The sequence below is a fragment of the Mesocricetus auratus genome, unplaced genomic scaffold (assembly GCF_017639785.1).
Source record: "Mesocricetus auratus isolate SY011 unplaced genomic scaffold, BCM_Maur_2.0 Super-Scaffold_100003, whole genome shotgun sequence".
In the NCBI taxonomy this organism is placed as follows: Eukaryota; Metazoa; Chordata; class Mammalia; order Rodentia; family Cricetidae; genus Mesocricetus; species Mesocricetus auratus.
The window spans coordinates 49,582,348-49,654,436 of NW_024429188.1; the positions used below are offsets into that span (position 1 = coordinate 49,582,348).

The following is a 72,089-nucleotide window of genomic DNA, read 5'->3' on the forward strand; positions in this document are numbered from 1 at the left end:
CCCCCCTTAAATTGTTCTTGTAAGAATGTTTTTTAATCACAGCAACAGAAAGAGAAACTAAATGAGTTAACCAGGAATCTTGATCCTAGAAAAAATAAGTTTTGTGTTCACACAAATGCTGCATATTGATATCCATAGAAAACATTTACAATAATAAAAAATGAAAAATAATCCAGAAACCTTCAGTCTGTTAGTGGATAGAGAAACAGTGATACATCCATACCTTCTAGCATAGTGGTATGATTTAAGATAATTACTGGTACAGCATTAACTTAGATGAATAGTAAGGAAGTTATACTGAATTTAAAATGTCAATTACAAAAGATTACATGTCATATGATTCCTATAACATTCTCAAGATGATAATTCCTTTGATAAGAGGACATATTAATGCCTACTAAGGATTAATGACCAGGTTCTTGTGAGAAAGTAATAGATATGACTATAAAATGGTAGAATATATAACATGAGGAATGTTTATCATAATAGAACTATTACATCTCATGACTTTGGAGATGTATACACTAAACTATATGCATTGAAAACTGCATAACAAACATATACAATTGAGTACAAATAAAACATAAAAAGTATGAATGGTGGATGAGTTGTATCTATTTTAATATTGCTATTATGATGTTGTGCTATAGCTTTTCAAAATTTTTTAAATTTAGCAAAAATGTTGCACCAGTAACTCCTTTTCATGGTGTTTTTAAACAGTGTGACTTTTCAATTCTGTTGGAATAATTTTTCAACATGTAAGCCTCCTCCATGTAAAAAAAACTAATCCTCTTAAAAATTACAAACTTCGGTACAAAACAAGATCTAATTAACAAGAAACATATTTGCTTTTTAGTTTGTTTTTATTTTAATATTTTGAAAAGGACAAATAACATTTCAAATGAGGATATAAGTTTTTCCAGGGGAGTAAAGGTAACTATTCTCAATAAACATATGAGCTTCAATAATGCTCTTGGTGTCCAGCTTTCTCAGATTCAGTTTTCAGTAATGGTTGAGTTTCAACTGTAGGCTGTATCAGGTCCTTAAATGAAGACTGGCCTTGTGATGGTAGTGTACTGTATGGAATTTGGTATGGTGGGGTTTTAGCCTCAAGATCGTTAGACAAAGATGCATAGGTAGCCACTTTAGAAGTTGAGGGTGTACCTAAGTTGACCATTGGTACAATCTGGAATTTATCTGCATCAGACACAGGATGATTCTGAGATCTTACTGAATCAATAACTAGTTGATCTTGAACATTTGCTTTAGACTTAGAGGGAGAACTCCCAGGCTCGACTGTACCACTTGGTTTAGGAATCCTTCTACTTTCAAAAATAGAGAGATCCAAAGTTTTATTTGCTAGTAGGGAGTCTATGGGCAGACCTGTTTTGTTAACAGCTCCACTTGAAGTAAAAAATACCCAGGGTATCTCTTTTTCAGCTAAAGAAAAATTTGGTCCTATGTTGGTCTGAGTTGTGTGTTGATGCTGAGATTGATTTTGCATAGCTTTCAAAATGTTTGCATATTCATCGAAATGAGAAGCATTTCCTGACAAAGAATCATCAGTTGTACTAGCCTCATGGGAATGGACAGGCTCCGTTTCATCATCTACAGATGGACTCCATTGTTTAATTATGTCAGCCATGATTTTATCAAAAGATTGATCAGGATTATCCGATTGAAAACCCCAGGGTTTAGCTCCATCAGCCTTAGGAGAAGGATATGACATAACTGGTTCAGAAACAAGCTGAGATAATGGATATTTATATAAATTGCCTGCATTATGCGAAAGGGTAACTTGATGAATTAAATTCTGTCCAGAGTTTTCTGGAAGTCTAGCACCAGGCAATGACTTCATTTGCTCAGCTGGAAGCCTGACAGCTTTTGAGGTTTGGCTTTTGTCAAGGGACAATTTATGTACATTAGTAATAGAATTCACATTACTAAAATTAAAGAGTGTTAGATCTTTGACACGTTTGGTTTGTGGAGAAATGCCTGAGTTTTCTTGAAAAGACCTCAAGGAGATATTAGGAGAAGCCAGGGTTGGAATATAATTATGGCCATGTCTGATCTGGGGGACATGCTCATTTTCCTGCAATGTCCTACAGTGTAAGGAAGAAGTAGGATTTAGTAGCTTCTTAGATGCTTTGATGAATCGTTTCATCCAGGAAAAGTAAGGAGCTGTTCTAATGATGACTGTGGGATTTTGACATATCCTTGAAGTCTTGTGTGTGAGGCCTACCAGTTCCCAGTGGTTCTTTAGGAGACATAGAACAGGACTGGCTCTCTGTATCTGAATAAGAAAACCAAGAAATATTTGTCACTTATGAAGTCTACTATGCATACAGTTCATATGCTATGTGAGAAAGAGGGGAAAATTCAAAATAATATTCATTATCAAGCAGCTCCCAGAAGTTACCAATGTAAGACATGGGCATAAGCAGTTCAAGTATATGATAAAAGAATATAGCAAGTGTTGGTATTAATTAAAAATTTTCAGACTCCTACTTTATCAGCACTGAATTTGGATTTCTAAAAATTATGCCAAATAATGTTAAAACAAAAAATAACCAATAATCTTCATTCAAAATCTTCCCTTTGCTCTGTTTTCTAGTAAGTTACAACAGCCTTTCAAAACTTGAAGTTAAAAAATCTTGAAATTATTCCCAATGCCTCTCCTCACACCTATGTTACCAGTCCATCAACGAATAATGATTCTGATACTTTAATTTACAAATAAACTATTTTAATAATTAAATTTATTAATTTTCCTTTCTAGGTATGCTCCTATTCTTGATAAATAATATAGTGCCCTTATGAAAACACACACTCTTGTCCTTCTTACATCTAATTTTAATACAGCATTGCGAAACTTATCCTCTTAAAATCTAAGAAAAACCACACATCTTTCTGCTTAAAAATCCTTCGAAGTCTTAACAAGGTTAAAAAGGTTAGCTTTTATAATAGCTTATAAGACCTTTGAAACCCTTGTTACCACCTTGACATCACCTACTGTTGTTAGCTTGACTAGGATGCTATAGGCACCTGGCCTCTCCTTTCTGTTGCATATTTCCACATCACAATCTTTGTATCAGCTTTTCCTCTACCATATACTTGTGACACTGCTCTGCTACCCAAAAGACTTCCTTCATCACTTCTTCCTCAACTCCATTCAAATACTTTTATTACTTTTTAAAAAATGTCTCTCCTGATTACCTAATCACATTGGACAGGATTATATAAACAAAAATTCTTCTATCTTGTGCTGCAAGTATTTTAGGCTAATACTGTCTTTACACTCCAGTTGTTTCAGACTGCATACATATTGAAACCAGATTGCAAGGTTATAATAAGCCCTGTTTTATGTTCATTGTTCTGGTTATTTTACTCAAAATATTTAAATAGCACTTGTATTATTTACTTATTCTTGATCATCTTTCAAAAATATATGAATTCATGAGAACATAAACCTCCCTATCCTCACTGCCATTGCCCTAGTTCAGATAAGGTTATTATCTAAGTATGAAGGGTGCATAAATACTCTATCTCATAAACTGTTATTTTGCATTTCTTCAACAAGTTTCCCTTTTAGGGCATTTTTCACACCCACCCACTATGAGTAAACTTCAGAATATAAACCTTGTCATGCCATTTCTCTTGTCAAAATATTTGGGTGCCCCCATTCTCTAATGTTAATTAAGTAATAACACAATCATAATCTGCCCCATGATTATTTGTATCTCACTTCTCTCTTCCCTCATATTCTACTTCTCCCTACACACAAACCCAGGTACTATTTACATTTTCCAGACTTGTCTTATTCTGCTCCCTATGACTTGAATGCCGTCACTTTCTTTTATACTTACCCTATTTGGTAAATAGCTACTTGTCTTTAAATAGTAGCTGAAATATTAACTTCAACACACTTTAAATTAATCTTCCTTTTACTCTCAGGGCTAGTTTCATACTGTGAAGATATCTATTGACCTTCTGGATGGATGATTTTTCTAGCGCCTCCATTCTACTGTAAGCCCTCTGACATTTGTGAGTACTCTAGGTCCTTTATCTCTCCTATCAGACTGACATTCTAAAGACTGGTCTCAGTTGTTTCTTTCCTATATCACAAAATAAACAACAGTCACTTAAATGCTTACTTGAATTTCTTTTGCAGCCCTGTGTACTGGTATTCACCTTATCCCTTGTCATTATCCACTATGAAACCTATCTACTGACTCTATAACTTTTTGTGTCTTATTGCCTCATCTCAATTTGAAACAGTTTTGAACAATGTTCCATCTGTTCTTGCTTAAGTAAGTTACTTCTCATCTCTCAAGACTTAGCATTCAAGGCTGGTCATACCTTTCAATAGCTCAGTTCAAATCTCCACAGTTCAAGCTAACACTTCCCTTAAAGTCTATTCACCAGTATTTGTGTATGTGATTTCAAGTTGTCCAAGATATGTGCGTACCTAAACGTATCCCTGCATGGGCCTTTATTTTCTGAAGCTTTTCTACATGAATAGGTGGACATCTAAGTTTGAGCCATACTGTGTTCATTATGGTACCTACTAAGAAAGTATAATAAAAATTAGAAAGAGCCGGGTGGTGGTGGCGCACGCCTTTAATCCCAGCACTCCGGAGGCAGAGGCAGGCAGATCTCTGTGAGTTCCAGGCCAGGCTGGACCGACAGCCTCCAAAACAATACAGAGAAACCCTATCTCGTAAAAACCAAAAAAATTAGAAAGATAAAATGTATTTGTGTGTCTATTGGTTCATTTTTTCATATTTCTCATGTGTATCAAAAGCCTTCCCTGTGGTAGACTCTATGTCTTTCAAATATCCAATGGAACTTTCCAAATTCAAATATTTGCCTGGTGCCAACTTTCTTATGTCCTGTTATCTGACATTTACTTTCATATAGAATTCTACATTTTTCATTTCCTTCCTGTTCTAAGTACTGCTTTTGTAGATGATTACCCAGCAGTCTTCCCGTGGTTGACTCTGAATACACAAGCCCTCAATCTTCTCCAGATAGGAATGCTGATGGTGGCATGTTGAGAAGTCTAGCAGCTGCACAGCTATCTTCTTTACTCGTGTGGTTCCAAGCTTCTTGCTACCTAAAGGTATGCACATAAGGGATGATTCTGAGACCCAAAGCACCCAGTCTCTGACTTTGGTTTGTCACCACTCTCAATTCAGTCACTTAATCTTCCCAAGACATTCTCCTTTCCCATCCTCCCCCCACTTGCCCCTTTCTTTTGTCTCTTCTCTTTAGACATCTCCTTACCTTGGGGTTTTTGAACCATTCACACCTTCCTTAACCAGTTGTGATGGTTAGTCCTGATTATCAACTTGATTGGATTAAGAAACAACCTTGTATTGCAGGGTGTGATGGCACACACCTTTAATTTTAGCACTCAGGAGGCACAGGCAAGCAGATCTCTGTGAGTTAGAGGTCAGGCCTTGTCTCCAAAATGAGTTCCAAGACAGCCAGGACTGTCTCAAAAAAAAAAACGACAAAAGAAACACCTTGAAGTACCTAACATTTTCAAGCATCTAGCACATGACAACTCTTAACAAAAGAATGAAATAATCACTTGAATATGATAGCAGTGTTGAGATATGGTTAAAGGTATGAAGTGCACCCTAGTTGGAGAGGTAGTTAACTGGGGACATGTCTTTGCCCCTTCCTGGACTCTTCTCGTCTGTCTACTTCCTGACCACCAAGAAATGAAGAACACCTTCCACCACATGCTCCAATTGCTACAGTGTTTTGCCCAGTACACAGAGACAATCAGCCATATGGAACTTTCTGAAACCATAAGTCAAAATAAATCGATCCCGTCTCAAATAATCTCTTAGATTTTTCATCATAGCAACAAGTAGTTAAAATACCTGAGTACAGAAAGAGTTCTGTAACAAGAATTGAGAATTAAACATAGGCATATCCCATTCCTTCCTTATGCTTCAGTTTATCTCCCAATGGACTGAGGTAATATGGACTTAAGGGTCTCCACTATTTCCTCTAGATTATTCTTCCCACTTCAGAGACTTAATTTCTTTAGAAAATGAATCATATGACCAGAGCCAAAATTACAAAATGTATAACCTGACTCCCTTTACTTACTCTGATATTCATACACTTCACAACTTCTGTATTGGCACTTAGAACAGCTTTTTAAGGATATATTAGGGGACTGAGATATTGGTATCTCATCCCCATAGAGAGGCTCTTCAAGGATGACCAGGCCAATATCTGCTTTCAATGGATCGTTTTCATCTTGAGGATCAAACTTTGGATGGAGGCAAATTTTTTGACCGTGTGGAATGCTTTCTGGGTCATTTACTCCTGAAATGTCCAGGTGTGAGAGTTTCCTAGGAGAAAAGATGAAGAGAATGATTGCAATAATCTAATTGATGACCATAAAGAATTACCCATAAAATGTCTTATGAAAGGCATTGTTTGGCAGTATACATCAAATTCAAAGCTATAAAACAACCCAGTTTTTCTTTTATATGACATTATCTTTATTCCAAGCCACACTATGGCTATATAAGGCCTTATACTGGCCTTTTGTTTCTTTACATTTCTACAGTTCTACTAACAATTATCTGATTCTCAAAAAGTTGTTCTGTATGCTTGGATCTTAGTGAATCCCATAAATTGAGAAGAGAAGGACTGCCTACTCAAACTCCATTTAACATTCTCAAGATTTAACATTCTCCAAGTTGAAAAATAAGCCCAGACTCTCCACCTGGGATCCCAAGTGTCCACGAGAGTCTGGGATTCAGGTAGGCAGTTTCCACACTCCTTTCTGTCCTCCACTACAATCTCTCCAGTCTCATCCCCATCCCTGTAGCAGCATGCTTGCAGAGGTCTGTTCTCCTACTCTCCCTCCATTCCCTGTGGCCTCCACCAAACCTAGGTAAGAACAAAGGTTTCCTCCTTTCAATGATCTCTCTATCCTCTCCACTCCCTCTATCCATCTCAATTCCCTTATGTTAACCATTGATACCTTAAAATGCTTTCTACCCAGGACTCCCAGTGGCCAAACCTGGCAGAGACTCAGATAAGTTATTCACACTAACTTTCCTGTCCTCTGTTATGGTCTCTCCATTCTCACCTTGAGCCTGGTAACAACTTGCTTACAGGTGCCTCATTTCCCTCCTCAACTCTGTTCACTGGAGAGTTCAACTCCTGATTCGGACCAAAAGTTCCTTAGCCCATTCATTGCTGTCTCCCCAAATTATTCTTTGTCTTACTGCACCTTACTTGCAAAATGGCTCTTTCCTACCACATCTGCAATTTGCAAGGATCTTGCCTCTCAGTGTAGACAGGATCCTCTTATCTCTTTCCTGAAGGCCCTCTAAGCCTTTCCTGTAAGCCCACCTCTACTCCTTTCTGCCACCAACTGACATGAAAAAGCACTCTCTACCATGGAACCCACAGCCACCATGCTTCCCTAAGATCCAAAGAGGACAACAGAAACCAAGGAATGGAATACCTACCCAACAAAGACAAGACCAGATATCAACACATAGAATTACTTCAGCCATCCTACCAGATGGCCAGACACCAGCACAAAGTACAAACATTAGCAGTCAAGAGAATATACCTCTACCAGAACACAGGACAATATGCCTCCATCAGAACGCAGTAACACTATTACAATAGGCTCTGAGAAGTGCAATATAGCTGAAGCACATGAAAAGGACTCCAAAATAGCAATTATGAATATATTCAAGGACCTTAAAGAATATGTGAATAAAATCCTTAGTGAAGTCTGTGAAAACACAAACACTAGACCAAATAGTGAAAATAGTTCAAGACATGAAAGTAGAAATAGAGTCACTAAAGAAAATCCAAACTAAGATAAAACTGTGTTGTGGGAAATCTTTTTGTACACTGTGAAGATGTGTCACTCTGAATGGCCAATAACTAGGCAGAATTTCCTAGTGCAAAGGATGCTGTGAAGAAGAAGGTCGGAGATGAGAAGACATAGAGTAAGCAGCATGGGCAATACAGAGTAAAGTTAATTATGCCACATAAAAGAATATAGATTAGAAGATATGGATTAATTTAAGAAGTTATAAGAGCTAGATAGAGTTGGGTGGTGGTGGTGCACACCTTTAATCCTAGCACTCAGGAGACAGAGGCAGGTGGATCTCTATAAGTTTGAGGCCAGCCTGGTCTACTGACTGGGTTTCAAGACAGCCTCCAAAGCTATGGAGAAACTCTGTCTTGAAAAACCAGAGAGAGAGAGAGAGAGAGAGAGAGAGAGAGAGAGAGAGAGAGAGAGAGAGAGAGAGAGAGAGAGAGAGAGAGAGAGGGAGAGCTAGAAACAAGGCTAAGCTATGGGCTGAGCTTTCAAATTATTAATGGATCTCCATGTCATTATTGGGGATCGACAGACCTGACAAAAAAAGTCCAACTACAAATAGTGTACAACGTGGAAACACACATTTCCACATAACACCTGCTCTGAGAAAGCTTTTTAAAAGGTTCCAAACACACAAAAGTTAAACCAAATGTGGCTTCCTAATCCCACAGCCTTTCATGCAGACCATGGTATAGTGATACATATCCCAGATACTGCCTGTAGGCTTGAGCCACCAATGTGCCATGGGCTATGTTGTGTGGCGGCTTAAGGTTTTTCTTATGCAGATAGAAAAGATTACAGATACACAGTAAATCAGGTTAAGATGGGAAAAAACTCTAAAAAGTTTACTGTGTGTTTAATGATGTGTATAGGCTTAAGAAAAAGAGGAAAAGGGTATAAGCAGCCATAAAAAATGGTTTAAAATAATAAAGTTTAAAGAATGAGCCGGGTGGTGGTGGCGCACGCCTTTAATCCCAGCACTTGGGGGGCAGAGGCAGGCGGATCTCTGTGAGTTCGCGGCCAGGCTGGACCGACAGCTTCCAAAACAATACAGAGAAACCCTGTCTCATAAAAACAATAACAAAAAAGAATGAAGTAAAGTAATAAAAAATAAGCCATGTAAGGATTGGAAATATTATAGTGCAGGGATTTGGACTTTATATGGCACTTTGCTAATTTTGAATTTTTTGAATGCAAATGAACAGACAAGAGCTGCTGAGAGACATTAGATTGTGGGACTGCTGAATTAAACCAACCTATATACTTTAGGAAGGAATTAACTTTAAAATGGAAGTCAAAAAATGTATTACATTGGGAAAGCGTTGTAGAATATCATTTTAAGATGTGTTATATTTGTTTATGCTTTGGAACATTTGTTTTAATGATGCGAAGATATGTTGCATTCTTTTATGTTGCATTTGTTTAACTATGTGAGGCTGTGTTACTTTGCCTCTCTAAAATACCTGAATGGTCTAATAAAGAACTGAACAGCCAATAGCTAGGCAGGAGAAAGGGTAGGTGGGGCTGGCAGGCAAAGAAAATAAATAGGAGAGATCTGGGAGAAAACGAAGAGAAGGAGAGGAGGGCTCCATGGGACAGCCACCCAGCTACACAGCAAGCCATGAAGAAAGAAAGAAAGAAAGAAGTTCAGAAACAGAAAAATGTAAAAGTCCAGAGGCAAAAGATAGATGGGATAATTTAAGTTTTAAGAAAACTGGTTAGAATTCATACAACAAGGACATCTGTTCCACTATGTTCATAGAAGCACTATTTGTAATAGCCAAAACCTGGGAGCAACCTAGATGCCCCTCAACTGAAGAGTGGATAGAGAAAATGTGTACATTAACACAATGGAGTACTGTTCAGTAGAAAAAAAATGATGGAATCCTGAAATGTGCTGGCAAATGGATGGCACTAGAAGAAACCATCCTGAGTGAGGTTACCCAGTCACAAAAAGAGAAACATGGCATGTACTCTCTCATATATGGGATTTTAGACATAGATCTGGGGAGTGCCAGCCTACAATCCCATGGCCAGAGAGTCTGGGGAACAGAACCTTCATTCAGTGGCTGATGGAAGAAGAGGCAGACACCAAAAGCTAAGCACTAATCTGAACTCAAGGAACCCAGTGACAGAGAGGGAGGACTGATGAGCAAAGGGGTTAAGACTGGGCTGCTTTAACCCCTATAAACAGCTGACCTGACAAGGGTTAGCTCTTAAATCCTGGACTTAATGGCTGGGAATCCAGCATGGGACTGATGAAGACCCCCTGAATGTGGGTGTCAGTGAGGAGGCCTAGGCAATCTATGGGGCCTTGGGTAGTAGATCAGTATTTATCCCTGACATACAAATGGACTTTGGGTGCCCACCCAACAATGAGAGATGCACTCTCACCCTGGACACTTGGAGAAGGGTCGAGGCCGTGCCCTGGATGAAATGACAGACTATGGACACACCCATGGAGGGCCTCACCTTCCCTGGGGAAATGAGGGGGTATTGGAGGGTTGGTGGGAGGGCGTGGGAGGAGGGGAAGGAAAGGGAGAGAGACCTAGGATTGGCATGTGAAGCAACCTTGTTTCTAATTTAAATTTAAAAATAAAACGAGGAAAAAATGATTTAAAACCAAAAAAAAACTGGTTAGAAACAAGCCATACTAAGGTCAGGCATTTATAAGTAATAGTAAGTATCCATGTGTATTTATTTGGGAGCTGGGGGCAGTCCCCCCAAAAAAGAGTAATAAGAGCAAAAGAATATAAAAAACAACAGGGAAGAGGTTATCATAATCAGATTTGCTTAGGGGAGCCCTCCTGGGTATCTTGGCTATAGACATGGGGGATGAATCCAAGAAAGGTTACAGGAAAGGTGACATGTAGGCTGATCCCTCTGCATGGGAACAGCTTGGAGAGGAGATGAGGAGAGATGACTACAGAGTACTCATAACATTATTATATGCCATCTTTTCATATGGTATGAATGGAGATTTATATTACAGTTTGGTTATGTGGTCCAAACAGACTTATAAAGTTGACAGATGCCTTTTACCTGCTCAAAACTGGAACAAAAAATCATCTTTAACTGACTTGTGCTAATGTAGATATATATGTTACCTTTAAAAGTTTGTGTGTTTTCAGAGCAAGTGGACCAGACACCAGTGAAAACAGGTGGCCCAGGTGATCCAATCTCTCAGAATGCCTCTGTTGCTGTTTCCTCAGAGTTCTAAATCCAGAATAACTTCAAGGCTGCTGGCTGAGATGATCTAGCCTCACAGACTATCCCAGGCATGACTTCAAATAAATCTTGCACTTTCCCATCACACAGGGACTGGACAACAGCTAGTTCCTCCAGGACTTGACCATTGTCTTAATTTTTCCTGGTCTCCTAAAGAAGCCATTGCCCACAGACAACAGGAAGCAATCTATAGAACAGACATCCACATTCCCAAAAGGTGGAGTGGGTGGTTTTTTGTAATTTGTGGGGTTATGGATGTTTGTTATTGTTTAGGTAGGTTGGACACAAATTCTTACTGGTCATGGTCAGGGTTAAAGCTAAACAAGGGAAATTAGATTCAGAGATCTCTTTCTAAAGGGAAAAAGGAATATATAGTAGAGAAAAGATGAGAAAATGGTGAATTGTTGAGTCTACTTTTAAACAACTACTAGTCTCAAATATTTTACATTGGTATGGATTTTCATATATTGATACAAATTTAAGATAATTTTTGTTATACTGTATATATGTTTCTATCCTTGTTTAAGATATTGTACCTATGCAGCTCATTCAAAAATGTTTTAGTCCTTTAAAACTATTTAGTATAATAAAGAAATAAAGGTTAATAGTTGTCTATAAAATTCAAACTTGTAGTCATGTTAGGTATGTTTTCAAGGCCATGCAAAGATAAGTATTTTAGATACATTGGTGATCTTTAAACACTTCAAAGACCTACAGAATATGACATTTGAAATGTTTTAATAACATAAGACTTTTTATGATAGTGAGACATGTCTCTTCCTGGCAATAGCAATTTACTTCAAAAGAGGATGACAAGCACTGAATAACCCCATATGTTATTGCGTAAAAAGCTAGCCAGTGGCAAAGAAACTGCCCTTGTCTCTACTGCGGACAGTGTGCTGTCCAAATTGGACAAGCAGGACACAAAGGAAAGCATCTGCCGAAATTTGCCACAACAAGGTAGGAAAGTCCTTCAAAATTCCTGCTTCATAGAATGGTCTATCAGATATTCTAGTCCTGCAGGTTGAAGATGGATGCCCCAACATTACAGAGTACCCTTGAGTGACTGTCCAGGCAGCCAACTGTTTCTGTTATTTTTATAGATTTGGAATTTGTTTACTATGCACATCTTGTTTACTCAGATAATATTATGTCCCTCTTGGGTCTCTCATAGAGTGGAAAATGAGATAGTTATAGTTTTCTTTGTTACAAAATTCAGAAAAGAAACTAACAAAGGAGGTATAAAATGTATGTGGTTGACCCACGGGACCAGGAAAACTGAGGCCTGCGTTTCAGTGCCTGGGGACTGCCACTGAGACTCCCCTCCCAGTGGGAGCCAACCCACCCCAGCTTCGTGGTCTTCTTCTCCATCCACGGGGCCAGGCAAACTGGGGTATGTTTCTGGGCCCGCGTTCCAGTGCCTGGTGAATGTCACTGAGTCTCCACGTCCTGGCGGAAGCCAAGGCACCCCAGCATCCTAGTGTCCTTCTCCACCCATGGGACCAGGACTAGGACCATGAAGAGGAGAACTACCAGAGTGTGGGAGTGAACCCCACAACGCTATCCGTCCATGAGGGCAGGGACAAGTAAATTAGCATAGATAGATATAAAAGGAAGTGGAAGGAAAAGGACACTCTCTTTCTCTTGGAAGCCAGCCATGCCTCTAACTCCTAGCTTGTGTGACTCTCTCTCTCTCTGGTAAATAAATATATTGTATCTCCTATAGCATCAGCTATCATCAATACCAGAGTATTGGGCTTGCTTGCACCCACTGAAAGGGAACCCTGGTCCTCTACTCACCAGGCCAGGAAGAGGCTCTTTCTGCAAACACTAGAAGAAGGGATGGGAAGGAGAAAATACAAAAACACACTCAGCAACAGAAAAACAAATATGACACCTCCAGAGTCTAGAGACTCTACACCAGCAAAACTTGAACATTCCAATGCAAATGAAGCAGAAGAGAATGCCCTTAAAAACAACTTGATGAAAATGATAGAGACTGGCAAAGATGATATGGGAAAATCCCTTAAAGAGTTAGAAGAAAAAAAACAAACCAAAAATGCAAGAAATGGAAGAAGAGACAAAGCAAAAATTGCAAGAAACAATTCAAACAGTGCAAGGGTTGAAAGCTGAAATAGAGACAATAAAAAAACACAACCTGAAGGAATGCTGGAAATAGAAAAGAGTCCATCCTTCTGTGCATACTAGAAACACACCTCAGTCTCAAAGACAGACATTACTTCAGAGTTAAGGGTTGGAAAAAGATTTTCCAATCAAATGGACCCAAGAAAAAAGTGGGGGTAGCTATCCAAATATCTAACAAATTATACATTAAAATAAAATCAATCAAAAGAGATGAATGGGATCATTTCATACTCATAACAGGAGAAATCCACCATGATGAATTCTCAATTCTGAAAATCTATGCCCCAAACACAAAAGCATCCACATTTGTAAAAGAAACATTACTAAAACTCAAATCACATATAAAGCCTCACACACTTATAGTGGGAGACTTCAACACCCTACTCTCATCACTAGACAGGACTACCAGACAGAAACTTAACAAAGAACCAAAGAAACTAATAGAAGTTACGACCCAATTGGGTTTAACAGATATCTATAAAACATTCCATGCAAATACAAAAGAATATATCTTCTTCTCGGTGCTTAATGGGACCTTCTCAGAAATCTACCACATACATGGCAACATATCAATCCTCAACAGGTACAAAATAATTGGAAAACCCCCATGTATCATATCAGATTACTGTGCGTTAAAATTGGAATTCAACAACACCACAAATTGCAGAAACCCTACAAACTCATGGGAATTGAATAATGCACAATTGCACCATTCATGGGTCAAAGAAGAAATAAAAAAAGAAAGACTTCCTAGAATTCAATGAGAATGAAGACACAAATACCCAAACCGATGATAAAAGGGCTGAGAAAGAAATCAGATAAACATCACCCTTTACAATTGCCACAAACACAATAAGTTACCTTGGGGTAACACTAACCAAACAAGTGAAAGACGTGTATCACAAGAACTTTGAGTCTTTAAAGAAAGAAATTAAAGAAGACACCAGAAACTGGAAAGATCACCCATGCTCTTGGATAGGTAGGATCAATGTAGTAAAAATGGCAATCTTGCCAAAAACAATCTACAGCTTCAACACAATCCCCATCAAAATACTGGCACAAATCTTCACAGACCTTGAAAGACCAATTCTCAACTTTATATGGAAAAGCAAAAGACCCAGGATAGCCAAAACAATCCTGTACTATAAAGGAACTTCTGGAGGCATCACCATCCCTGACTTCAAGCCGTATTATAGAGCTATGGTCCTGACAACAGCTTGGTATTGGCACAAAAATAGACAGGTAGATCAATGAAATCAAATTAAACACCCTGATATTAACCCATACAGGTATGAACATCTGATCTTCGACAAAGAAGCTAAAATTATACAATGGAAAAAAGATAGCATCTTTAACAAATGGTGCTGGCAGAACTGGATGCTGGCATGTAGAAGACTGCATATAGATCCATGTCTATCACCATGCACAAAACTTAAGTCCAAATGGATCAAAGACCCAACATAAATCCAGCCACACTGAACTTCTTATAAGAGAAAATGGAAGGTACCCTTGAACGAATTGGTACAGGAGACTGCTTCCTGAACATAACACCAGTAGCACAAACACAGAGGTTGAAAATTAATACATTGGACCTCCTGAAACTGAGAAGCTTCTATAAGGCAAAGGACACAGTCAACAAGACAAAAAGGCAGCCCACAGAATGGGAAAAGATATTCACTAACCTCACATCTGACAGATGATCTCCAAAATTTACAAAGAACTCAAGAAGCAAGTATCCAAAACACCAAAGGATCCAATTAAAAGAGAGAATTAAAAACAGAGAATTCTCAATAGAGGAGTCTAAAATGGCTGAGAGACACTTAAGAAAGTGCTCAATATCCCTAGCCGCCAGGGAAATGCAAATCAAAACAGCTCTGAGATACCATCTTATTCCTGTCAGAATGACTAAGATCAAAACTACCAATGACAGCTTATGCTGGAGAGGATGTGGAGAAAGGGGAACACTCCTCCACTGCTGGTGGGAGTGTCAACTCGTACAGCCACTTTGGAAATCAGTATGGAGATTCCTCAGAAAAATGGTAATAAACCTACCACAAGACTCAGCAATTCCACTCTTAGGCATATACCCAAAAGATTCACATTCATACAACAAGGATGTCTGTTCTACTATTTTCATATTTTTGTAATAGCCAAAACCTGGAAGCAACCTAGATGCCCCTCGACTGAAAAGTGGATAGAGAAAATGTGGTACATTTACACAATGGAGAGCTATTCAGAGGAAAGAAAAACAGAATCTTGAAGTTTGCAGGCAAATGGACAGCACTGGAAGAAACCATCCTGAATGAGGTAACCACAAAAAGACAAACATGGTATGTACTCAGTCATGCATGGATCTTAGACATGGATCAGGGGAGTGCCAGTCTACAATTCCACTGCCAGAGAATCTAAGAAACAGGTAGGACCCTGAGAGATGTATGCAAGGTACTCCAGAGAAGGGGAATGAGGCAAGATCTCATGAGCAGATTGGGATCATGGTGGGGAGGGGAGAGGGAGCCGGGAAAAAGAAAAGGGGAGAAGAGGAGGGGAGAGAAGGATATGGGGGAGCAGGAAGGTCGAGTTCCAGGAAGAATAAAGGAAAGCAGGATGAGAGATACCATAATAGAGGGAGTCATTATAGGTTTGAGGAGAGATCTGGCACTAGTGAGATTTCCAGATACCTACAAGGATGATACCAACTTGCAAACTAAGCAATAGTGGAGAGTCTACCTTAAATGCCCCTCCCTGATAATGAGGTCGACTACTTCCTTATATACCATCCTAGAACCTTCAACCAATGACTGATAGAAGCAGAGGCAGACACCCACAGCTAAACACTGAACTGAACTCCTGGAACCCAGTGACAGAGAGAGAGAACTGATGCTCAAAGGGGTCTAGGCTGGGTTTGTTTAACTCACGGAAACAGCTGACCAGAACAAGGTGGAGTTCTTGGATCCCAGACTGATGGCTGGGTGGCCAGCATGGGACTGATCCAGACCTCCTGAATGTGGGTATCAGTGAGGAGGCCTAGGCAATCTATGGGGCCTTGGGTAGTAGATCAGTATTTATTCCTGGCATACAAATGGACTTTGGGTGCCCATCTCACAATGAGGGATGCCTCTCAGCCTGGACTCTTGGGGGAGGGCCTAGGCCCTGCCCTGAACGAAATGACAGACTCTGGATATTCCTCATGGAGGGCCTCACCCTCCCTGGGGAACAGAGTGAGGACTGGGTGGGGAGCCTGGGGGTTGGTGGGGGGTGAAGGATGAGGGGTGGGAGAAGGAGGTTGGATTGACACATGAAGCAACCTTGTTTCTAATTTGAATTTTTAAAATATATTAAAAATGTATGTGGTTAAGAGACACAAAAGCTGGGGCTAGAGAGATAGCTCAGAGGTTAAGAGCACTGACTGCTCTTCCAGAGGTCCTGAGTTCAATTCCCAGCAACCACATGGTGGCTCACAACCATCTATAATTCAGTCTGGTGCCCTCTTCTGTCATGTAGGCAGAACACTGTACATGTAATAAATAAATCTTTAAAAAAGAGGCACAAAAGCTTAAATTGTTTATCTAGGAGAATGCTTTGAGGTCTAGAAGGATAGTTTTGAAATAGTAATACAAGTTATGATATAAAATGGCTTAGGTATAAAACTTTGCACTAAGATAGGATAGAAAATACAGTACTTTCTCCAAATTTGCAAAATACAAATGGACTGGACATTGTGACTGTAAATCTCACCTGATAATTTTTCTTATTGTGTACAGTTTTACTATGTTAGAGTTAAAACCTTTCCTTTTTATTTAGACAAAAGGGGAAATGTTGTGAAATGCACACTGTGAAGTTGTGCCACTCTGATTGTTTTAATAAAAAGCTAAATGGCCAAAAGCTAGGCAGGATTTCCAGGCACAGAGGGTGGTGGGGAAAAGAAGGGAAACTGATGGAAGCAGCATAGGCAAAACAGAGTAAAGGTAACTAAGTCATGTAAATGAATGTAAATTAAAAGATATGCGTTAATTCAAGTTATAAAAGCTAGTTAGAAATAAGCCTAAGCTAAAAGTCATGCTTTTATAATTACTAACGTGTCTTCCTGTCATTATTGTGGAGTCAACAGTTCCAACGAAAAGTTTGACTACATAACTAGAAATGAAAAACTTAGCAAGTAAAAACAAAAACCTCAGATATAAACCTCACCAAAAGAGTACAAGACATGAAAGAGAGAATCTCTGGCATTAAATACAGGTAAAATAAATAGATACTTCAATCAGATAAAATGTTAAATCTAAAAATTCCATTTAAAAAATCCAGGAAATGTGGGACATTAAGAAAAGACCAAATCTATGAATAGTAGAGCAGAAACCAGGGTGAAAGGTACAGAAAATATTTTTAACAAAATCATGGAAGTAAATATATATCAAGGTACAAGAAGCACCCAGAACACTGGATAGACAGAATGAGAAAAGAAATTGCTCATGACACATAATAGCAAACACTAGATGTACAGAAAAAATAAAGACTGTTAAAATTTTTAAAGGGAAAAGACCAAGTAACTTGTAAAGGAAGGCCCATTAGAATAATAGTCAACTTCTCAACAGAGACTCTAAAAGTCAAAGGGGACTGAAACAATGTTCTACAAACTTTAAGAGACCACAGATTCCAGCATAGATTACTGTACCTAGCAAAACTATCAATCACAATAGATGGAGAGAGAAAAATATTCCACAATAAAACTAAGTTTATGTAGTATCTGTATACAAATTTGGCACTAGAGAATGTGCTAGAAAGAAAAGTGCAGTCTGAAGAGGATAACCACACCAATAAAAAGCAAGGAATAAATAATCCCATAACAGTAAACCAAAAGGGGGGAAAAGCTCAAACAATAACAACAAAATAACAGGAATAAAAAACATGGCTTATTGATAACTCTCAACATCAATGGTCTCAATTCCCCAATAGAAAGACATGGACCAACAGATTGAACTAGTAAATAAGCTCCATCCTTCTGATGCATCCAAGAAACACACCTTTACATCTAGGATAGACATCACCTCAGGATAAAAGGATGGAAAAAGATATTCTAAGGAAATTAACCCACGAAGCAAGCAGGTATAATTATTTTAAAATATGACAAAACAGACTTCAAACCAAAGCTAATAAGAAATAGGGAAGGATACTATGTACCTATCAAGGGGAAAATCCACAAAGAAAATATTGCAATTCTAGACATTTCTGCACCAAACACAAAAGCAACAAGATTTATAAAAGAAACAGTTTCAGCTATAATCACATATTGACCCTGAGTGGGTGACTTCAATACCTGACTTTCACCAATAGACAGGTCATCCAGACAAAAACTAAAAAGAGAAATGCTGGAGCTGACTTTATAAACCAAATGGACCTAACGCATATTTACAGAACATTTCACCCAAACAAAAAGAAAATACTCTCTTTTTAGTATGTATTAAAACTTTCCTGAAAATTTACCATGTACTTGGACACAAAACAAGTCTCAACAAATTTAAGAAAATTGAAATAGAACCCTACATCCTCTTTGACCACCATGAATTAAAATTGAATATCAACAATAGAAACAACAGCAAGTATATAAAGTCATAGAAACTGAACAAGTAACTACTGAATAAAAAGATGGGTCAAAACAGTTATCAAGAAGACAATTTAAAACATTTTAGAACTGAATGAAAATGAATATACAACATACCCAAACCTGAGTATACACCAAGGCAGTTCTAAGAGACAAGCTCATAGCACTAAGTGCCTACATAAGAAATTTAGAGAGACTGCATATTAGCAACTTAATCACACACCTGAAATTCTAGAAGAAAAAGAAGAAATCACACCCAAGAAGAGTAGATGGTGGGAAATAATCAAACTGAGAATTGAAATCAATCAATCAAAAAAGAATAATACAATGAATCAATGAAATGTGCAGTTTGTTCTTTGAGAAAACCAATAAGATTGATGATAAACTCTTAGACAAATTAATGAAAAGATGGTAAGAGAAGATAAAAATTCATAAAACTGGAGACAAAATGGGGACATCACAAAAGAGTGAGGAAATCCAGAGAATCATAAGGACACACTTTAAAATCTGTACTCCACCAAACTGGAAAACCTAAAAGACATGAATAATTTCTTTATACATACAACCTAGCAAAGTTAAATCAAGATCAGATAATCAATTTAAACTGATCCAAAATCCCTAGTGAAATAGAAGCAGCAATTAAAAGTCTCCCAACCAAAAAATTCCGACAACCAGATGGATTCAGCATGATTCTAAGACACTTTTGAAGAAAAATTAATACAATTCTCCTCAAATCATTCTGAAAAATAGAAACATAAGGAGCGTTGCCTAATTCTCCGTATGAGAGCACAATGATCCTAATACCCAAACAACACAAAGATTCAACAAAGAAAGAGAATTGCAGACCAATTTCCTCCATGAACACAGATACAATACTCAATAAAATACTTGCCAGCAGAACTAAAAAATCACACACACATCCAAAGGATCATCCACCATTATCATGTCAGCTTCATCCAAGACATCGAGGCATGGTTCAATTTATGTAAATTGATCAATGTAATCCACCACATAAACAGGCTGAAATATAAAGCCCACATGATTATCTCATTAAATGCAGAAAAAGCCTTTGACAAAATCCAACACTTTTTCATGATAAAAGTCCTGGAGAACTTAGGGATACAAAGCTCATATCTAAACACAATAAAGGCAAATTACAACAAGCCTATAACCAAGATCAAATTAAATGGAGAGAAACTCAAAGCAATTCCACCAAAATAAGGAACAAAACAAGGTTTTCCACTCTCTCCATATCCATTCAATATAGTACTTGAAGTCTTAGAGCAGTAAGACAAATGAAGGAGCTAAAGGGAATAAAAATTGGAAAGAAGTAAAACTGTCACTATTTGCAGGTGGTATTATTTTACGCACTAAAGACCCAAAAGCTAAGTCCACCAAGAAACTTCCACAGATGATTTTTCAACAAAGTAGCAGGATACAAAACTAACACATAAAAATCAGTAGCCTTCCTATATACAAATGACAAACAGACTGAGAAAAACAGGGCTGTGAATGTAATTGGCCCCCCATAAGCTCATAGGGAGTGGCACTATTAGGAGGTGTGGCCTTGGTGTAGGTATGGCTGTGTGAGAGGAAGTGTGTCACTGTGGGGTCTGGCTTTGAGGTATCTTTTGCTCAAGCTTTGCTCAGTGTGACCATCAGACCATTCCCTGTTGCCCACAAGATGTCTCTCAGCTACTTCACCAGCACCACATTTGCCTTCATGTTGCCATGTTCCCTGCCATGATGATAATGGACTGAATCTCTGAATTGTAAGCAACCACTCCAGTTATATGTTTCTCTTTTGTAAGAGTTACCATGTTCATGGTGTCTCTTCACAGCAATAGAAACCCTAACTAAGACAGAGAAACAATGCCTTTCACAATAGCCTCAAAAGAAAAAATACCAAGATCCGCAGCCACTGCCCTGCAGCCTGAGTCAGGCAGAAGACAGTCAAAGCCCCCACCTGTACATGGCAAGGGCCAGTAGTTGGCACTTGCATTGATGAGCAACAGTCTGATATGAGTAGCCTGCACTGCCACATCAGGCCACATGATGTCTGGGATCATACTGTACTCGAGGATTATGTATGATCCATGATCCTACTGCAGCAGGATCTATGTTGATATCAGTGATCTGTGTTGCCACCAAGAGCCATGCTGGTATCTGTGGTCTAGGCTGCCACCTGAAGCCATATTAATGTTGGAGGTCATTGCTGAGCTGGCCCAGCCACTCACCAACAACCACACAGGGCACTGGTACAGTTTGGATGCCAGAAAGCTGACTCCACCCCTCTCCAGCTGACACAGGGTGGCACCTACAATGGTGTGGGCATGGGAGAGCTGGCCTCAGTGGCATGGATGCAGGAAAGCTGACTATGGTGGGTGTGGAGAACCATACCCACAGGATTTCTATGACCAAGGCCAACAGCAAGATGGCAGAGAAGAGTCTTGGTAAGGGTCCAATATTAATGTTATAGCAAAAGTCATAGGCCTTGAACCAGACCCATGACCATTGAAATGAGCATTTGCAAGAAAAGCATTTGGGCAAAAGGGTATACTGTGCAACATACTGCAGCTCCCAACACTACCGCAATGAACGAATATGTGATAGAGGTGAGAATAGCAAAGCTGCACACAGTGGAATTGAAGATGAGACAGCTATGATGGTGTGACAGAATTCTAGGATTAATAGAGGCATAGTTCATTGTCCAGGGAGGTCAGTGGATTTTTTTTGATTTCTTAAATAGAACACTGATAGGAAAGGCACTAAAAACAACAGTCAATAAATGGGACCACATGAAACTGAAAACCTTCTGTAAGACAAAGGACACTGTCAATAGTACAAAATGACATTCTACATAATGGGAAAAGATTTTTATCAACTCTGCATCTGGAAGAGGGCTAATATCCAAAATATATAAAGAAACTAGACAACAAAAAACCACAAATAATCCAATTAAAAATTGTGACATAGATCTAAACTGAGAATTCTCAACAGAGGAATCTCAAATGGCTGAGAAACAAGGAAATGTTCAATATCCTTAGCCATCAGGGAAATGCAAATCAAACAACTCTGAGATACCATCTTACACCTGTCAGAACAGCTAAGATAAAACACACAAGTGGCAGTTCATGCTGACAAGGATGTGGATCAAGTAGAACACTCCTTCATTTCTGGTGGGAATGAAAATTTGTATTATGGAAAGCAATATGGGAACTGGGAAATTGATCTACCTCAGACTCAGCTATACCACTCTTAGGCATATACCCAAAGGATATTCCATCCTACCACAAGGTTATTAGCTCTGCTATGTTTGTTGCAGTTTTATTAATAATAGTCAGAAACTAGAAACTAGGATCAACCTAGACATCCGTCAACTCAAGAATGAATAATGAAAATGTGGCACATTTTGACAATGGAATATTACTCAGCTGTTAAAAACAATAACATCATGAAATTTTCAGGAAAATGGATGGAACTAGAAAAGATCATTCTGAGTGAAGTAACACAGATCCAGAAAGACAAGTATGGTATGTACTCACTTATAAGTGGATATTAGCTGTAAAGTAAAGGATAACCATGCCACAATCCACAGACCCAGAGAAGCTAAGTAGCAAAGAAGGTTCAAGGAGGATGCATGAATCTCTCGGGAAGGGGAAACAGAACAGATTTGGGGGATGGACTGGAGGCAGTTGGGAATGGGAACAGGAGGGATCAAGTGTGGTGGGAGTGATGGAGAGAGAGAGAGCTCTGGGAAAGATGACTGGAATTGGGAGCAATGTATATACCTACTGCAGTGGAAACTAGTAACTTCTAGTAATGAAGGATACGGAACCTGAACTGGCCATCTTCCATTACCAGGCAAGGCTCCTATCAATCAGTCTGGGACATCAACTCAGCCACAAAACCTTTGATCTTCAATCTGCCTGCCTGCAAGATATGCTGGGGTAAAGGTGGCACAGAACTTGTGGGAGTGGCCAACTAGTGACTGGTCTAACCTGAGGACCATGCCATTCGAGAGAGCCCATGTCTGACACTGATATAGCCCAGAGACTCAGGATACAACCAAACAGAATTGGTAAAAGAAAGTCAATGAAATGACTCCTGATTGTATTCTGCTATGCTCATTGATCAGTACCTATCCCAATTGTCATCAGAGAGGCATCATCCAGCAACTTATGGGAACAGATGCAGAGACCCACAGCTAAAAACTATGTGGAGACAGGGGAACCCTGCAGAAGAAGAGGAGGAAAGGTTATAGGAGCCTGAGGGTTATAGGACACCATAAGAATATATCCTACAGCATCAGCTAAACAGAACTCAAAAAGCATCACAGATTGAAGCAACAAACATGAACCCTAAATGAGTCTGAACTAAGTTCTCTGCATATACCTTATGGTTGTGTAGTTTGGTGTTCTTGTGAGACTTCCAACAGTGGATGTCCAGGGATGTCTCTGACTCTTTGACTTGTGCTTGTGGCCCTTTCCTCCCTCTGGGTTGCATTGCCCAGCCTTGATATGAAGGTTTGTGCCTAGTATTATTGTAATTTGTTGGGCCATGTTCAGTGGATACCCCTGGGAAACCTGCTCCTTTTTAAAAGGTAAATGGAGAAGGAGTGGATCTGGAGGAGAGGAGAGATGGGTGAGGAATAGGAGGAGAGGAGGGAAGGGGAATTTGATCAGGATTCAATGTATGAGAAACAAATACAAAAATATTTTGAGATTTCATATTGCCAAAACACTGACAGTAGATGTTGGTGTGAATGTGGGAAAGAGGAATGCTTATTCATTACTGGTGGGAATACAAACTGCTGCAGTCACAATGGAAATCAGTATGGTGATTCCTCAAAAATGGAAAATAGATCTACCACACAATCCACTTATACCACTTCTTTCTTTCTTCTTATCCTGTTTTTAAGAGGGTTGGTTTTTGTTTTTTAGCAAGTAATTTTTTAATTTAAATTAAAACAATCTTACTTGATATACCAATCCCAGTTCCTTCTCCATCCCTTCCTCCCACTCTCCCCATCATCTCCCCATCCCACCCCCATGTACTGCTCAGAGAGGGTGAGGCCTCCCATGAGGGATCATCAAAGTTTGTCACATCATTTGAGGCAGGACTGAGACCCTCCCCACTGTATCTAGGCTGAGGGAGTATCCCTCCATAGGGAATGGGCTCCAAAAAGCCAAGTCATGACCTAGGAATAAATACTGGTCCCACTGCCAGAGGCCCCATAGACTGCCCAAGTCCCCCTGACATCCACATTCAGGGGGCCCAGTTCAGTCTTATTCAGGTTCCTCAGCTGTCAGACTGGACTCAGTGGGTTCCCACTTGTTCGGGTCAGCTGTTTCTGTGGGTTTCCCTAGCGTGGTCTTGACCCCTTTGCTCATCACTCCTCCCTCTCTACAACTGGATTCCAGGAGTTCAGCTCAGGGCTTAGTTGTGAATCTCTGCTTCTGATTCCATCAGCTACAGGATGAAGGCTCTATGATAAGTCTATATATCTTACTACAAAGATACTTACTCATCCATGTTCATTGTTATTCACAATAGCCAGGAAATGGTAACAGCCTAAATGTCCATTGACTGGTGAATGAATAATGAAAATGTGATATTTTTATACAATGGAATGATATTCAGATGTTTAGAGAAATGAAATTATAAAATTGTCAGTTGAATGGTTGGGAACTGGAAACCATCATCCTGGATGAGGTAACCCAGATCCAGAAAGACAAACATTATATGTTTTCTCTTATATGTGGATGTCAGCTTTGAATTTTTAGGTATGTGTGTTTTGTTTGTACTATCTATAGAAGTTAGGAAACTAGTAGGAAGTGAAGGATTATAAATATAGTGTTATAAAGGGGAAAGGAAAATAATGGAACAGGAAGTGTTAGGGGGTGGTAAAGCAGGATAGATGACAGATAACTAAAACTAAAGGCATTTTTGGAAAAACCATAGGAAGCTTGATACTGTAGAAGCTTCCTAAAATAAATACATATGCATATATAAAAAGAGCTTAAATTGAGTTACCCTATAATAGGGGATACAATATTCCAACTAGGCAATACCAAGAATGGGTAACCTCTTTTTGAGTTGTTGGACAGCAGTGTCCCATAGTTCTCCAAATATTACAGGTTATTGCTATTTATCTTGGTTACCCCCAGAAGTTGATGATAAGACCCTATTATAGAAGACACCACATACTTGAATCGTAAACATAGAGAAAACGAGCTGATACTCACCTGTAAGCTTCATCCCTACTAGCTATCTTTCATAGTGTTAGAAGGAGCAATTATACATAATACCAGAGGAGGAAAGTAATCATCAATCTCACCCAGATGTTGACCTGTTAAGCTATAATAAGGACTGCTCTGGCAAGGTATGCCCACTACTCAATGTTGTGAGGATAACCAATCACTTTCTGATAATATTAAAGCATGTTCCATGAGATGGAACCCATACCTAACATCATTAATGGGACCAAGAACCTGTGGCTAGATAAGTCATAGGCTCAAGGGAAGAGCCTACTACTATTACTCTGTTAAAATGGGTAGAGTATTAAAACAACTCTTAGTAACTTATTGCTATACCCATATATCAGTGCATCTCTCAACTGTCATCAGAGAAGCATCTTCTTGTGAAGATGGCCTATAGAGGATAAGAGACTGCAGAGTGCTCATCTGTTAATGTAACATCTATATCACACCTCTATCCCAAGAGTCAGAGATCTTCACAGAAGAGGAGACAAAAAAGATCATAAAGGCCAGAGGTGATGGGTGACTTCAAAGAAAAGTGCTTCCCTGGCACAACAGCAAAGTTGCATATATAAACTCACAGCAATTGTGAAAGCATGTGTGAGACCTGTGCAAGCTTAAGCCAGATAAAATCCCAGCATGGAAGGAGAATAGTTGGCATGAAGTCTCACCCCTAGCTGAGGAACTATTGATATTTGATAGCTGCTGGAAGGAGAGTCAATTTTCTTAAATGGTAGGATGGCCATACCCAGGGGCAAGCCCCACACCCAAGAGTAGTTGAACAACACAATTTTGACTTGACTCCATGAATCTTAGAGAGAGAGACAGAGAGAGAGAGAGAGAGCACAAAAATGTGTGTGGTTAGAGAGGTGAGGGTGGATCTAGGAGTAGATGGGGTGATGTGGTCAAAATATATTGTTCGAAATTCTCAAAAAATTAATTAAAATATCATTTTAAAAATACAAAAAGAATACAGCCTTGCAGTGGTGGTGTACGCCTTTAATCCCAGCACTTGGGAGGCAGAGGCAGGTGGATTTCTATGAGTTTGAGAGAAGCCTGGTCTACAAGAACTAGATTCAGGACAGCCTCCAAAGTCACAGATAAACCCTGCCTCAAAAAAAAAAAGAATATAGAGGGTGGATTCAAGGACAGTATTGAAGTATTCCAGAATCAATATCATAAATATATGAATTAAAGCAAAGACCATAGAGAATGAAAATAAAGAACTGAATGCCATGACATTAAAGAGGAAAAGATGAACAAGATTCTGTAAATGAATTGATATAAGATAAATAATTATGGAAAAATTCTGGTTATAACCTGAGTAATATTGCCATTCCCAAATAATATTTCTGTTTCTTATCATATTTGTGATAAAATTCAATCTCTACAGATGTCACAAAAGACCTGAGTCTTCAGTCTCATCTGGCCCCTGTCTTGTGCTTGAGAGGGGACCCACACACACCAGAAAGAATCACCCTGAGTCTGGCCACACCTCAGTCTTCAGTCCCCTCAGGCCCCTGCCCTGTGCTTGAGGTGAGTGGGGGCTCTGCTCTGGGCCCCAACTCCCGACATCCTCTGCTTCCTTCTTCCTGGACCTCCTCTGTGCCTAGAATGGACCCGCCCCACCAGAAAGGACCAACCTGAGTCTGGCCGCACCTCATCCTTCAGTTACCTCCAGTGCCCTCCCTGAGTTTGAGGCTTCAGTCCCCTCTGGCCTCCGCCCTGTGCTTAAGAGTATCTCAGACCCACCTGCACATATCGTGAGACACATCAGAGTATTGGACCTGCTTGAACACACCATAAGACAACCTTAGACCCATACCCACCAGGAGAGGAAGAGACCCTATGAGCTCCCACTTAAAGAAGGGATGGGAAGATGGCACTATAAAAACACAGTCAACAACGGAAAAACCAATATGACACCACCAGAGTCTAGAGACTCTACACCAGCAACACCTGAACATTCCAACACAGATGAAACAGAAAAGAATGACCTTCAAAACAACCTCATGAAAATGATAGAGGCCCTCAAAGAAAATTGAGAAAAATCCCTTAAAGAAATAGAAGAAAAACAAAACAAAAATGCAAGAAATCAACAAATCTCTAAAAGAAAGTCAAGAAAAAACAGTCAAACAGATTAAGGAAACAATTCAAACAGTTCAAGACCTGAAAACTGAAAGAGAAGCAATAAAGAAAACACAAACTGAAGGAACACTGGAAATAGAAAAGCTGAGTAAATGATCAGGAACTACAGATGTAAGCAAAGTGAACAGAATACAAGAGACAAGAGATTGAAGACAGAATCTCAGGTGCTGAAGATAAACTAGAGGAAATAGATTCATCAACCAAAGATAATCTTGAATCCAACAAATCCTTAACACAAAATATCCAGGAAATATGGGACATGGTGAAAAGACAAAACCTAAGAATAATAGGTATACATGAAGGTGAAGAAAACCACCTCAAAGGGGCAGAAAATATATTCAACAAAATCATAGAAGAAAACTTTCCCAACCTGAAGAAGGACATGCCTATGAAAGTACAGGAAGCTTATTGAATGCATATAGACTGTACCAAAAAAACAAAGTCCTCCCAGCACATAATAATCAAAACACCAAATATACAGAATAAAGAAAGACTATTAAGAGCAGTGAAGGAAAAGGGCCCAGTAACTTATAAAGGCAAACCTATCAGAATTACACCTAAATTCTCCATGGAAACTCTGAAAGCCAGAAAGACCTGGATAGATGTTCTATAAACACTAACAGACCACAGACTCCAGCCCAGACTACTATACCGAGCAAAACTCTCAATCACTATAGATGGAGAAAACAAGATATTCCATGACAAAACCAGTTTTACATAATACATATCCACAAATCCAGCCCTACAAAAAATTCTGGAAAGAAAACTCCAACCTAAGGAAATTAACTACACTCACAAAAACATGGGCAATAGATAATCACACTTTACCAAAATCCAGAAATAGAAGAAATGCTCACACAAAATACCACCACCAAAAACGAATTCAAAACAATCAAGAATCAACAATAAATGGTCATTAATACCTCTCAGTATCAATGGTTTTAACTAACCTATAAAAAGACACAGGCTATTCCAGGACAGCCTCGAAAGCTACAGAGAAACCCTGTCTCGAAAAACCAAAAAAAAAAAAAAAAAGACACAGGCTAACAAAATGAATACAAAGACAAAATCCATCCTTCTGCTGCATACAAGAAACACATCTTACCTTCAAAGACCTCAGAGTTAAGGGTTGGGAAAAGATTTTCCAATCAAATGGACCTAAGAAGCAAGCAGGTGTAGCTATCCTAATATCTAACAAATTAGACTTCAAACTAAAGTTAATCAAAAGAGATGAAGAATGTCATTTCATATTCATCATAGGAAAAATCTATCAGGATGAAGTCTCAATTCTAAACATCTGTGCCCCAAATACAAAGGAACCCACATTTGTAACAGAAACATTACTAAAACTCAAATCACATATAAAGTCTCACACTCTTACAGTGGGAGACTTCAACACCTCACTCTCACCACTGGACAGGACGACCAGACAGAAACTTAACAAAGAAAGAAAGGAACTAATAGAAGTTATGAGCCAATTGGGTTTAACAGACATCTATAGAACATTCCATCCAAACACAAAAGAATATACCTTCTTCTCAGCACCACATGTAACCTTCTCTAAAATCGACCACATACTTGGCAATAAAGCAAACCTCAACAGATACAAAAAATAAGAATAACCCCCTGTATCTTGTCAGAAAACCATGACTTAAAATTAGAATTCAACAACAACAAATTGCAGAAACCCCACAAACTCATGGAAATTAAACAATGCTCAATTGCATCACAACTGGGTAAAGGAAGAAAGAAAGAAAGAAATCAAAGACTTCCTAGAATTCAAGGAAAATGAAGACACAACATACCCAAGCCTATGGGACACTTTGAAAGCAGTTCTAAGAGGAAAGTTCATAGTGCCCACATGAAGAAACTGGAGAATAGTCACACTAGAGGATTAACAGAACACATGAAAGCTCTAGAATAAAAGGAAGCAAACTCACCCAGGAGGAGTACACACCAGGAAATAATCAAATTGGAAGCTGAAATCAATTAAATAGAAACAAAGAAAACAATACAAAGAATCAATGAAACAAAGAGTTGGTTCTATGGGAAAATCAACAAGATAGATAAAACTTTATTCAACCTAATCAAAAGGCAGACAGAGAACATGCAAATTAACAAAATCATAAGTGAAAAGGGGGACATAACAACAGACACTGGGGAAATCCAGAGAATCTTCAGGTCATACTTTGAAAACCTGTACTCTGCAAAATTGGAAAGTTTAAAGGAAATGGACAATTTTCTGGATAGATGTAACTTACCAAAATTAAATCAAGAACAGATAAAGAATTTAAATAGACCTACAACCCATAAAGAAATATAAGCAGCCATCAAAAGCTTCCCAACTGAAAAAAGTCCAGGGCCAGATGGTTTCAGTGCAGCATTCTACCAGAAATTCAAAGAAGAGCTAATACCAATACTCTTCGAAATGTTCCACACAATAGAAGCAGAAGGATCACTGCCAAACTCTTTTTACGAGGTTACAATAACCTTAGTAACCAAACCACACAAAGACACAACTAAGATAGAGAACTACAGATCAATCTACCTCAAGAACATTGATGCAAAAATACTCAATAAAATACTGGCAAATCGGATCCAAGAACACATCAGAAAAATCATCCATCATAATCAAGTAGGCTTCATCCCAGGAATTCAGGGATAGTTCAACATATGAAATCTATCAATGTAATCCATCATATAAACAATCTAAAAAAGAAAAACCACATGATCATCTCCCTAGATGCTGAAAAAGCCTTTGACAAAGTCCAACAGCCCTTCATGATAAAGGTCTTGGAGAGATATAGGATAACAGGAACCTGAAAATGATAAAGGCAATATACAGCAAACCGACAGCCAACATCAAACTAAGTGGAGAGAAACTCAAGGCTATTCCTCTAAAGTCATGAAGACAAGGTTTCCCAATCTCTCCATATCTCTTCAATATTGTCCTCAAAGTTCTAGCTAGAGCAATAAGACAACAAAAGGAGATCAAGGGGATGCATATTGGAAAGAAAGAAGTTAAACTTTCACTATTTGCTGATTATATGATAGTCTACGTAAGTAACCCAAAGAATTCTATCAGGGAACTCCTACAGCTGATAAACACCTTCAGCAAAGTGGCAGGATACAAGAACAACTCAAAAAAATTAGTATCACTACTACATATAGACAATAAAGGGGATGAGAAAGAAATCAGAGAAACATCACCCTTTACAATAGCCACAAACACCATAAGATATCTTGGGGTAACTCTAACCAAACAAGTGAAAGACCTGTATGACAAAAACTTTGAGTCTTTAAAGAAAGAAATTAAAGAAGATACTAGAAAATGGAAAGATCTCCCATGCTCTAGGATATGCAGGATCAACATAGTAAAAATGGCAATCTTACCAAAAGCAATCTACAGATTCAGTGCAATCCCTATCAAAATCCCAGCACAATTCTTCACAGACCTTGAAAGAACAATTCTCAACCTTATATGGAAAAACAAAAGACCAAGGATAGCCAAAACAATCCTGTACTATAAAGGAACATAAGGAAGCATCACCATCCCTGACTTCAAGCTCTACTATAGAGCTATAGTCCTGAAAACAGTTTGGTATTGGCACAAAAATAGACAGGTAGACCAATGAAATTGAATTGAACACCTGGATATTAACCCACACACCTATGAACACCTGGATATTTGACAAAGAAGCTAAAACTATACAATGGAAAAAAGAAAGCATCTTCAACAAATGGTGCTGGCAGAACTGGATGCTGGGGTGTAGAAGACTGCAGATAAATCCATATCTATCACCATGCACAAAACTTAAGTCCAAATGGATCAAAGACCTCAACATAAATCCAGCCACACTGAACCTCTTAGAAGAGAAAGTGGGTGGTACCCTTGAACGATTTGGTACAGGAGACTACTTCCTGAACATAACACCAGTAGCACAGACACAAAGAACGACAATTAATAAATGGGACCTCCTGAAACTGAGAAGCTTCTGTAAGGCAAAGGACACAGTCAACAAGACAAAAGGCAGCCCACAGAATGGAAACAAAATATTCACCAACCCCACAACTGACAGAGGGCTGATCTCCAAAATTTACAAAGAACTCAAGAAGCTAGTCTCCAAAACACCAAATAATCCAATTAAAAAGAGAGAATTAGAAACAGAATTCTCAATAGAGGAGTCTAAAATGGCTGAGAGACACTTAAGAAAGTGCTCAATACCCCTAGCCATCAGGGAAATGAAAATCAAAACAACTCTGAGATGCCATCTCAATCCTGTCAGAATGGCTAAAATCAAAAACACCAATGACAGCTTATGCTGGAGAGGATGTGGAGAAAGGGGAACACTCCTTCACTGTTGGTGGGAGTACCAACTCGGACAGCCACTTTGAAGATCAGTATGGAGATTCCTCAGGAAAATTGAATTCAGCCTAGCACCAGATCCAGCAATTCCACTCTTAGGCATATACCCAAAAGATGCACATACATATAATAAGGACATCTGTTCAACTATGTTCGTAGGAGCATTATTTGTAATAGCCAGAACCTGGAAGCAACCTAGATGTCCCTCAAATGAAGAGTGGATAGAGAAAATGTGGTACATTTACACAATGGAATACTACTCAGCAGAAAAAAATAATGGAATCTTGAAATTCACAGGCAAATGGATGGCACTAGAAGAAACCATCCTGAGGGAGGTAACCCAGTCACAAAAACACAAACATGGTATGTACTCACTCATATATAGATTTTAGACATGAAGCAGGGGATTGCCAGCCTATAACCCCACTGCCAGAGAGTCTGGGAAACAGGGAGGACCATAAGAGAGATATGCATGGCACCCCAGAGAAGGGGAATGGGATGGGATCTCCTGAGGGGATTGGAAACATGTGGTGAGAGGAGGGGAGAGGAAGTTTGGAGAAAGAGAGGGGAAGAAGAGGAGAGGAGAGAAGGACATGGGGGAGCAGGAAGGTTGAGTCAAGGAGCCACTATAGGTTTGAGAAGAGATCTGGCACTAGGGAGATTTTTCAAAGATCTACAAGGATGACACTAACTGGCAAACTAACCAATAGTGGTGAGACTACCTGAAATGCCCTTCTCTGATAATGAGATTAATGGCTACCTTATATGCCATCCTACAGCCTCCATCCAGGGGCTGATGGAAGCAGAGGCAGCCACCCACAGCTAAACACTGAACTGAACTCCTGGAACCAGTTGCAGAGAGGGAGGAGTGATGAGCAAAGGAGTCAAGACCTGGCTGGTGAAACCCAAAGAGGCAGCTGACCTGAACAAGGGGGGGGGTCCTTGAACCCCAGACTGGTGACTGAGAGGCCAGCGTGGGACTGATCCAAACCTCCTGAACGTAGGTGTCGGTGAGGAGGCATCGGCAATCTATGGGTCCTTGGATAGTAGACCAGTATTTAGCCTTGGCATACAAATGGACTTTGGGAGTCCAGTCCACATGGAGGGATGCCATCTCAGCCTGGACACATGGGTGAGGGCCTAGGTCCTGCCTGGGATAATATGACAGACTTTGAAGATTCCCCATGGACAGCTTCACCCTCCCTAAGGAGTGGAGGGGGCATGGTGTGGGGGTTTGGGGTGGGGGCCGGAGAGGAGGGGAGGGTGGGAGAGCTGTGATTGATATGTCAAGCAAGCTTGTTTCTAATTTAAATAAAATAAAAAATGAAAAAAGACCTTTTATCTTTGATGAAAGACTAACATGTCTTCAAGAAGAGAAATTGTGTCTTTCCTTTTAAAAATTCATTTCATGTAATTAATTCATTTATTTTTATGTATGTCTGTCTATGCATATGCTACAGCAAGTATGTGTCACTCAGAGGACAACTGGCAGGAGTTCGTTCCATCTTTCCAAGAATCAAACTCAGGTCATCAGGTTCAGTGACAGACATATTTTAACCCCTGAGCCATCTCTCCTGCCATAGAACTTAGTTTTAAGCATGACAAAGGTGAATGTTCAACTAATTTTCAATAGAATGAATGAAGGAGAAAGAAATGGAAAAATAAAGTGTGAGAAGACAGAAAAGAAGCCAGTTTGGTGGTAGTAACAAGCCAGTTATGTGATTTCAATACCAAAACGTGATTCTTCATCTTCTTCATTGAGTTTCTCTGGAATAATTCACCAGCAGGAGTCCTAAAAAGAAAAACTCATTTAACCATATCCAAGACCCAAGAACATTCTCTCCCCCCCCCCTACTTACGATTTCTTCAGACAGTTAGCTGTGGAAAGAATCAGCCATGGAGTCAGAACAATACCCTGGCAATTTCCAGGCATAGATGCCAGCCAAGGTACATCAATGTAACTGTCCACTGGTGGTAGATTTCCAATCAATGAGCTTGAACTCAAACTCTGTCTCTGCACTTGGAGCGCTGAAAAGGGGTATGATAGTTATAGGGATGGATGAAGATAACATTAAAAACATTTTCAATGCTGATGAACTTTCTGATTTTTTTAGTTAATCTACTCAAATTCAGTTATAAAGTTTCTGTTGTCTATTCATGGCCTAACTTCCTTCACAGGTGTGATTTCTTCTGTGTGAGCAGATGTGTGATATTCCCACCATCACCACAACCTAATGCTATGCCTCTTCTTCTCTGAGAATTTCAACTAAATTAAAAGAAATTTTGTACAAGGAAAGATGGGCAAAGATGTTCTATCTGATACAGTGAAATTTAAAAGGGTGAGACAGAAACTAGAGGTAGAGAGAAGAAGGTAGCAAAAAGAATGGAAGAGAATGTGTAAATGAGGGAGGAGAATGAAAAAGGGCAGCGAAGGAGGTTAAACTAGTTCAGAAAGGGATAAGAAGTGAAATAGGGATGAGATGAACAGCAGAATGGTCTTTGGACATAGAAGGGAAAGAAGAACACATAAGGATGTCCAGGTATCTATGACTTACCAGCACAGCGGTAGCAAACTAAGCACAAAACACAGTAAAGCCAAAGTAGAGCCTCCATCTTGGCTCAACTGGCAAGAGGTGTGTTGTGGGAATCTCAAGGCAACAGCAGAATTCTGAGGTTATAGAATGTCTGACATCATAATACCTACTGTGAGATTCTCTCTTCCTCTTGTAGCCTTCTTAGTACTGCTTAATATAGGAAACTGGAAGACTGGACTCTTATCTCTTAATGATCATTTAATGTTAGAAAAGGCATACGGGGGCAGGTGGCTACAGAGATGGCTCCTATGGGGCCCTGAGCTGTGGATCAGTGTCTATCCCTGGTATACAAACTGTCTTCATGTGCCTATAGCACAAAGAGAGATGCTCTCTCAGCCTGGACTCTTAGGGGAGTGCCTTGACCCTACCAAGAGTAAAATGACAGACTCTAGATATCCCCTATGTGGAAGGATTTGGCAATAGGGTGGGAGGGAGGGGGGAAGGGGAGTGCGGGAGGAGGGGAAGGAGAGGGAACTGGGATTGACATGTAAAACAAGCTATTTAAAATTAAAATAAAAAATGATAAAAAAAGAAAACTAGCTGCAGGCCAGGTGGTAGTGGTACACGCCTTTAATCCCAGCACTCAGAAGGCAGAGTTCGAGACCAGCCTGGTCTACAGAGTGAGTTCCGGGACAGGCTCCAAAGCTACAGAGAAACGTTGTCTGGAAACACCCCCGTCCCTGCAAGAAAAAGCTAAACAAAATAAAATTTTTTAAAAAGACAGGGAATTTGGCCGGGCGCCTTTAATCTCAGCACTTGGGAGGCAGAGGCAGGCGGAACTCTGTGAGTTCAAGGCCAGTATGGTCTACAGAGCGAGTGCCAGGATAGGCTCCAAAGCTACACAGAGAAACCCTGTCTCGAAAACAAAAAACAACAACAACAACAAAAAAAAAACAACAACCAAAAAAAGATAGGTAATTGGGAACAGCAACATAGTTTAAAAGCAAGCATTATATTTTTATATATTTTTCAATGCTTTATCATGTCAGAGAACACCTGGTATTTTTCCCAACCTATTGTGAGATGCTCAGGTCTCTCCTATACAAAATGAGTGATTGTGGTACCATTATACTATTGGCATCTTTATGTAGTTCAGCCTCAGCTTTTTGTTTGTTTGCTTATTTGTTTGTCTGATTGGCTGGTTACTTGGTTGGTTGCCTGGTTGGTTTTTTTTGAGACAGGGTTTCTCTGTATAGTCCTGGATGTCCTGGAATTCACTGTGTAGACCAGGCTGGCCTTGAACTCAGAGACCTGTCTGCCTTCTGCTTCTCAAGTAAGCAAGTACTTTCTAAAGATGGTCTTCATTTCTTTCTTTCAGATTTGTTGCCAGATGCTTAGGTATATGCCATCTTGGTTTCACTGTATTTAAAAAATTATGAAACAGAAATTGGTAAAGGAGAATGGGTTTATTTACAGTCTGTCCAAACCAGAGGGAGTAAGAAACCTAATTTCCTCCCCCAACATGACTATGACTGTCTTATAATTTCTATAAAATCATGGAGCAAAGTGTAGAAATATGTAAACTCAAGGGTTGGGCAGGTTACACAGTCCTTTCATCAGTGAAAGATAATACAAGTCTGTTTGTTCCAGTTTGCTATTGCAGAGACAGTTTTTTATTTGTCCTAGCTAAGAGAGATGGGGGTCTTAATGACTCTATTTTTTGAAAAAGAAAAGGGTTGGATTGTGTGGGATACATGATTCTCACTGAGTCCTGTTATGGCAGAGTTCTTTGTCCTTATGTCCATTCCTTTGATGGGTATGTAGAATGAAAGTTTTATTATCTTTTCTGTGGGGGTCAGCTTCAGGTGCTCCAACTATTTCATTCCTGTTAAGAACAATAATTTTGCAAGTTTAAAAATACTTATGACAGTCTGATAGCCAAAGAAATAGGCCTGAGTATCTTTCTTTAGAATCTTTCCTCTCCCCACTAGTGCTTCAACATAGGATCATGTTACAATATTAAGACAAATTCCTCTCCTATGTGAACCTGTGAAATCAAACAATTATGTGCTTTCGAAATGCAATTGTAGGAGAGGCATCAGGGAGACATTCTCACTCCAAGAATGAACAACAGGAGCAAGATAAGAATAGCATATCCCTGTGGAGTCTAATAGACAGCAGGACAGACAGTATTAAATCTTCAGACTTGAAAGCATCTTCTTTGATTCCATGCCTTCCTTTTGAACACATGGGAATGAAATTAGATTCCCAAACTTCCAGGAGGCTTTACTCCCACAGGTTTTCTAGGAAGAGCCTATGCCACATGTCTCACAGATTGAGAGATATGCCTGTGATTGTTTCAGCACACTGTAGCTCTAAATTTCTGATTTCTTGGAGCTGGTCCTATTTCCATGTGGTCTTTATGTGGCGGCCCTGAACCAAGGTCTCCTCTCAGATTGTCCTTATGGAAGTTCTCTGATGTATTATCCCTCATTTAGCATTCTCTACCTGACTCCTTTGAGTTTCTGAGACATTCTAAGAAATAGAGATGAAAGTAGCAATACTTCCACAGCTAATGCATCCTGTGTGCCTGCAGAGTTAAAACTATGTGGATGCTTTCAAGGTCTATGAACTATGGCCTCTGGAGTAATAGCTTAAGTTGCACTTGGGCCTGTTAAAACTACAGATAGATTAGCCAAAGAATAGGATCCAATGTGGTTAAATAGAGACATGAAGAAGCCTTGGGCAGAAAGTCAATAAACATAAAAGCATCCTGCCTCCCACCACTTTCTAGTGGTCTGGGGTTTTACTTTTAAACTATTTGTTCTCAAGCCCCAGGCCTATGAAGTGTGTGACACTTTCCTGCCCTGGCCTGCAGAGCACAATGGGTTTGAGCCCAGGGGAACCTGGAATGAATGAGACAAGAGACAAGGGGGAGATGGACAGCAAGACAACATGGCTGATCAAGCTGCCGTTTAATGAAAGTTCTGTACAGGCTTAAATAGGGGAAATGAGGTAGGGGGATGCAGGACAATAAGGGAGGGGTCGGTGCCCAGTAATCGGTTGCGGAGTGTTCTTGTTCTTGGTCACATACCCAGGAGTGTGTTTTTGGTCATGTATGAGGGGTGCTGGCAGACCAGCACTGAGGCTAAGCAGCAGGAATGAAGAGGTGTTAGTGCTAAGTAGCTTAATTGCAAGGAGGAGGGTTGAGTAACCTAACTGTAGACTGCTATCAGCTATTCCTGTGAGCCCAGGTTCTATTCCTAGGGAAGCTGGGGAGGGGACGGACTATTCTTAAAATAGACTGACAATATTTACAAGAGGTTTTAAATAACAATGATCAACGATCACTCCCAACACTTTCCATTGCCATAAAATCTTCCTTTTAATCATTCCAATCTCCTTAGAGAGAGACACAGAGAGAGAGAGAGAGAGAGAGAGAGAGAGAGAGAGAGAGAGAGAGAGAGAGAGAGAGAGAGAGAGAGAGAGAGAAGAAAACCAGATCAGTATGTTCTCCCCTAGGGCTTATGACTTCACTAGTCATGGATTTTGGCCATATTTACAATACCAGGCATGAATTCCATCCTGTGGAGAAGGCCTCAAATCTAATCAAGAGAACAGTTGGGTACCCTACCCACATAAACAGTCTTACCGCTATTGCAGCAATGAGCACACCTTCCAGGGCACACCTCATAAAGTAACCATCACTTACTAGTGTCATAGCCTGCAGGACAAACTTTGAACACATGAGCTTTTGGGGGGACATTTTGTATCTAAACTGTAGTACTCTCCACATATATAAATACATGTAGGGGGAAATTTAGTACTCCACCATTAACAATGTATCTCCTACTGCTAGGAGTCTTAGCTGGAGTTGTCCTTGTGGATTGCTGGGAGTTTCCCTTGTACTAGGTTTCTACCTCACGCTGAAATGCCCCCTTTTCCAGTCATCTCTTTCAGTACTCCCCCCATCACTCCCACTTGATGCTTCCTGTTCACAGTCCTACCCACGCCCAACCCACCCATGAAATCTATTCTATTTCCCCTTCCCAGGGAGATCCAAGTGTCTACCCTTTAGCCCTCCTTGTTACCAAGCCTCTCTGGGTCTGTGGATTGTAGCATGATTATCCTTTGCTTTACTAATATCTACATACAAGTCAGTACATACCATGTTTGTCTTTCTGGATATGTGTTACCTCACTCAGGATGATTTTTTTCTAGTGCCATCCATTTTCCTGCAAATTTCATGATGTCATTACTTTTAACAGTTGAGTAATACTCCATTGTGCAAATGTACCCCATTTTCTTAATCCATTCTTCAAATGAGAGCATCTAGGTTGTTTCCAGGTCTTGGTTATTATGAATAAACATGCTGTGAACATAGTTGAGTCCTTGTGATAAAATTGAACATCCTTTGGGCATATGCCCTGTTATGATAACTTGCTGCCAGCCTGGTCCCAGTGCTACATCAGCCTGAAGTAACACACAGAGACATTAGTTATAATGCTGTTGACCAATATCTATGGTTTCTTGTTGGCTAGCTCTGTCTTAAGTATTAACCCATAACTACTAATATATGTATCTCTACAAAGTCTTATCTTACTGAGAACACCAGACTCATGTGTCCTCTCCTCCACAGATCACATGGACGACTTCTTACTACATTTTCCAGACTCCTCCTAGTCTCCTAGTCCTCCTATCTTGCTTCCCTATTAGACAACAGTGTTTTATTCATCAACCAATAAGAGAGACATATTTACAGAATGACATCTCCCATCAATGCCCAAGAATGGTATATCTGGGTCTTGAAGTAGATCAATTCCCAATTTTCTGAGAAGCTACCATATTGATTTCCAAAGTGGCTGTACAAGTTTACACTCCCATAAGCAAAGGCAGAGTGTTTCCCTTACTCCACATCTTCACTAGCATGAGATGCCACTTGTGTTTTTTATCTTAGCCATTCTGACAGGTGTAAGATGGAATCTTGAAGTAGTTTTGATTTGCATTCTCCTGGTGGCTAAGGATGTTGAACACTTCTTTAAGTGGTTCTTGATCATTTGGGTTTCCACTGTTGGGAATTCTCTGTTTCGATCTGTTTAAATCCATTTTAATTGGATTATCTGGTTTGTTGATGTCTAGTTTCTGGAGTTTTATATGTCTTGGAAACCAACCCTCTGTCAGATGTGGGGCTGATGAAGACCTTTTTCCATTCTGTAGGCTGCTGTTTTGTTCTATTAACGGTGTCCTTTGCCTTACAGAACCTTTTCAGTTTCATGAAGTCCCATTAATTACCTGTTGTTGTTCTTTTATTTTTTTTCAAGGCAGGGCTTCCCTGTGTAGCCTTGGATGTCCTGGAACTCACTTTACAGACCAGACTGACCTTGAACTCACAGAGATCTGCCAATCTCTGCCCCCCAAGTGCTGAGATTAAAGGTGTGTGCCACTACCGCACAGGCCATTTATTAATTGTTGATCTCTGGTCTTAGTATCTATGCCATTGGTGTTCGGTTCAGGAAGTTGTCTCATGTACCAATGCATTCATGGCTATTTCCCACTTTCTCTTCTATCAGGTTCAGTGTATTTGTTTTTAATGTTGAGGTCTTTGATCCACTTGGACTTTAGTTTTGTGCAGGGTGATGAATATAGATCTATTTATACTCTCCTTCATGTCTGCATCCAGTTATACAAGCACCATTTGTTGAACATGGTTTCTTTTTTCCATTGTAAAATTTTGGCTTCTTTATCAAGAACCAGCTGTCCATAAATGTGTGGATTTATATCCATTTCTTCAATTATATTCCATTTATCCATTTGTCTGTTTTTATGCCAGTGCTATGCAGGTTTTTTATTATAACTCTGTAGGAAAGCTTGAAATCAGGGATGCTGATACCTCCTGAAGTTCTTTTATTTTACAGGGTTGGTTGTTTTAGCTATCATGGGTTTTCTGTTTTTCCATATGAAGTTGAATATTGTTCTTTCAAGGTCTGTAAAGAATTGTGTTGGGATTTTAAAGGGGATTTCATTGAATGTGTAGATTGCTTTTGATAAGATGGCCATTTTACTATGTTAATCCTACCAATCCATGAATATATGAGATAGTTCCATCTTCTGTTATCTTCTCCAGTTTCTATCTTCAAAGACTTGAAGTTCTTGTCATACAGGTCTTGCACTTGCTTGATTAGAGTTATCCCAAGATATTTTATATTATTTGTGGCTAATGTGAAGGAGGTTATTTCCCTGATTATTTTCTGTGCCTGTGTATCATTTGTGTATAGGAGGGCTACTGATTTTTTTGAGTTAATGTATCCAGCTACTTTACTAAAGGTTTCCCCTGTTACAGTTTTGGGGGTCACTTATGTATACCATCATATCATCTGTGAATATTGATAATTTTACTTCTTCCTTTACAGTTTGTATCTTCTTGATCTCCTTTAGTTGTCTTATCACTCTAGCTAGAAATTCCAGTACTATATTGAAGAGATATGGAGAGAGTGGACAGCCTTGTCCTGTCTCTGATTTTAGTGGAATTGCTTTGAGTTTCTCTCCATCTCATTTGATGTTGCCTGTTGGCTTGTTATATATTGTATTATGTTTAAGTATATTCTTTGTATCTTTGATATCTCCAAGACATTTATCATGAAGACGTGTTGGATTCTGTCAAAGGCTTTCTTCACCATCTAAGGAAATGATCATGTGGTTTTTTATCTTTCAGTTTGTTTATGTAGTGTATAACATGGACAGATTTTCATATGTTGAACCATCCCTGCATCTCTGGAAGGAAGCCTATTTGATTATGGTGTATGATCCTATTGATGTGTTCTTGGATACAGTTTGCCAATATTTTATTGAGTGTTTTTATGTGAATGTTCATATGGGATATTTGTCTGTAGTTCTCTCTCTTTGTTGAGTCTTTGTGTGGTTTTGGTATTAGGATGACTATGGCCTCATAAAATGAATTTGTCAATGTTCCTTCTGTTTGTATTTTGTGGAATAATTTGAGGAGTATTGGTATTAGTTCTTCTTTGAAAGTCTGGTTGAATTCTGCACTAAAACATCTGGCCCTGTTTTTGTTTTGTTTTTTTTTAATTTGGGAGACTTCTGATGACTGCTTCTGTTTCCACAGATATTATAGTTTAAATTGTTCATCTGATCTTGATTTAACTTTGTTAAATGGTATCTATCAAAAATGTTCTACTTCTTTTACATTTTCTAACTTTGTGAAGTACAAGTTTTTGAAGTATGACTTGATTATTCTCTGAATTTCCTGACTGTTGTTATGTCCACCTTTTCATATCTGGTTTTGTTAATTTGGATATTCTCTCTGTGTCTTTTCTTAGTTTGTAAAAGGGGTTGCCTATCTTGTTAATTTTCTTGAAAAACCAACTCTTGGATGCATTCGCTTCTTTTTGTTCTAGAGTTTTCAAGTGTGGCATTAAGTTGCTAGTATGAGTTCTCTGCAATTTCTTTATGAAGGCAATTAATGCTATGAAGAGTTTCCTCTTAGCAATGCTTTCATTGTGTCCCATAAATTTGGATATGTTGTGCATTCATTTTCATTGACTTCTAGGAAGTCTTTAATTTATTTCTTCCTTGACACAGCAGTCATTCAGTAGAGAGTTGTTCAGTTTCCATGAATTTGTAGGCTTTCTGTTGTTGTTGAAATCCAGCTTTCACCTGTGGTGGTCTGATAGGATACAGGGATTATTTCAGTTTTCTTGTATCTGTTGTGCCTTGCTTTGTTACTAAGTATGTGGTCAATAATTGAGAATGTTCTGTGAGGTGCTGAGAAGAAAGTGTATTCTTTTATGTTTAGGTGAAATGCTCTGTAGATATCTGTTAGGCCCATTTGGTTTATAATGTCTGTTAACTCCATTATTTCTCTGTTTAGTTTTCATCTGGATGATCTGCCCATTGTTGAGAGTAGGGTACTGATGTCTTCCACTATCAGCGTGTGAGGATTGGTGTGTAATTTAAGCTTTAGTAGTGTTTCATTTGCTTGTGGGTGTCCATGTGTTTGGGGTACAGGTGTCAAGAACTGAAATGTCATTTTGGTGGATTTTTCCTTTGATGAGTATGAAGTACCCTTCCCCATTACTTTAGATTAATTTTGGTTTGAAGTCTATGTTGGTAGATATTAGGATTGCTACAGCAGTTTGTTTCTTGGAGCCATTTGCTTGGAAAATCTTTTTCCAAGCCTTTCCTCTGAGGCAATGTCTGTCTTTGATGTTGAGGTGTGTTTCTTGTATGCAGCAGGAAGATGGAGTTTATTATCATTATCCATTCTGTTAGCCTCTGTCTTTTTATTGGGGAATTGAATCCATTGATATTGGGAGATTTGAGAGATATCAATGACCAATGATTGTTAATTCCTGTTATTTTCTTTTGGTTGTTGTTGTTGTTGGTGGTGGTGGTGGTGGTGGTGGTGGTTGTGTGTGTGTGTGTGTGTGTGTGTGTGTGTGTGTGTGTGTGTGTCCCTGTCCTTTTTGGGTTATGCTGGTGTGAAATTATTTATTGCCTCTGTTTTCATGGGTATAGATAACCACCTTGGCTTGAATTTTACCTTCTAGTACCTTCTGGATTTGTGGATAGATATTGTTTAAGTTTAACTTTGTCATGGATATTCTGTTTTTCCATCTATGGTGATTGAAAGTTTTGCTGGGTATAGTAGTCTGGGCTGGCATCTGTGGTCTCTTAGAGTCTGCAAGATATCTGTCCAGGTCCTTTTGGTTTTTAGAATCTCCATTGAGAAGTTGAATATAATTCTAATATGTTTGTCTTTATATGTTATTTGGCCCTTGCAGCTTTTAATATTCTTTGTTTGTTCTGTGTGTTTAGTATTTTGATTATTATGTGGACAAGGATCTTTCTTTTCTTGTCCAATCTATTTGATATTCTGTAAGCTTCTTGTACCTTTATAGGCATATCCTTCTGCAGGTTAGGAAATTTTTCTTTAATGATTTTGCTAAAAATATTTTCTGTTGGGAATCTTCTCCTTCTTCTCTTTCGAGTATTATTATGTTTGGACTTTTTATAGTGTCCCTCGTTTCTTGGCTGTTTTGTGTCAGGAACTTTTTAGATTTAACATTTTTTTCTATCACGTCTTCAGTGCCTGAGATTCTCTCTTCTATATCTTGTATTCTGTTGGTTATGCGTTCATCTGTAGTTCCTGTTTACTTACCTAGATTTTCAATTTCCAGAATTCCCTCAGTTTGTGCTTTCTTTATTGTTTCTAGTTTCAGGACTTGAACAGCTGTATTCATTTCTTTCAACTGTTTTTCGCCTTGGCTTTGTTGACATCCTTTAAGGGATTTATTGATTTTCTCCAACATTTGATTGTCCTTTTCTTGATTTCTTTAAGAGATTTATCAATTTCCTCTCAAAGGACCTCTATGATCTTTATAAAGTTATTTCAAGGTCATTTTCTTCTGCTTCAGCTGTGTTGGAATATTCAGGGCTTGCTATATTCCAAGCTGGGCTCTGGTGGTGCCATATTGCTCTGGCTGTTGGTGATCATGTTCTTACACGGATGTTTAGGCATGTGGACTTGGAGTGATTATACGTCTAGGTGCCGATTTCTGCGTTTGTCTTAGCTGAGTGGATATTTTGATACTTGGCTCCTGTTTCCTCTCGGGTCTTCTGGTTGTGGTGGCTTTTGTTTTAATAGAGGGTTTCCACTCACACGGGGGATGGAAGACTCCATGGCCCCCTTACTCTTGTATCCTCTATTTCTCTAAAGCCAGAACTATATGGACAATGCTACCACCAAGTTCAGCTGCCTGTTTGTGTTGGAGCCTGGTTCTTCCTTAAATCACAATTATTGTAATTTTTTAAAAGCAACAAAAGAGAGAAAGACTCCATGTAACAGTTCAATCAGAAAGGTTTTTTATTTGGTGAAAGAATCATTAGAAAGGGGGAAGGAGGCAGCTGGCCTCTGGGGACAAGAACAGCAAGAGAGAGAAAAGAGAGGCAGAGGGGGGAACAGGTAGACAGAGAGGGGGATGGGAGGTGGGCAGGATCCTTTTAAAATGGAACATAGTGAATAGGCACAGGTGGTGCTCTTAGTGACTGCAGTTGAGGATATATCCTGTTATAACTCCAAGGACAAGCCAGTACAAATGCCTAAATACATTCCTCCCTTTTTATTTGTTATAAAAAATATGAGGCACTAGAAAGCGGTAGTGGGTGAGGCAGGCATAAGGATTCTGTGTTCTCAAAACTACTTTGTGCTGACCTTGGGGGACCTGGGAAAGCTGGGGTGCTAGCCACATCCTGGAGTATCTGGTTGTTTCACTTCATTCACTGTCCAGGCTCTTTGGAACTATCAGGCACCATCTGGACCTGGCAAAATGCTGTTCAAAGTGGATCCAAGTTGACTCCCCAGGGCTCAAAGCACCTGATCCTTTCCCTTCACCACAGCATCTCCTGGACATGTTTGGTAGTCTTGTGCCTTCAGCTCAATGGCCAACAGCTGGTAGTACTGCAACAATAGCAGATTAAGAATGGTCAGTGGGTCTCCAAAAATATCTCAATGGGAGCAACGAGGTATAGATGATGACACAGCCTCCATGAGTAAGGCAAAGAAGCCCCAAGGGTCTGCAACTCCTAGCATCCCAGTAATTCAGAGAGGGTCAATTTGCAGGCACAAACTGCTCAGTGATTCCTCAAGCAAAGAGCAGGGTCCAAGAACTCTGAGCTAGAGAGAAACACAGTTGTCTGGTACCAAGACTTTGAGAAAAGTCAGAAGGTAAGGAGAAGACTGTGTTCAAGAAATGAAGCCTCACATCCAGACGAATGGTCAGTCAGAGCAGTGAAGGAGTCCAGTGTTCCCCCTCAAACCCTGAGTCTTCTGATGAGTCCACTGAGACACAGATGATGAGGGTGACCATTTGCCTCAAAGAAGGAGGCCAGGCCAAGTCCAGTGGCCTCACTGAGTTGGAAGACACAGCCAGACACGCAAACGTCCAAGGCAGGGGAAGTTTCGTCCATGTTCCCCCCTCTATACTGTGCAGTACTCCCTGGGGGCTCAGCTCAGGCATGGAAAAGCAGGCTCCAGGAGTGCTGAAAGGCTCTCTGTGTAAGAAAAAGCAGAGCGTGGTCTGGAGCAAAGAAGGGAGCAGAACGGGCTACACAGGAGCTTCTGCTGCTGCCTCTGCCCCTGCCCCTGCTGCTTCAGGAGCCTTGCCCAAGACCAGTCCTAGAAAGAAGACAGCTCAGGAGAAGAAGCCCTCGCCAGATGCCTCAAGAGGACCCCTGGGAAGAACCTTCCCACCATGGGGGCAGAGACTCAAGTCAGCTCCTGTAGGGCAAGCTACCCTGCCCCCAATCTCCGGAGTTGCCCTGCTAGGGAAGGCCAGTAAATGCTCACTGCCTTCGGGGCCCAAAGAGTGCAAGCCCTTCTGCACTGGGAAGAGATCCATGGCAAGGAAGACAAAGGAATCCCAGCCAGGGGACAAAGAAGATAATGACCAAACCAGAGATCCTGGCCTGCAAGTCCAAGTGAGTAGACCAGCCTCTGTCTCCTGTCCCCCTGCTCTCCCCCTCCCCAGCACACACCATTCCCTGCTCCATCTGTCCCTGCAGAGGGTGTGTAGTCAGTCTCAAGGGCCTCCTGATCCCTCCCTCCTGGTTCTTCCCCAAGGAAGCCAGGCCAGGACCTGAGCCTTTCCATTGCCTATGGGTGCCTTCCTGGCAGAGCTCTGCCCCCTGACCTGAGGCTGACGAGGAACAGATAGTGCAGATGGGATGAGCCTCAGCAGCCTCCATTTTGTTCCCGCACTTGCCCCCCAGCCCCTCCACCACATGTACTCAGTGAGAAATTTTTGTGTGAGCTTCCAACACACAGGGCAGAGCCACCTTGCTCGTATCGTGGAGACGTGACCAGTGGAGACCCCAACTTGAGAGCACCCCAAGTTCCAGGAAACTCCCAGCTCGTGGCCCTGAGTCAGAGAAGTGCCAGACCCAGAGCACCTGCACCGGCTGGTGAGTCTGTGGGGTTTGAGAGCCGTGAGGGAAGACAGGGGAAGGAAGGAAACCTCATGCTCTGTTCCTTTGGGGAATTGCAGCCTTGTTGCTTGGGCTTCCTTGTGCAGGTTGGCAGGGAGTCCACAGGAGACTGGGCTCAGGCAGGGCTGGCCTCAGGCCACATCGTGGAATGAATGGGACTGTGGGATGCATGACTTTAAAAGGTGGGAAAACTCCAACTCCACAGGCTGCCTTTAGCACACCAGAGTCTTGCTGGTGAGTCCTGCTCAGGCACTGAGTTCATCCCATGTTCTGGATTTGGCTAGCAATCATCCTAGGGGTACACAGGGCTTCTGGGCTACCTATGGCAACAGGGCAGGAAGGCTGGGAGCTTGGAGGAGCTGATGTCCCAACATCTACAAGTTGCTGCCAGCAGAGGGCGAGGTTGTACCATTTAGATTTCACCAGATCCTTCCCACCTGGAACCCAAGTCTGGAGGCTGCATAATACATTTATTTATTTTTCCCCAGGAGATGAGGATCCACCTTTGAGTCCTTTATTTCCTGTTGGAGACAGTCAGCCAGCATTACAAGGCACACCAGGCTGTCCTCAGGTAGGGCTTTCTCAGCTCAGAAAAGCCAGCCCCAGCTAGGCCCTGAAGGGACTGTTAACGTGACAGTTAACCTCCTGTGTGGCATCCTATCTGACACTCCACAGCATGGGGGCACCTCCTTCCCCGTCCAAGGTTCTTTGGGAGTGTAGTCAGAGGTCTGAGGCTGGTGGGAGGTGTGAATGGAGCAGAGAGAAAGCCAGGACATTGAATGATGATCTCCCTTTCTTTTTGTCCGGTGTCTCCTGGACTAGTGTCTAATATTGCAGAAGGAAATAGAGGAGCTCAAGGAACAACTAGGTATGACCGACCCAGGGCAGGGAAGTGATGGTGCCAGGACCACAGGGAGAGCTTAGTGTTTGGGAACAGGTGATTGGGGTGGACTGAGGTGTGGTTCTCTTGAGGGAGGTGACCTCAAGCAGGCCAGGCTAGGAGGCCTCTGTGCATTGACCTCAGGGACTTACACGGAGAAGCAGTGCTCTCCCGTGTGCAGTGCGGATGAGTCCCTCGGGTTCCCTTCTCTGTGGGCATTTAGACGTTCCCGCTTTAGATTCCCCCGAAGTCCTGGCAGCTGCAGCTTGTGAGGTGTTTGTTGTCACATGTGTGTTTGTTTTACAAGTAGGGCTGGCACTGCTGTGGCCCAGCGTTTGAGGACTGCCTGTCTATGCTGTTCTCCTGTAGAGAATGTTTCCACATAGAGCTCGGTGATGGGTGGGGGATCCTGTCCCAAGGTTCCTTGCACGGGGGCTGGAGGGCAGTGAGGCGGCCGGCTGGAAGTTCCTGTGGCACAGGGAATTAGGCTCAGGCCGGTGGGTTCCTGTGTGTCTGTGTCTGTGTCTGTGTCTGTGTCTGTGTCTGTGTCTGTGTCTGTGTCTGTGTCTGTGTCTGTGTCTGTGTCTGTCTCTGTGTCTGTGTCTGTGTCTGCGTCTGTGTCTGGGGTACCCATCTGTACCTCTGTGTTTCAGCCATCATGCAGGCCCTCAACGAAAAGTTCCAGGATCGTTGACATCAGTGTTGTGCTGTCCACAGGACCTTTGAAGTGAGTGTTCTGCTTCCCACAGCCCTTGCCACACTCCTGACTACTCAGGAAGCCAGGGCTGGCCTGACTCTGTTCTGCCTCACAGGTTGGAGCCGGCATCCCTGCAGAAGAGGCCTGGCTGCCACCCAGGGATCCCGCTTCCTCGCACTAACCCTACAGCAGTGGTTCTCAGCCTTCCTAATGCTGCCACCCTTTACTGCAATCCCTCGTGCTGATGTGACCCCCAGCCATACAGTTACTTCCTTGCTACTTCATACCTGTAAATGGGATACTGTCGTGAATTTCATGTAACTATCCCACGCGCTGAGAACCTCTGCTCTCCAACCAGAGCCGACTTTGTGCCCCTGATGTGCCCCCTGCCTAACTACCCTGATGACAGCTGTTGCACATTAAGTGGTCTTGTCTTATGTCCCTCCGTTTCTCTCTCGGTGGGGTGATGAGGTCCAGCAACAGGGTGGAAACTGTTCCTCTCCCACCCCCTAGAACATTAGTCCCCATTTACACTCTGCTCTATCTCCCCAAATGCAATTCTGGTGCATGAGATTTGAAAAAGTAAATAAAGTACTTTGTGGAGGAAAAAAGCACGGTAGTCCTGAGTGGGAAGTGGTCCCCTTTCTGAGCAGGCACCGTGCGGCCAAGCTTAGGCAGGTGTGCTGGGGCCAGGACGCACATGGCCAGCATTGCCTCCCTTTCCCAAAGACCCCGTCCCTGCCCTGACTACTGCCCCCTCTGGGACAGCATCATGAAGCCCACCTGGTTTTGTTTTGTTTCGTTTTTGCCTCCTGTCCCTTGCATTCCGCAGTCCTTTCTCCTTTCCTGGGCTTTTCCCATCCCAGTCTCTGACCTTCCACATCATTCTCTCCCTGGGATGAGGGACACACAGGGAGTACTGGCCTAGAATTTGACCCTTCATCTTTGGGCTCCTGCATAGACACCCCCTCCCAACTCCCCCAGCCCGCCCCCGCCTCCCCTTTGAAATGGGTTGCCAAGTCCCCTGATTTGCCCCTGGACCATTTCAGTAGAGGGGTGGAGGCCAAATCACATGCCCGTGGTTGGAAGAGTCAGGGAAGCTCCAGTGTACACACAGGGTGTAAGGAACAGATACGTGCCTGCCTGTCTCTGGGCTGCTGGTGATGAAGGGAGTCCTCAGCGGTCCTGTGGGACAATAGGGGTGATGTTCCATGGCAGCGGAGGTGAGGGGCTAGGACCCAAATGTCCACACCTTCCAGATCCTGGTCTGACAGGTGCTCCCATCCACCCCCATTTGAAAAGCTCTGGTTTCAAAGAGTTTGGGGTATCTGTGTGAGAGAGAGTGGGGGCAGGGAGAAAGGGAGGAAAGGAGAGAGAGAAACACGCAACACACACAGAGGTGAGGGGAAATGGGGAGACAGGAAGAGGGAGAGAGGGAGAGAGACACAGGCTCCCAAGCCATGGCACGGGTGTAGTGGTCAGAGAACAATGATTTGGGAGTGGGTTCTCTCCGTCTACCTTATTGAAAGCAAGATGTCTTTTGTTTGTTTGGTTTTTAATTTTTATTTCATTTTATTTTGATTTTTCGAGACGGGGTTTCTCTATGCCTTTGGAGGCTGTCCTGGAACTAGCTTTTGTAGACGAGCCTGGTCGCGAACTCACAGAGATCCGTCTGCCTCTGCCTCCTGAGTGCTGGAATTAAAGCTGTGCGCCACCAACACCAGGCGGTGTCTCTTATTTCTACCTGTGGATTCTACCAGAGCCTAGCTGGCCCTGGAGCTTCTGGGTTCTTCTGTCTCTTTCTGTCATCCTACTGTAGGAAACCTCGAATTTTACATGGGAATCATCAGGTCCAGAAGTTTTTAAAGATCTAGTTTTAATCCCATGTGTAGTGTGTGTGTGTGTGTGTGTGTGTGTGTGTGTGTGTGTGTGTGCGCTTAGGTGTGTGTGTGCTTAGGTGTGTGTGTGCTTAGGTGTGTGTGTGCTTAGGTGTGTGTGTGTGTGTGTGTGTGTGTGCTTAGGTGTGGGTGTTCACACATCAGTGAAGGTTCTGTTGGAGGCCAGTCCATTGGATGCCCCTGAAGCCAGACTTACAAGTGATGTGAGCTGCCTGATGTGGGTGCTGGGAACTGAACTCCTCACACCCTCCCGAAGAGCAGTACACTCACTGTCTTAACCCCCGAGCCATCTCTCTAGCACTGGCATCCAGAGTTTATGTGTGTTCCACAGAGTGAACTCAGGTTGTCAGGCTTGAACCATCTTGCTGACGCATGCATTCATGGTTTTAGATGACGCTTCCACACATGCATGGAAGGTCTTCCACAGGTCCCTCACCCTTCTTCACACATGGCACAAATGTTTCCAAACATATTTGTATGTTCGAGGTCCATCTTCCCTCCTTCCTCCTGGGCTCCACAAACCAGTTCTGCCCTCAGAGGCAGACAGGACGGCTTCCAGCCTAGAGCCAGGAGCAAGTGCCAGGCAGGATCTGAGACTGGCGTAGGGGAGGCAGGTGTGAGTTGTGCCAGCTTGCGTTCCCAAGAGGTGGGCTTCTCACATTTGATGTAGGGTATGGTGACCACAAAACATCTGGGCCCTTGGATCCTGTCCTTGTCCTGTCTGTGCGTGCTTGTGAGTCTGTGAAAGCAGTGTGATTGTCCTTGGAGTGGAAAGCTCTGACTCAGGGCGTGGCAGCTGGAGGTGACACGCGTGCCTGTGGGGGACCCGGTGCACACAAGGGGAGGTTGGGTGTGACTTTCATTGGAGGTGGCTTTTAAATCTTAAAGACAGGAGGGCATGGCTTGGTAGGACATGCTAGTCACAAAAGTCACAGTAAGAAAGGCTGTCAAAAGGTTGGAGTTGCCAAACTAGGTTCTGGATCCTACCCTGGGACGTCCTCTCAAAAGTCCAGCCCTGAGGGACTGGAGAGATGGTTCAGCAGCTAAGAGCACCGGCTGCTCTTGCAGAGGACCTGGGTTTGATTCCCAGCACCCACATCCAGCCCACAAGCATTTGTTAGTCCAGGTCCAGGGATGAGAGGGGCTCTTCTGGCCTTGGGCACTGGGCACAACCATGGACCACAGACATACATGCAGACAGACCATCATACACATGCAGCTGAAATCAAAGGGTTTAAGTTCTGCCTTGGGCAGGGAGTGATGTGCAAGCTGTGCTCCTCAGATTTGCTGGTTTGTGCTGCATTTGGAGCAGGAGCTCTCCTGGCAGCTGGCCTAGCGCAAGCTGAAGGAGAGCCACGTAGTAGGAGCGCAGTGGGCGTGCAAACTCGGAGGGTCAGCTGCTTGTGAAGAGTGGGGCAAGCCTGGCAGCGCCCTGTCCCCATCTCAGGGGCTTCCCTTCCGGCCTCGTGGATCGAACTTAGGGAGACAGTGCATACCATGGTCAACAGGACAGCCATAGACCTGAAAGCCTGGGGGCATAAACCATCCACTCAGAGCCCTTCCCCGAGAAGATGGTAGGCTTCCTCGGGACGTGGCTCTCATCCCGAGTCTCGTGGATACTTCTGGCAGGGGTGAGGGATGAGTGAAGACTCTCAGACTCAGCAGCTGGGCTCCGGACAGCTTGCACGTGTCAGCCAGTCCTGGCTGTGGCGAATTCCCGCACCAGGCACTGTTCTTGCGGGCTCAGGGCCATTGTCACCAGTACACCGCCATGGCGGACGCCAACAGCGCTGTGAGAAAGACTTGCCAGCCCTGCCCCTGCCCTTTGAGCACACAGCCCCTCTCCCTTCAGGCAGACCTACTGCTGCCCAGTACCGTTGCTGTGCTGTGCTGACCGGCTGCCTCCAGGGGAGTTAGTGCAGATTCCCAGGCTCAGGTCTGAAAAACAAGTCCGGGCCCCACTGGAAAGGAGGAGGCAGGGTGGTTCCCTTCAGTCACTCCCCCCCCATTTCTCAGCTTCCCCTCCAGCCAGAAGAGGGCGTGCCCTGGAGAGCACCCAGGCTCTGTCCAGCCTCCTGCTGCTACTCAGCTCAGGGAGGCTGTGCAGGCTGCTACTCAGCTCAGGGAGGCTGTGCAGGCTGCTACTCAGCTCAGGGAGGCTGTGCAGGCTGCTACTCAGCTCAGGGAGGCTGTGCAGGCTGCTACTCAGCTCAGGGAGGCTGTGCAGGCTGCTACTCAGCTCAGGGAGGCTGTGCAGGCTGCTACTCAGCTCAGGGAGGCTGTGCAGGCTGCTACTCAGCTCAGGGAGGCTGTGCAGGCTGGCTGAGCTGTGTGCCTACCCTTGATGCTCTGGCACTGAGGAGTCCCTAGCAGCATCCCACTGGGACTGGGAGCCAGGACTCCCCTGAGTCCCTGTACAAACATGACCTGGAACTTTGGTGGCAGCACAGACGGTCCCCTTCTCCAGGTCCAGGGAACACCCTAGCGGAGCCAGGCACCCCCTAGCCAGGCAGCCATAGTCAGCCGTGCAGAGGCCCAGCGCCCAGCACGTGAGGCTGTGAGGTGACAGCCACAGTGTAGGAGACTCTGTGAGAGTCACTGCACAGATTCCAGTTTGCTGTCCTAGGCTCCTGTGTGACTCTCACCCACCGTATGTCCAGTTGTCCTCCATTTCCGGTAGCTTTTTCCTTTTCCACATTTCCGCATCTTCCATTTCCTCCAAAGGTGAATCCAGAACTCCTGCTGGCCACCTGTGGCCATGTGCCCTTGGATGGTGTGGCCCCCTTGTGACCCTGGGAATCATACCTGTAGTGTTCCTGCCACACTGGTCTCGTGGGGACAGTGAGAAGGGCAGCCTGGTGTCTGGGCATGATAGAATCCCTGTGGCCATCAGTCAGAGCAAGTAGCTCAGCACTGGCAGCCTCGGAGCCCCTCCCTGTTTGCCGCTGCCCCCACCCATTCCCTCTTCCCTGGCTTTCCTGGGGTCAGCTGAGTTTGAAAGCTCCCCTGACTGTCCCACGAGTCACTCACTTCCACTTGTGGATGAATGCGTGGTGTGACTGGTGGACCTTACGGAGATAGAAAACTTAAACCAGGCCACGCTGGGCATGCCATTTACAAGTGCAGGAAACCCGAGCCTCCAATCCCTCAGGTGTGTTCACAGTGAGTGATCCAACTGGGGAATTATGTCACAGGTGCAGTGACAGTGCATTGCCCCTTCGAGAGTCACCTGTGTGTCTCTTGCTGAGGAGGAAGCAAAATGCAAAAGGCTCCATTCTGTGCGACACAGGTCCACGACACGGAAAAGACTGCTTTGGGGACAGAATAAGACATTGGCGGTCGTGTTGATCTGTCTGAGGGTGGAATGAATTGGTCTACTACAGGAGCTATGAATGATTTTGAGGTAATTAAATGCCATTCGTGTTTTCTTTTTTAAGCAAGGTCTTATTTTTATTCTCTGTGTATGAATTTTTGCCTGATGTGTGCTATGACCATGCCCGATACCTACAGAGGGCTGAAGAGCCTGGTGGATCCCTTGGAACGGGAGTTATGGGTGGTTACGAGCTCCCATGTCATGCTGTGTAGTCAACCTTTGTCTTTTGCAAGAGCAGAAAGTACTTTTAACTTCTTAGCCATCTTTCTAGCCCCAAATGCTATGCACAAGCCAGATCCAACGACCTGTTGCAGGGTGAGGTGGGAAATGGATCTATCTGGACTCCATCGGCAATAGCGGGAGTCGTTGGTGGTGGTAAATGTGGCAAGAACAGGCAATCCCTAATAAAAGGGGGGGAGTTATAGCAAAGCCAGCAATCTGCCATCAGTTGGGGGTTGGTTCTATTTGCTGCCAAAATGGTGTGGTTGATTAGATCTAAAATAACATCTCCTGTATCTGAAGAGAGGGGGTCATGACTCTCAATGGGGGTGAGAGGTGGGCTCGGAGTGAGGAGGGTGGTGGGATTGGGTAATCTATCGGTGGGGTTTGGCAAACTAACAGTGAGTTTAGGGGCAGGAGGTCTCTGGCCTCCTCCCAAGACTGTACTTGGGCCCAATGGTACCTGATATCCATGGATGTGGGGAATCTCTTTGAGTAATTTAATTGAGAAGGTGAGGCCTTCATCATATCTTTCTTTATATAATCGAAGGCCCCAAGTGTATCTTCTGTACCAGTTTAGGGCGTGATATCCTGAGGTGGTGAAGCGAACCTTTAAAGGACTGCACCAACATTCTAAAGGGGGCTGAAACGTGCAAGTGGGACCATAGAGTCGGCTAATGCAAGGAGAGAGGGAATGGGGGTAGGAGGCTGTAACTGTAACTGTAATGTAATCCCAGTCGGAAGTGGGATTTGGTCTTTGGTCTTTGGTCTTTGTGTCTTTGGTCGTCTCGCAGCCCCAAGACAGACAAAAGAAATCTGAAGGGCCCCCACATTTATGAAGAAGGCTGAGGTCCCGATGGGGGCCCGGGCACACGTAAAAGAAATAGGCCCTAAGTAGAGCTTGTCTCTTAGGATAGGAGCATTCAGCATACGTGAGGTCCTGAAAGGGAATGTCGGGCGTGTTGGCCTGATCAAAAATCTCCCTGGTGCCCCAAGGGGCTCTAGCACCGAGTGCGAGTTTATAAAGGTCTGGGTTGAGGGAATCTGGCCACCAAGGAGTGTGTTTGGTCTTAGAGGCAGACTAGACTATATCTCCTCTCTCTGAGAGCACTATCCAGGTATAATTCCATGGCTGGTGTGGGTTAGGTTTGGGGGGGCGGGCTGGGGGGACATGAGAACAGAAGGGATCAGGGTAAGGAGTAACAATTTAGGGATTTAAAAATGCAGCGAGGCTGATGAGGTTGTCTCCTTGTCATCTTGATGTTTGGGGATCATCCATTTGAGGTTTATCTGGGGAGAGAACAGAAGAAAGGTCTCAGGCAGAGAGGGGTCTCCTGGCCTGGTATGTTGGGTTAATGGGAGGGTGGAGAAATGCTTAACAAGTCTCTCGGGTAGCCAGCGAGGGGCATCGTTAACTTGATCATAAATGCAAGCAGAGTGGCAGCCCCAGATCAGGACGGGATCTGGTCCATGCCAGGAATTAGTAAGGGGATCTTTCCATTTGACGAGAGGGTATGTGGAAGTTGGCTGGGGGTGCCAAAAGCATTTCGCAGCTGATTTGTCATTTTTATCCACTTGGAGAAAATTTAACACGAAGAGAGCATGACTTACAAGAAGGCGGGGGATTGGAGGCTTATGGGGAAATGTGGAGCCCCGTAGCTTTGAGATCATGTTTTTTAATGTTTGGTTGGCTTGCTCTATGATGCCTAGTCCCTGGGGATTGTAGGCAATGCCCGCTATGTGTGTGATATTAAACATGGAGCAGAATTGTAACCTGGGCTATTATCTGTTTTTATCTTTGTAGGAGCTCCAAGGGTGGCCAAGGCAAGGAGGACATGATTAGTAACATCTTTAGTGGCCTCCCCAGTCTGGAGGGAGGCAAATATAAATCCTGAAAAAGTATCAACAATGACATGGAGATATTTAAGCTTATTAAACTTAGGCATGTGTGTAACATCCCATCTGCCAGAGGGCATTGGAGGTCAGGCCTCAAGGGTTGACTCCCAAATGTGGGAGGATCGGGTAAAAAGGAAGAACATCAATTTTTACCATCTCTCTCGAAAACCTAGCTCCCAACAAAATTAACATGTGCACGGCATAGATAAGAATGTTAAAGTATGTGAACAAGTGTAACTGTGCTATCACCATCTGGTAAGTTGTATGCATTTAGAGGGAGAAGATGTGGTGGGGTGAGAGATACAGAAAAGAATTCCAAATACTGCTTCCCAAAAGCTCTCCTGAGCTACCCAATGGGCCAAGTACCACGAAGAGACTAAGAGGTAGCAGTTTCAGAGTGAGGAAGAAAGTCACTGGCAAGATTTAGTTCTTGGTCTTACTGTCTCCTGCAAACCCAGGCAAATTTATAATAATTTTAGTTGCCTGAAGACATGACTAGAAGAACATCTTCTATTGGTAAAATAAGCAGCCAAGTGAGAAATCCACAGCCCCTTGGACTGGCAGACCGTATACAGCAGCCATCCTTCACTGCCCAATGGGCAGTCTATGGCAAGGAAGAAAAGACCCTCACTTTTGTTATTTCCAGGTCTGTAAGAAGATAGTCTGTCTCTTTATGTAAACATCGTATCATTAGAATATCTTTTCTTTTCTTTTTAAATTATACCTATTCAGTTCCTAACTGTATAACTAAAGTCACAACATAACATTCCTAATTTGAAACTAACAAAATCTGTACTGTCCAAAGCGATTAATAGTTGTTGGACGAAAGGGGGGGTCCTCATCCTATAATCCCACAATTGGAAGGCAGAGGCAGAAAAACCACGAGGTCGAGACCAACCTGAGCCACACAGTAAGTTCCAGGCCAGGAATGCATAGTGAGACGCCATCTCAAAAACAAGGGAAAGAAATACAGCAATTACTCAGCTAAACACAGACATGGAATTGCTGCGTCTGTAACACAGCCAGGGCATCATCCCATGAGGCCTGGCAAAGATGGTGGCAGGTAAACCACCAGCAGCAAAGCACAATCAGGCTGGACACTCTGGTCTCCCACATTTAGTTGCTACAGCAGAAAAACAGAAATAAGCTAGCCAGATTCAAATTTGTGGGAAAACTATCGCTAAAGAACACTAAGAGTATATGCTTATACACAGTATATAGTAGACACTACTGTAAACAGCTGAAATTTCTTATAATCTAGCAGTGAGGAATCTTAAAACACTTATGTGTATATTTATGATAAATACAGAGATTACTCATTTAAAAGAGATAAATGCTTACCCCCTCCCAAATCTACATGTAATCACATGCTTTTCCATAAATGCCTCTGCACCCTTCAAAATAAAAGGCAAAAATGTAAATGAATTATGTCCGGCAGCAGAATTTGTTGTCAGAAGCTGACTAGATTGTCCCTCTGTCTATGCTGAGGGAAGGGGCTAACTCGTAGCAAAAATAAGATACCCTTATGTCTTTAAAATCATTATAACCTGAGTAACTGTTAAATTACAAAGTTTACATAATTTTTTAGAACAGAAAACTTTAATTAACAGAGTAGATATCATTGCTTCTTAAAAGGGGGAAGGCACAAGTCAGAAAAAGGAATTTCTTGCTCCACGAACTGGGATGTACTCCCAGCCCCACATCTCTGTGTCAGTGATTGGCCATGCATGAAGGGCTGGTGAAATGCACTTACTTTTTCCTGGTATAAGTTATGTGAAAAAGTTTAAGCAACTACACGCCTGATAAAGAACCTATGTAAAACTCAACAGTGACATAAACAAATGATCCAAGTAGAAAATGGGCAAAAGACATGAATAGACATTTTATTACTAAGGACACACAGATGGCAACATCATATTAACCCTTTAAAACCTGTACTTTGGCCATTTTGCTTGAGTTGGCTGCTAGCAGCCCAAGGTGAGGCGAAGTGCATCCAGGCATCAGGGGAGTACTGGCCTGCAGTCAGCAGCTTGGGTGATCCATCTTTTATGGGAGTTGCTGTGTGCAGACACCGTCAATGACTATTAACCCATAAGGGAAGGGAGAGCAGGCTTGGAATAGCGGGCAGCCTCCTCCTTGAGGGCGGCCGTGTCTTCAGAGTTGAGGGGCTTGGGGTTGTTAAGAACGGGGTAGAGGGAGAGTTTTAGGGGGCTCAATCAGGATTTGGCATAGATATCTTTGTTTCGGGACAGGAAGCGGGGGTTGGGCAATGTTGAGGGGTTGGACAGGGAGTGGATGGGTGGATGAATGCGGATAATTCTGTCGAGATAATCTTTGGAGGGTTTTTTCTCCTTCTCTTATCAGATCAGAAAATTGGGGGTCGTGGGACAAGTGGGACAAGGAGAGATACAAAATATACAGTTTGAGGAGAAAAAGAGCTTCAGTAATATTGAAGCCAAGTTCTGTGCTCAAGGAGATAAAAATTTTTTAAAGAAAGGCCTGATTCAAAATGGAATAATGGGAGTAGTGCCCTCAGGTCTCTGTCTCTCCTGACTGTGGATCAAGATGTAAATTAGCAAGAGATGGCCTAGGGACTGGATGGTCAAACAAGAGAAAGTTGTCAGGTTATCAGAGAAGAAATAGTCTCTCCCATTTTGGTTCCAGCCACACTGAGGGTTAACCAAGGTTTACCCACAGAAATAGAGAATACAGAAACCTCACCTCGTGAGGTCACTAGTCCACAAAGGGAGAAGGGCTTCCTGTTTCACTGTTATCCTCATAGTCCAGGAATGAAGTCAAGGGCATTTTTCCTTTTTCAAGTATGACCGAAGAGTAATGTCCTTGGATGGAGACTGGTCTTTCCTCACAGAGGAGAGAAGAACATTCTCTCTTCCGGTGGTGCTTCACTTTTCAGATTAGACACAGCCCTAGGGGAAGCTCATCTCCCAGGAGCTTTAGGCATCCCAGATGAAATGTCCTAAACAAGGACAGTAGTAGCAGGAGACATTCTGAAGCTGGTTTGGTTCCTTTAGACTAAACCAGATGGCCACTAGACGGCGGTATAGGATTTCCTAAGAGTAATCTATAGTGCAACTGACATGCCGTGTGTATCTCTTCCTTCTTCCAGTTTAGCCCTTCTGGCTCTCAAGGTCTCCTACCACTTATTGAAAATAACTATAATAAAGTGGGAAAAGAATTCTTGGATCTCTGAACTAATTTTTGAAGCTTTTGTCTATCCAGAGAGGCTTGGATTATAAAAGGTAGAGCTTGGACTTGCTGAGTTTTACAGATTAGTATATTTGTTTATGGCTTAAACAAACCTAAACTGAATGAGAAAAGGGTTCTTAAAATCTCCCTGTGTTACATCTCACAACTAGTTATAGTTAAGAAGTATGGCCTGCCAGCCTCAAAGAAAGGCCACATGCCCCAGGTAGGAGAGCTTTATTTCACCCCTAACAGGTCCAGTGAAGCTCTTGGTTTCCTTTTATAATCCTGAGCAAGATCTATGAATGATGCACACTTCTCCATTGAACATCTCCTAATATCTCACCCAGACAAACCCAACTGCCCTTTCCACAATGCCTTTTTCTCTTGCCTCAGCCTTTCCATTACTAGTCTCTTCTCTTCCTAACTCATTTTCTACTCCAAGCATCACATGCTGCACCAGAATTGTGATGTAGGGAGGATTATAGTAGCTATCACATTCGGGCAGATATTTACTGGAGTGACTGGCCATTACGTTTAACAGCCCCTGGGATTTCCTTTCTAAAATGGATATTTCAGGAGCCAGAGGAAGCTTATTTTATTGTTTTCTCTTGGATCCTTTTCTTCCAGGTAGCAAATATTTTGTTTGAGGAATAGTGTGTGCCCAGATTCCTGCAAGCAAGGAGCCTCATGAGTGGAAGGGAGGGAAAATGGGAAGATGTAGTTAAGCCATGGGTAGGTGTGGATGTCTCACTACTCAGTCTGGAATCCTCCTGGGACAGACTAGACTACACTAGCTCTTGCCCTTTGTACACTAGAGTTGCCCCTTCAGGCCAGAGAATGTGGGTGGAGAAGGACCGCCCCCCACACAAGATTTCTCTATCTTTCTCCAAACTCTTAAACAAAAGAATTTGATCTTTTCCTGTAAGGAAACTTGGCCTCAGTAATCCCCAGGGAGATCATGAGACATGATCTCCCAGGAGAGCCTCAAATAGAATAAAGGAAAGGAAATTTGTTAGAGAGACCATGTGTCCAACTGTTTTCCTACCTTCAGGACCATCACCAGATTATCCAGGAAGTACCAACTAGATTCTGGTGTGCTCATTGCAGTCTGTGGAACAAGTGTTTTCTTTTTTTTTATTGGTCTATTCTTTTTTTTTCCAGTTTAAATTTAGATAAGAAACAAGGTTGCTTCACAAGTCAGTTCCAGGTCCCTCTCCCTTTCCCTCCCCTCCTCCCGTACCCTCCCCCCACAACCCCCCCTTATCCCCTCATTCCCCCAGGGAGGGTGGGGCCCTCCATGGGGGTGTCCATAGTCTCATTTCATATAGGGCAGGGCCTAGACCCTCCCCCAAGAGTTCAGGGTGAGAGTGCACCTCACATTGTTCTATGGGAGTCCAAAGTCCGTGTGTATACTTGGGATGGGTACTGATCTGCTGCCCAAGGCTCAATAGATTACCTAGGCCTCCTCACTGACACCCAGATTCAGGGGGTCTTGATCAGTCCCATCCTGGATTCCCAGGCTGATGCCTGGGATTCAAGAGTTAACCTTTGTCTGGTCAGCTGTTTCTGGGGGTTAAACCAGCCCAGTCTTAATCCCTTTGATCATCAGTCCTCCCTCTCTGTTACTGGCTTTCTTAAGTTCAGCTCAGTACTTAACCGAGGGAGTCTGCCTTTTCTTCGATCAGGCACTAAATGAAGTTTCTGTTTCCCAGACCCTCTGGCCATAGGATTGTAGGCTGGCACTCCCCAGATCTATGTCTAAAATCCATATATGAGAGAGTACATGCCATGTTTCTCTTTTTGTGACTGTGTTACCTCACTCAGGATGGTTGCTTCTAGTGTCATCCATTTGCCTGCGAATCTCATGATTCCATTGTTTTTTTCTGCTGAATAGTACTCCATTGTGTAAATGTACCACATTTTCTCTATCCACTCTTCGGGTGAGGGACATCTAGGTTGCTTCCAAGTTCTGGCTATTACAAATAAAGCTGCTATGAACATAGTGGAACAGACATCTTTGTTGTATGAATGGGCATCTTTTGGATATATGCCTAAGAGTGGAGTTGCTGGGTCTTGTGGTAGGTTTATTCCCATTTTTCTGAGGAATTTCCATACTGATTTCCAAAGTGGCTGAACCAGTTGGCACTCCCACCAGCAATGGAGGAGTATCCCCCTTTCACCACATCCTCTCCAGCATAAATTGTCATTGGTGTTTTTGATTTTAGCCATTCTGACAGGAGTGAGATGGTATCTCAGAGTTGTTTTGATTTGCATTTCCCGGATGGCTAAGGATGTTGAGCACTTTCTCAAGTGCCTCTCAGCCATTTTAGACTCCTCTATTGAAAACTCTCTATTTAGTTCTGCAGCCCACTTTTTAATTGGGTCATTTGATGTTTTGGAGACTTGCTTCTTGAGTTCTTTGTAAATTTTGGAGATCAACCCTCTGTCAGATGTGGGATTAGTGAATATCTTTTCCCATTCTGTGGGCTGCCTTTTTGTCTTGCTGACTGTGTCCTTTGCCTTACAGAAGCTTCTCAGTTTCAGTAGGTCCCATTTATTAATTGTTGATCTCACTGTCTGTGCTACTGGTGTTATGTTCAGGAAGCTGTCTCCTGTACCAATTTGTTCAAGGGTACCACCCACTTTCTCTTCTAAGAGGTTCAGTGTGGCTGGATTTATGTTGAGGTCTTTGATCCATTTGGACTTAAGTTTTGTGCATGGCAATAAACATGGATGGATCCGCATTCTTCTACATGCCAGTCTCCAGTTATGCCAGCACCATTTGTTGAAGATGCTTTCTTTATTCCATTGTATATTTTTAGCTTCTTTGTCAAAGATCAGATGTTCGTACGTGTGTGGGTTAATACCCGGGTTTTCAATTCGATTCCATTGGTCTACCTGTCTATTTTTGTGCCAATACCAAGCTGTTTTCAGGACTATAGCTCTATAATAGAGCTTGAGGTCAGAGATGGTGATGCCTTCGGACGTTGCCTTGCTGAACAGGGTTGTTTTGGCTATCCTGGGTCTTTTGTTTTTCCATACAAAATTGATTATTGTTCTTTCAAGGTCTGTGAAGAATTGTGCTGGGATTTAAATCTCCCATCCTCTTGGATAGGTAGGATCAATGTAGTAAAAATGGCAATCCTGCCAAAAGCAATCTACAGATTCAATGCAATCCCCAACAAGTGTTTTCTTAAAGGCCAAGGATCCTTCCCCATCACACCTGTTTCTACTCTGATTCTCCCACTTTGATTCTAGGTGTTCCTGCACCTCTATGTCCCATCTTACCTCCCTTAGAGATATGTCCCCATATTCCAGAAGTCTCCATGGGGCTCAGTCAATGCCTCCTAGACTCCTCCTGAGATACTAAGAACACTACATTTGCAAGGGGGGAAATAGCCCTCCTATATAAGTCAGTAGGTTGCCTTCATTTGCATACCCACAAAATGATTATGGATATAGGTTTTAAGCAGTTGGGCACACCAAGACTGGGCAGTGGTGATCTCAAGCTAGACAGTAGTAAAGGCTGATACCTCTGTTGGTTTGATCCTGCTCAATCATGGGTGCAGACAACCATGCACCCATGGTCTTATGAAGTTTAAAGATACCAGAGGGTTATCCACTAAGATGAAGTGTTCTGTCTATTTTAGCATCTTCAGAGGGGAGGATATGCTTTCTGTCCTTGTTCCTGTCACATGATTCAGAAGATTAAATTCATATGAACAATTCTAGGCATACCAAAAAGAAGACGGTCTAGTCAGTTGTCACTGAGTTGGACACTGAGTTCAGCTCTGTAGAGAAGTAAATGCCTGTTGAGTGTGGACAATATTGGTGCAAATTGTTGCTTGATGATTAAAGTCACTGAGAAGCTAGTTCCAAAAATGGAATTTGACCGTCTTACTTCAGAACCAATTGTGTTTATCTCAAAATGTCTTCCCAGGCCTTGTCTTGACTAAGGCCAGCTCTGACCATGACAAGGAGAGAGGACAACTAAACAGCCCAAGAAGAAAGACATGGTGCCCTTAAGAACAGCTAAGGGATAAATTATTTCAAGTAAAAGCTATTGTTGTTTATCTCATGACAAAAAGATGTTTGCAGTAAGACAAATAGTAGGATGCTTATCCATGCAGAAGGCAGAGAAGGCTTTCTACCTAGAAGTCACTCAAGCAGGAACCCTAGCATAATAGTCATAACAGGGACTTTCTTTCTTGGTCTCTGGGGAAGGTTGTAAGCAAATTTGAGGAAGGGTTGCTATGTATCTACTGCTTCTCTCTATTTGATATTTGCTACTTGTGCTCAAAACCAGGAGGATGACCAGGGAAGACCATTCTCAGAACTGTATAAACTGAAAAACAAAGGTCAAGGAGACCTGGTGTAGAGAGAAGCCTTTTCCTTGCCAGTTGCCTGGGCTCTGCCGCGTTGTAGTCCCCAAATAACACACAAGGCACTGTATTAATCATGAATCTGTTGGCCTTGCTTGTTTCTTACTGGCTAGCTCTGACTTAAGTATTTATCCCATAATTGTTAATCTAAGTATTTCTCTTACCGGAGAAAAGTTCCAGACATCTTCTCTGGCGGGCTACATCATGACTCCTGTGTTTCTCCTACCCAGAGTTCTGCTCAACTCCTAGTCCCACCTATCTTGCTTGCCTATTAGCCAACAGTGCTTTATTGACATATACACAGGATTTCCCTCCCCTCATCTCCTCTTTTCTGTCTAAACAAAAAGAAAGGTCTTAAGTTTAACATAGTTAAATTATATATAACAGAACATCTATCACAAGAACATAGTTACAACATTTTGTCTATCAACATTTAGCAAGATTTAAAGAAAATATCATCCATCCCATCCTTGTGAGTCCAAAGTTCTATTCTTAGCTTATCTTTTGTCATAACTAAGGAAAACTATAATTATAACTATCTGTCTTTAACTCCATCAAAGACCACAGAAGGATAATATGTAAACACTAGAATTGACAGAGACATCTTGCTACCTGGACAGTCACCCGAAGTTCCTCTATAATGTTGGGGCATCCATCTTCAGCCCATAGGCCACAGTGTGTCTGGAAGACTTCTCAGCCAAGCAGGAAATTTCAAACTGTCCATTTGTATTGGCAGTCTGTCAATGGGTTTTCATTTGTATAGAATGGAACTCAAAAGAAGATAATATGCAGTGGTAATCAAAGTTGAGACTCTCAAGTGTAACACCGGTGCTCAACTGGCAGACATTATCATCTTTAAAAAGGCTTTGGCATGCCAGTCCTTTCCCGGTGCTTAAGGTGAGTGGAGGCCCTGCTCTTAGCCCCAACTTCCTACATCCCTAGCTCCATCTCCTTGGGCACTTTCTGCACCTAGAGAGGACCTGCACCTCCCTGAAGGATCATTCTTTCCTAGTGCTTAAGTCTTTAGTCCCCTCTGGTCTCCACCCTGTGCTTGAGAGTGTCCCAGACCCTCCTTTACCTATTGAAGTATTGGACCTGCTTGAACACACTGGAAAGAATCCTTAGACCCAAACCCACCAGGAGAGGAAGAGACCTTATGAGCTCCCACTGAAAGAAAGGATAGGAAGAAGGCAATATAAAAACACAGCCAACAACAGAGGAACCATTATGACACCACCAGAGTCTACAAACTCTACACCAGCAAGACCTGAACATATCAACACAGATGAAACAGAAAAGAATGACCTTCAAAACAACCTCTTGAAAGTGATAGAGGCCCTCAAAGAGGATATGAGAAAATCCCTTAAAGAAATACAAGAAAACACAAACCAAGAAATCAACAAATCTCTTAAGGAAAGCCAAAAACAAACAATCAAACAGATGAAGGAAACAATTCAAACAGTTCAAGACCTGAAAACCGAAATGGAGACAATAAGAAAAACACAAACTGAGGTAATGCTAGAAATCAAAAGGCTGAAAAAACAAACAGGAACTACAGATGCAAGCATAACTAACAGAATACGAGAGATGGAAGACAGAATCTCACACACTGAAGATAGACTAGAGGAAATAGATTTATCAACAAAAGAAAGTCTTAAATCCAACAAATACTTAACACAAAATATCCAGGAAATATGGGACACCGTGAAAAAACCAAATCTAAGAATAATAGGTATAGAAGAAGGTGAAGAAGCCCACCTCAATGGTGCAGAAAACATAGTCAACAAAATCATAGAAGAAAATTGTCCCAACCTGAAGAAGGAGATGCCTATGAAACTACGAGAAGCTTACCGAACACCAAATACACTGGACCAAAAAAAAGTCCCCTCGCCATATAATAATCAAAACACCAAACATACAGATTTAAAAAACGAATATTAAAAGCAGCAAAGAAAAAAAGGCCAAGTAACATATAAAGGCAAATCTATCAGAATTACACCTGACTTCTCCATGGAAACTATGAAAGCCAAAAGGTCCTTGATAGATGCTCTACAAACACTAAGAGACCACAGATACCAGCCCAGAAAACTATTCCCAGCAAAACCCTCAATGGCTATAGATGGAGAAAACAAGATATTCCATGACAAAACCAGATTTATGCAATACTTATTCACAAATCCAGCCCTACAGAAAGTTCTAGAAGGAAAACTCTGACCCAAGGAAGTTAACTACACTCAAAATAACAAGGACAATAGATAATTTAACTTTACCAGAAATCAGAAATAGGAGAAAAACTCACACATAAAACCACCACCAAAAACGGATCCAAAGCAAACAAGAATCAACAATCAATGGTCATTAATGTCCCTGAATATCAATGGTCTTAACTCACCTATAAAAAGACACAGGCTAACAGAATGGATATGAAGACAGAATCCATCCTTCTGCTGCATACAAGAAACATACCTCAATTTCAAAGACAGACGCTACTTCAAGGTTAAGGGTTGGGAAAGGTCCCTCCAATCAATGGATGTAAGAAGCAAGCAAGTGTAGCTATCCTCAAATCTAACAAAATAGACCAAACTAAAATTAATCAAAAGTGATGAAGAAGGTCATTTCATATTCATCATAGGAAAAATCCATCAAGAAGAAGTCTCAATTCTGAACATATATGCCCCCAAATATAAAGGCACCCACGTTCATAAAAGAAACATTACTACAACTCAAATCACACATTAAACCCCACACACTTGTAGTGGGGGACTTCAACACCCCACTCACACCACTGGACAGGTCCACCAGACAGAAACTTAACAAAGAAACAAAGGAATTAACAGAAGTTATCACCCAATTGGGTTTAACAGACATTATAGAACATTTCACCCAAACAAAAAAGAAAATACCTTCTTTGCAGCACCACACGGAATCTTGTTGGTCTGGTGCTCTCTGATTGATTGTTTTCCTGCTCAGGGATTGGTTGCTTTTGGGCTGAGTTCAGTCAGGGACAGACTATGTTTCTTTGGCTCTGGTTGCAGGGCCAAAGTGTGTTTCTTTCACGGATCCTTTTTAGCGTTTTGGCTCTAATTTTAGGGCCAAGGTTCATGCATTTTCCTGGCTCTGATTCCTGGGACAACGTGTTTGTCTGTGGCACTGGTTTCAGGGTCAGGGTACATTTCTTTGCTTCTGGTTGTGGTGTTAAAGTGTGTTTCTTTGGCTCTGCTCAGGGTGTGTTTCTCTAAGTGTCCCTGCTTCTGTACATCACCTGCCCCCTTTGTTTATTAGTCAGAAGACTTGTTAGCATTGGTGATGGATCACATGGGACAGGTATTCTGGTCCTCAGGAGTCACAGTATTCTGAGTGTTACTGCTCAGATGGAAAGGAATTTGGGAGCTCGGGAGCCAAGGAATGCTGAGTGTTACAGCTTGGATAGACAGTTATTCTGGCACTTGGGAGACAAGGAACACCACAGGTCACAGGAAGCATAGCATCTTAGAACCCTGCTTCAGGGAACGGCTTTGCCAGTGTATCATCTCCACTTGGGCAGGAGAGGGATTCCCCACCTCCAGGGAAAGGCTTCCCCAGTGTATTGGCTACACTCCGGCTGGAGAGGGCTTCCCCTGCCCGGGAGAATGGCTTCCCTATGGAACATCTCTGCTTTGGCAGGAGAGGGCTTCCCCAGCAAAGCTGCTACAATTCGGCTCTGCTCCCCTGAGGAGAGTGGAGAGAATTGTAACAACTACCATCTGCCAGGGTAAGGTTTCCCCGGAGCAAGGTTTCGCTAGTGAAAGTGTGACGGCCCTGCTCCACTCCACTCTGCCCTGGGTAGTCTCTGCTCTGCAGCAAAAGAAGGTGGTCATCCAAACCTCACTCAGGAGAAGTATTTGGAGGGAAGAATCCAGGAGAGTGGCTGCCTCTGCCAGGGATTCGTTGTTCTTTGTGCTGAGTTTGGTCAGGGACAGAGTGTGCTTCTTTGGCTCTGGTTTCAGGTTTTGGCTTTTTAGAGTTTTGTTCCTAATTTTAGGGCCAGGGTGCATTTCTTTCACTGGTGCTGATTCCAGGGACAAAGTGTGTTTCTTTGGCACTGGATTCAGGGTCAGGGTGCATCTCTTTGGTTGTGGTTGCAGTGCCAAAGTGTGTTTCTTTGGCTCTGCTCAGGGTGTGTTTCTTTGGCTGATCCTTTTCCCTACATTCCCCCCTTTTGTTTATTAAAAAAGAAATCAACTTGCAAGCATTGTGGTGGATCAGATGGGACAGGTATTCTGAACTTCAGTAGCCAAGGAATATGGCAGGTCAACAACTTTGTTTTATATGTAAGAAAACCGACTTCATCACATTGAAGATACTTATGCTTGATTTTTCCTTTTTTCCGTTTTTTGTTTGTTTGTTTTGTTTTGTTTCTCGAGACAGGGTTTCTCTGTATTGTTTTGGAGGCTGTCCTGGAACTCACTCTGTAGACCAGGCTGGCCTCAAACTCACAGAGATCCACCTGCCTCTGTCTCCTGTGTGCTGGGATTAAAGGCATGTGCCACCAAAGCCCAGCTCTGGACTTTTCTTGAAGGACTACTGGGACGCATGAAGGACTAAGCAGTGTTGCTAATGCAGATTTAAGGATAGAGGGTGATAAAAAAGTGTGCTCACAAAATTTGCAGGAAAATGGATAGACTTAATATTAAGTGAAGTCACACAATCTCAGAAAAAAACCCACATGTTCTCCCTCAAATTCAGAATCTAGCCAATGATATATGTAAAAAAGTGCATGGGGGTTAAGTTAGCATGAAGAAAGGAGAACAAGAAAGGCTAAATATTATGAAATGAGAGATTGAATGCAGGTAGTAGACATGAGTTATGAAAGGGACATAAATCTAATTGTTTTTCTAGTTCTAATTCTGCCATGGATTTTTTGTTGTTGTTGTTATTGTTTTGATGGTGAATAGTACATAAAAATATTCAACAGTGAAAGCATAAAATCCATTCTGAAACTCTACAACATCCGTGTGAAATGGTTGCTCTAATGGTGTATATGTTCATGGAGTCCTTGAGTCTGGCTGATTTCAGTGTGTGTCCTTTTTTTAATTTTTATTTTTAAATTTACATTTAAATTAGAAACAAGGTTGCTTCACATATCAATTCCAGGTCCCTCTCCCTTTCCCTCCCCTCCTCTCGCGCCCTCCCAACAATCCCCCCAATAGCCCCTCATTTCCACAGGGAAGGTGAGGCCCTCCATGGGGGTGTCCATAGTCTGTCATTTCATCCAGGGCAGGGCCTAGACCCTCCCCTAGGAGGTGTGTGTCCTTTTTATTTGCAATATTTTTATAATAAAATTTAAATACACACACATTCTTTTAAAAAGAGTAATAGAAGTGAAGAAAAGAAATCAAATTCTGCATTAGACTAGCACTTCCTTCTCCTTTCTCCCACAGCAAGGTTTGGTAGGTGTGTCCCTGTTTACTAAGGAAACGATACAAGAAATGTGCCGCATGAAATTTTAGGTTACCTAGCTGGCTTGTCAGGGTTTTCAGGGCATTAATATAGAACTGGTTAGTTAGCATGTGCTCACTGGGGTTATTGGATTTCTTTTTTGGTTCCCTCTCTGTAAACTTTTTGATCTAGGGGGAAATGGTCTTTGTGGGTTTGCTTTAGTTTTTATTTTAAAATCCTGAATTTTCACTTGAATTCTAACGTTATCTCTCAATTTTAATGCTATTTGCATACATCTTAAAGTAAGGAAACTACTCAGGGAAAAATTTAAAACCCACTTGCACAGGCATACTGGACCAGCTTCAAGCCTCTCCTCACACACAGGGAATTGTGAGGACTGAGGCCCACAACAGATAGCATTGCGATTTTGTATCCCAGCTCTTTTTTCCATTTATCTAAGAAGCTTCCTCCCCAGGAACCCATCCTACATTCTCTCAGTTTTCTTCAGACAAAAAGAGAATCCTCCCCTCCTGGAAAGATTATGAGACCTTTCTCAATTATATATAACCGGAGGCCAGAGCCAACTTGATGAGAGAAAGGAACTGGTAAGGTTTACTCCAGAGTAACCAATGGGTCATAAACACCTCCCTTCTAACAGTTTCTTTCCCCTAAAAACAATAAAGACTAGGATAGCCTTTTTATTTACTGCGAAAATCCTCACCTTTCCTTGCAATATAACCCTTGAAAAATGAGGGCTGGGGAGGAACCCTGCTGCATATCAAAGCCATGTGAACTGTTAAAAGGGTCTGTTGCTCCAGTATGACAGATAAGACCTCCAAACCCTAGACAAAGTAGAAGCTCTTTTCTTAGACCTCGTAATTTCTAGACAGAAAGAAAAGTGTCAGCATTCAAGAAAAGCTAGTCTTCGGCTTCTCTCTTGGATCTCTTTAGTTAAGAGTGTCACCTTCAGATTGATTACATGGGGAAATAAGAGGGGCAGGGTAATGAAGTGACATCCCAGTGGAGAATGTATGTTCTTCCCACCAGGAGGGCCACGTAATGATCAACAATGTCTTCTTATATCAACTCCTACAAAATGCAATGGAGAACTCCATTTTGAAGATCATGAAGCTGAAGTACTTAATAGATGTGACCTGTTGCTGGACAGTAAAAGTAAAAAGAATTCCAGATTCTCCTAAATCTAAAACTACTGATATGAGTCCTATCTTTAAGAATCCAGCACTGTAGGATCAGTCTTCCAATGCACCCGCTAGCTCAATACTGTCCCAAGTCCTCTCTGAATTCAGGATGGAGCTCACAGAATCTTGGAGTCAGAGAGTATCAAATCACTCTAGCTTGAAAATTGAGTAAGAAAGAGCTTGCTAAACTGTTGCTGATGATAATAACCCTTGGAATGTATTAACATTGTCTCTATTTGTTTGAAAAATGTGATTTTTGCATAGAAAAGGAACTAGCAACAGAATGAAGAGTTAACCTACAAAACAAAACTACCATATGATCCAGCAATCCTGCTACTGGGTATATATTCAAAGAATACAAATTCAGCATGTAAGCCTATTTTTCTTTTATATTTAATTATTTAATACATATCAAGCTTACGTATTAGCAACTTTCAGCGTGATATTTCAGCACAAAAATATAATCTGCAGTGATCAAATCCAGCCAATCTTTACCCTTCTTCTTCTCTTCATACTTTCCAACCTCTAATAGCACTAGTCTACATTCAAGTTGACATTTCGACTTTCACATATGAGAAAGAACACATGGTACTTGCCTGTCTATGCTAATCTTATTTCAGCTAATAAAGTGCCATTTGTTCTATACATTTTTCTGCAAAAATGAAGAACAGGACTCCATTCTCATTTCTGGTTGAATAATAATCATATATATGTATTCGCATTGTATTCATTAATCTACTGATGAACATATAAGCTGAGTTCATATTTCAACTATTATGAATTGCAATAAACTTGAACACATCTATCATTTTTGACATACTGATTCCATTGCTTTTACATAGATATCCAGAGGTGGGACAGCCGGATCATATCATATCACAGATATTTTTGAATTTTAGAGGAATTTCCATAATAATCTCTATAATAACTGTAATTTGTATTCCTACCAAATGTAGACATTTTTTTATATTATCCTCAGTGTATTTTTGCTGTTGTTCTCATTGTTAGTTCCTGCAGAGGCAGAGGCTGTTATGTCATCACCTGCCAGGCAACTTCATTTCAGCAACCCTTAGAAGTGCTCCACTGTGGGGGGGGGGTGGGATGGGGAGATGGGAAGGAGAGGGAGCTGGGATTGGTATTTAAGTAAGATTGTTTCTAATTTAAAAATTAATTTTAAAAAGTGCCCACTGTCACAGTCCTCTCTCTTACCCTTGTTCCTTTCCTTTACTGTATGTCCAGCCTTTCGCTCTTTCACTCTCCCCCTCCTTCTCTGCCAATAAACCCTTTCATAAACTCTTGCAGATGGCATGTTCTCTTAGGCATACCTTGTCAGCCCTGCTGAAGGTACCCACTTAGCCAGTTTTTATTATTGTACTTACTTACACATTGTAAAATTTTTCCTTTCAAGATTTCTTTATGTTCATTGGTGAGGGCACCATATCCCCTGGAACTGGAGTTACAGATAGTTGTGAGCTGCCATATGGGTGCTGGAAATTGAACTGGATCCTCTAGAAGAGCAATCAGTGCTCTTAACCCCTGAGCCTTCTCCCCAGCCCCTTACTTAGAGTTTTAACTGAGTATGGTGATGTCTGTTGTAGTTTTGGTCAACATTTCCTCAGTACTAATGAGGTTGAACATTTTTTTCTTTTAAAAAGTGTATTATTGTGATTATTTATTGTGTGTGTGTGTCTGTGTCAGTATATGCCATGTGTGTGTGGATGCTGGGGTTAAAAGCAATTGTGAACCTCCAAACATGGATGCTGGGAACTGAACTTGTGCAGTACACACACTTTTTTAAAGAATTTTTAATTATGTGTATGTGTGTGTGTATGGGTATGTGTATGTGAGTGCAGGTGCCTATGGAGGCCAGAGGTGTTGGATCCCTGGAGAGGGAGTTACAAGAAGTCAGGAAGTCACTGCCCAGTGTGGGTTCAGGGAACTAAACCCAAGTCCTCTCTTTCTAAGATCACGAAGTGCTCTTAAACCACTCACTGAGCAATCTCTCCAGCCTCATGGATACATTCGGTTTAGTTTGGTTTGTTTGTTTGGATTTTGTTTTGGGAGTTTTGTTTGCTTATTTGTTTGTTTGTTTGTTTTTTGAGACAGGGTTTCTCTGTGTGACAGCTCTGGCTATCCTGGAACTCACTGTGTAAAGTAGGCTGGCTTGGAACTCACAGAAATCCGCCTGCCTCTGCCTCCCTAGTTCTGACATTAAAGGTGTTCGACACCACTACCCACTACCCGGTGATGTGTTTGTGATAAAGAACATTCACTGAAAAGCTCCAGCTAGCCTTCCTTAATATTGAGAACTTCAACTCTTTCCTACCTAATGCAGTAAGACTTAAGGAATTCTGGAAAAATAGCTAATACCCTAGTTTGAACTTGTCAGATACAAGCACTTTTCTCCTTGCCAGGCTTTACATCAACTTAAGTCTTCAACTGCATGGGTGAATTCAGGCCATGATATGGAAGGAAAGATACTCAGAAAAACATTTCAGCTGTTTGTATGGATGCAGAGTGTTTTATTCCTCTAAGTATAAACAAGTTGCTATGGTAATGGTAATGGAGCTATTGACATTCAGTAGGAAAGACCATTCCTTGGGCATTCCAGCTAGTTACTTCCTTCTCAAGCTGCAGGTGATCTTGGAAGATGCTATATTCTACACAGGAATTGCATGATGCCATGCTAATTTGTGACGATGCAGCTGTATGGAGGGTCACCCATCCTCCTGTAAGGAAGCCCTAACCTAATCTCTGTGCA

At 41.9% G+C, this 72,089-nt stretch overlaps 2 protein-coding genes across 2 annotated transcripts; one reads left to right on the forward strand and one right to left on the reverse strand.

Annotated features, from left to right (window-relative positions):
• Positions 1-852: 852 nt before the first annotated feature.
• Positions 853-34,251, reverse strand: LOC101844263. The gene is made up of 5 exons (XM_005087800.3): positions 34,178-34,251; positions 33,482-33,650; positions 6,127-6,374; positions 4,977-5,116; positions 853-2,293 (listed from the first exon to the last, which is right to left on the reverse strand). The coding sequence occupies exons 1-5, from the start codon at positions 34,233-34,235 to the stop codon at positions 962-964; spliced, it is 1,947 nt and encodes a 648-aa protein (XP_005087857.1). The 5' UTR covers positions 34,236-34,251; the 3' UTR covers positions 853-961.
• Positions 34,252-44,947: 10,696 nt separating this feature from the next.
• Positions 44,948-47,733, forward strand: LOC121139767 (uncharacterized protein CXorf49 homolog). The gene is made up of 5 exons (XM_040743753.1): positions 44,948-45,652; positions 45,985-46,135; positions 46,648-46,730; positions 46,982-47,027; positions 47,693-47,733. Exons 1-5 carry the CDS (start codon positions 44,948-44,950, stop codon positions 47,731-47,733), a joined length of 1,026 nt encoding a protein of 341 aa, XP_040599687.1.
• The last annotated feature ends 24,356 nt before the right edge of the window (positions 47,734-72,089 follow it).

Bases quoted from the DNA above. Each gene is read 5' to 3' on its own strand.
- LOC101844263 (XM_005087800.3), bottom strand. From the start codon at position 34,235: ATGGAGGCTCTACTTTGGCTTTACTGTGTTTTGTGCTTAGTTTGCTAC. The intron at 33,651-34,177 runs GTAAGTCATAGA...ACCCCTTTTCAG, and splicing joins AGTTTGCTACCGCTGTGCTG to CGCTCCAAGTGCAGAGACAG. The intron at 5,117-6,126 runs GTAAGTAAAGGG...GCATACCTTTAG, and splicing joins TGAAGTGTATGAATATCAGA to GTAGCAAGAAGCTTGGAACC.
- LOC121139767 (XM_040743753.1), top strand. From the start codon at position 44,948: ATGGTCAGTCAGAGCAGTGAAGGAGTCCAGTGTTCCCCCTCAAACCCT. The intron at 45,653-45,984 runs GTGAGTAGACCA...TTTTTGTGTGAG, and splicing joins ATCCTGGCCTGCAAGTCCAA to CTTCCAACACACAGGGCAGA. The intron at 46,136-46,647 runs GTGAGTCTGTGG...ATTTTTCCCCAG, and splicing joins CAGAGCACCTGCACCGGCTG to GAGATGAGGATCCACCTTTG.